Here is a 72,089-nt window from a genome sequence, read left to right on the forward strand (position 1 = left end):
GTACGGATTATGTGGATAGGAGTTCAAAAGAAACAAGATTGGTCGTGAATTGATAATAACTGAAGCAGCTACATGGAAGTTCAATTTATTAGTCTATCCTACTTTTATATAGTTTTCCATAAAAATATTTTTTAAAAGGAGGCAAAGCACTTTAGATCTAGTTACCTTTGACTTTTAAACTGTCCCTTTAAGATTGGTTTTCCATATTTCTCATAACTGAAGACTGTAAAATTAGTACCACGTCTATATAAAAATTCTATGCATGTAAGCAATGAGGCCTTGAATTAATCTCATTTTAAGATTATTTCTATTTTATAGTTATTCTATTAGTCACTTTCACTCTGCTTCATCTACAGCATTCAGCCAAGAAAAAATCAAAACAGCAGTTATTAAATAAAGGCAAGTAAAATAAGACATCTCAAAATTAAATCGTTTTATCCATCTAAATTAAAATGAACATGATAACTATTATCATGTTCAAAAAAAGAAATAGCCCCTAACGGTATATACAGCAAAAGCTTTATTAAGCTGTGTTTGGTTTTAAGCTCTTGATGGAAATTTATCACTACTCAACTCAAAAAAAATAAATAAATAATAATACAGCTCACTGGAATAGAAAACAGAAAACATTTTTAAAAAAACAGAAAATTGTATACTGTGTATATTATTGTAAAGATTCTTTCAAGCATGAATTTTTATTGGTAAAAGGAAGCCAAACTTAATCTAGTCAAAATGTTATTTAAAAAAAAAAAACTGCTGCTTGCTCTAAAATGACTGAAAGTCTAGAAAAAAATAATTATGATTTTAAATATTAAAGACAGAAAATAGGAGAGTAATTACAATTAGCAACCAAATTATTTCAAACCAAAGTAGCTCACAAGCAGTAAGTGAAAAACACTAAATGCCAAATTAAAAATATTTTATTATATGTTAATTCCATTTGAAAGTCAATCTACAAAATTTGATTTGTCAAAGTCACAGCAAAAACATTTAAAAATTATTAGAGCTAGAGAGACAAGTTAATTCATGATGGTGGAAAACGCATTCATGATGTGTATATGTGAGAAGGAATTAAGTGATTGATTAAAAGCAAAGTTTATAAAGGTTAACATACCCACTTAGATGTTCCCTGAATTTCAACTGTATCCTTAACCTGACCGTCTTATTTGGGAAGAGAAATGGATTTCGAAACTCTACAAAACATCATTGATTGAACAAAAACTAGGTTATGCATACACACACACTCTCCAGCAAATACCGTATTAAAGACAAAGAAGGTAATAGAGAGCCATAGGTTTGTTATAGAAATCTGCCTCTAAGGAATTAAAAAAAACCCTTTTATTTAAATATTGCCTGTATGGCTATTGGGGTTAACAACTGATAAGTAACTTGGCGCAAAAAAAAAAAAAAATTTACGGGTACAAATTAAGATTCAATCCAAAACCAATATACCAAAAATTTGAGAAAGAGGCTTTTTAATATAGGTGATACATTTCTAATTAACAAGTAAACAGGAAAAAAAATTTGATTTATAAACCAATCCCCTATTAGACTTAAAAATAGGGGTACTTCCTTTCCTTTACTTTACATTGAGTACTTCTACATATAACAATTTCTTCCTTGTTCATATACTTTTAGCAGTATTTACCAAAAGCAAAATCAAACTCAAATGTTTTCATATAAAATCGCTACATTTTTCTCAGTTTTTGCACTTATACATTGTACTTTCTATAGTAGCGTATACTAAACATTTAGCCAACATTATCTTTATAAAACTTTCCAATATATGGCTACCAGAAGCAACTTAGAATAAATAGAACTTATTCTACTACTTTAATGCTTTCTTTAATGTTAGACTTATCAAATAGAAACTTTTAGGCACATGGTAAAATATTCAATCTTTACACTACACAGTACTTTTCAAACATCACTTTTAAAGCTAAACCCTAGCCTATTAATGTTTTGATGTATTTTAATAAAAATAAGAGTTGCATCCATAGCCATTGTATTATAGAAATATTTTAACCAGTGTGAAAGAAAAACCTAAACTGAATACAAAAATGAAAAACCAGTTCATACCACAAAAGAAATATAAACATAGCCAAAATACTATTTTTTCATCTTTTCTGAGGATTTTCATATGTATCTATCAATTACCTGTACACATCACTGATCTTCAAAAATTAATTTAACAAAAGTTCATTTCATATAACTACTCATGTTTACAAACAAGCCTCCATACAGTAAACACATATAAAGCTCTAAAAAACAACAGTGCAATGCTTCAAAAAGTCTTAAATACTAGTATCATATTCTCAAAATTTTGAAAACTTTGTTTGCCAAATATTTTAGATTAAGAATACAGAAATATATCAAATACTCACTTGCAGTTTTCCGTGCATCCTCTCCATCCAAAAACAAAAGAAACAAATGAAAAACCCTAAACTGCACAATGGCCACAACATAAAAGAAAGTTCATACTAAGTAGATTATTTTTATTTTTGAAATATAGTTTTTGAAATATATTGTTAATTTCCTTCAGATTATACTCAACTTGAGATTAATACAATATTGTAAATGTGATCACTCTAATATAGCATTATAAATTATTGTTCTGAAGATGAAATTTGTTAAAAAATGCCACAAAGTCACATAATCTATAGTAAAAAAATTTAGACTCATCTTTCTTGTGGCCACATCTTCGTTGATACTTAAATTTAAAAAAAAAAGTCACTTCAATCACAGTGCATTACCAAGGAAGTTTTTCTTCCAATGATTTGGACCAAAGAGACTTAATATTTCTATATTAGTGGTTAACATTTAAAACCAGATATTTTAAACAAGTTATCAGTGAACTGAACTGTATCCTTAACTGATATTACAGCTTTACACTGTTTGGGAAAAGAAAATAGGTTTCTAATTTTCAGAAAATACTGATAGCTAAAATAAAAGAAACTAGGTTATAATTATTTAGAATAAAGCCTTAACTACTTGGAAAATTCTATGAACATGTTAGAGTTTTGCCTTATAAACCATTTTTTTTTTTTTTTTTAGATTTGACAAGGATTGAAAGGGAGTAGTTGGGATGGTAAATAAAAAAGTACCTACTTTGTTTTTTTAATAACAAAATAATTTATTTAATTTATGATTCTCCTAATAACTTCCACTTCAATTCCCTGGCAAAACAGCTAAGGCAATTCTATACAGTCCTTTTTTCAAATGAATCATCAACAGAAAAAACATATTCTTTGGGCTTCAACATAGTTGTCATTATTACAATTTTACAGGACTCCACAGTAGAAGCAATTTAATTACCTCATAAAGAAAATCCACATTTGAAGATTTATATAACATTTTTTTTTCAAAAGATACATTTCTGGAAGGAGTATACTTAATGAATTATGTAACAAAAACAAAACAAAAAACTTCATGTTTCCGGTTCTAATTGGAAAAACAAAAATTTTGAAACATATACATACATTTAGAAGGAAAAAGAGGATGGTTTGCCAATATCCATCAGCAAGTGTCAGTTAATTGGTTTTCTAATTCAGATTTTTGTTGAATCTCAAGTTTCCATGTTAATCTAAATTTTTTTCTGTATAATTACCCGTTTGAACAACATCAGTATTAAATGGCTAAAACATGGTCTAGAAAATTCTTTGTATAGATTCTTGGCTGAAACATTTCATTACTAAAATTGGCATTCCAATGCTAGTTTTCCCGTGTTTATCCATATACTGAATGAAATGCCCTTTCTGCACTACACTTAACTGTGTACCATATTTCATTATTATTCTTATATTTAGAACATAAAGCATCATAAGAAAACTACCTACTTACTGTACCAAAATCCATGTTCACATGACTACGTAAGAACTGTCCTCCAGAGATGAAAAACACTGTAATAATTATGATGTTTAAAAGGCATGTTTTATTACTCCTGTATGTAGTCTGGCCAAAAATATTGAGCAGCTAATTATGTTCACTGAGTTTCCTACCACAGTTTTAGTGCAACAAAATATCTCTGAAAAGCCACTCTACAGTAATTACGGCAAGGCTCATTAAAATGCAGAGGTAAAGATTTCATTTGTAGAGAAAGTCAGAAAATAATGTTTGAAAAGGAAAGCTGTTTCATTAGATTGCATTTTTTTGTATACTAAAAATACGTATAAACATGTCTTGAATTAGTCAATTACGATGTAGTATCATTTAGTGGTGATAAATTTTGAGAGGTATGTTTAATCAAACATTATAAATGAGATTATTATCATTTTAGGTAAACATTTAATACACAATGCCAAGGTAGTTTCCTTTTTTTTTAATTTTTGTACCAAAAAGTCATACATTTAATGTTGACATTTCATCTTACCTGTGTGCCTCAGATCAATAAAGTACTCTGCATTAAAATTTAAATCATGAGACAGTAGTACAGCATTGAAAAAAAATTGTAAAGCAGCTCAGATACATTGAACCCAGATTTTACATTTTCATCTGTCAAATTAGAATATAAAAAGCAAGCTTGAAAATCAAGGTGAAAAAGCTTATTCTTTCTCAATAAAAGGTATGCACAATCTGAAAATGATCTAGTATGAATGAGACATTGTACATAGTTAAGTCACATTTAGTGGTTGCTAAACATACCACTCCCTCCTGGAAATTACGGAACCATCTACATGTGAAACTAAGTCATCTTCATTTTCGTCATAATGTTCATCACTGACGAACTGCATTCCCATTTTCAGATCTTCATAATAATCCATTGGTCTTTCAAACCTACTTAGATTTTCTACATTGTTCCACTGGGTTTTTTCAGGCTCTTCTAAATAGTCTTTCCGTATTAGATTGTTCACTGGATTTTTGTTTTCTTTTTTTACACTGTCTGGGTAAGAATCAAGCTCATCTTGTTGAAGAACATCTATTTGAGATTCTTTTTGCATATCTGATGGTGGAATGTAGTTTTTGGCAAAGTAATCTCCACGAAACGTCCGTCTTCTCCTGTAGCAGAATATTCCAGCCAAAACACTTACAAGTATTACGAAGAGAGCCCCACCCACTACACTAGCAATGATCGTGCCAATTGTGTCATCCTTAATTGTTGCCAAAGTTGATAATGGGAAGGGCAATTTTTTTACTTCTTTTGTTAGATCTTCGATGTCAGCAGTTGAGGGATGCCACTGAACTGTAGGCTGAAGGGTGGTAGTAGTAGTAGGAGGATCTAATGAAAACAGTAAAGATAGACAAGACACAGAAAGGCAAAGAATGTCAATGAGAGCTGATTCAGCAGCAAGTTGAAAAGACAGCACAGTTGATGAATATATTCATAGTAACAATAGTTTTTCATTCTTAATTTGACTTAACATTAGACTGTAATGGCACTTATTTTTTTTAAAGTTACAACTGACACTTAGCCAATTACTAATAAAGTAAAAGGAAAAAAGAAGTATCTATGGTGTAAATCCTAAATTATTCCATTCATGTTTATGTGCGATATTATACTCAAAGAAATGTTTTATTTTGTTTTTTAAATGAAGAGCATTACTTAAGTGTCCTATATACAGCTGGCTTAAGAATTATCATACCAAAAATCAAATCAAATAATTCAAATGACCATTTTTTTAGCCAGAAGCACAAGAAAATAAAAAGAATGAAAAAAATTTATGTTTTCTGCATATCCATTTTACCTAATATAGTTTATTTTTGTAAGATCTGATCTATAAAAGAATGAAAAACTATAGAATCTTGTTAAGTGGCCACAGTATAAGCTGTTGGTTTAATAATTCTCTCAAAAATATTTTCCTTAAATAAAGAGAACTCTTCAATTTTTTAAAAGAACATATATAGTGTATACCATTGTTTAGTAATTAAACAAACAAAACACATATTTAAACTGTATTAGCCAAATGGGCTATTATCAAATAAAACTAATAAAGAAAAAGTAAAATCAGGTACACTATAAAATGTTATAAAAATGCCATTATAATGATTATTCCCTGCGGGCAAAATATCTAAACATTTAGGAAATTGAGGGATTTCAACCATATCAGCAAATTTTAATGTCACATTGTTTTAGGATGGAGTCTCAAAAAGAGCAACTAATATTTTAGAGAGAACATTCTAATAATACTTAAATATTAGATGCAAATGATCCTGTGTACTGCCATTAGAATACAGAGAAAATAGCCATTAATATTAAAAAGCAACTAAACATAAACAGTAAAAATTAAAGATTGGTTAATTATCAATTAGGTGGTATTTGTAGGTCATGTAACATAGAACTCTAGAGTTTGAAGGAAAGATGGGATAAAAATATCTTGAATTTCTTCACTGATAAAAATAAATGACCCAAATGGTAATCTCCTGTAATTAATTTTTAAATGAGTGGTATTGATAAAGCTTTTAAAAAATGATTGTTAGAAAAATACTAAATCTACATGGGGTAAGTTATTCTAAAATTATAAGCTAAAGAAAAATACTTACTGAAACAGGTTTCATCATGGAATGCCGTATGTATAGAATGTGGTAAAAATTTAGCAAGTATAGTATAAAATTGAAAGTACAGTATAACTAATTTCCTATAAGTGTAAACCAATATAACAGGCAAACCTGTCAAGTACCTTGAAGTGAAAAATAGGTATCATATTATATGTAAGTGAATCAAGGAAGTTCTAATTTATGAGAACATACTCACTAGTTGAATAAATTTAACCTTTAAAAAATTGTGAAACTGCAGGATCATTTCTAGTATTAAAGTAGTAAAGCCTCATATAAACCAACTTCACTCAAACAGCTATTAAAGAAATAAACTAAAAATTAATAATCTGTAAGACAACCCATGTATTTTCTGAGGAAGGAGGTCTAATGGAAAAGTCAAGTTTTAAGTATTAAACGTCATCTTTACAATGATTCCCAAAGAAAAAGTATTACAATAAACTAGCATCAACATGTTAAAACAAAAGTACAAGTCAACTAAGTAATTATTTATAATTCACACAATTTTGTGCACATAAAATTTTAGAAGTTTTTGCTAGCTTTTAATGAAATGCTATTTTTCTCAGTGAGTATGCCTGAGCTCTTACCAAGTACAGGATATATAACATTTTTACCAACTGTCCTGAAAAAAGCCAACAGTCACTGACATTTACCATTTCTACTTGCAATGTTCTTTACACAAACACAGGTATCTAACTCAGGATTAACAAATTACAGTTTTCAGAAAAATCGACTAAAAAAAAAGTTCCCCCAAAATATACACTTAAAAATCTTGTTATTTAATTTCACCAGTGGTTCTAGCAATTTTTTAGCTTACATCCCCTCCTCAACCAGTGTTAAAAATAGGACTATTAATATGATCGCATAAAAGTGGGACTAGTGTTGATACTTTATCATTTTATATTTTTAAGCAATGGACATTGACAATGCATACAAAACATTTATTCATATTTTCTAGTTCTTGCCCTCCTCCATGATAATTACAGTGAAAGTCACAATTCATGTAAGAAGTTGGGAAGACTAATATTTTGTAATCACCAATAGGCACTTATTTATCATGATTTAAAATAGTTTCCAGCAGCATTTTTTCCTTTTTTCATCCAGACATTACTTTTTGATATTCTTTGCTCAACTTATGATAAATGAGTACATAACAATTTCTATGAACTAGCAGACTGATGTCTTCACACCTAAATGAAGAACTTAAGCTTCTTTTTCAAATTAATGAGTTTTGCCAAATAGGAAAACAAATAGTACAGTAAGGCTATAAAGCTACAAAGTATATTTTAGCATAATAATATACTTTATACTATGCTAGAAAATTAAACTGATTTCTTTTTAGACTTTATATCGATTGCTTAAGTAAATAAAAATCTCTGAATTTTAAATAAAGTTTAAGGATAACTAAGAATGTGGATTTTTAAGTCTTATATGTCTGGATCCTAAAATCAGTAAAATTTGAAATTCAAGATTCACATAGAAATATACTTTCAGTTTTAGGCAGGAGGGAACTTAAGTGATATATAAAAATTTATGTCCCTGTCCTTAAAGAGAAGAGCTATGGGGGGGGGAGGGAGAAACACCAAAAGCAACAATTTCCAGCAGTCAGTTAACATGGGACAAAGAGCCATTGTACTCTCATGAGTAAGAACTGAAGTTGAACAATGCAGTCTTGAATAAATCACCTCTTGTCTAATATCTCATGCTTACCAATGTGAGAAATGTATAATAAAATTATGAGCAATTACTCTAAAACATATTTGTTAAAGGAATATCTTATGACTGCAAACAGCCTCTAGTCAAAGACATTCCTTTAAAAAAATATTTTAAATAATCATTTCTGAAAATCGAATAAATATTCTAAAATTGGTATAAGTACCAATTTTAATACTGAGGTAAAAATTTTTCCAGTGAGAAAAATGAACTGTTTGGTGATTTATTCTGCGTGAATTATGACCTTCTAAATCTGATAAAAGCCTAATAGGCTTTATTAAGTCATTTTGAAAAGGCAGCATTTTATCTAGAATCCTTGATATACACAAAAAGCTCTTAAAGTATTTATTTATTTATTTGTTTGTTTATTTAAATCTTCACCCAAGAATATATGTTTACTGATTTTAGAGAGAGAGGAAGGTGGAGAAGGAGATAGACAGAGAGAGAAATGGCATTGCCTTCTGTACGTTCCCCGACCAGGGATCAAATCCGTAATCTTTCAGTGTATGGGACAACGCTCCAACCAACTTAGCCACCTGATCAGGGCGCTCTTAGAAGATTTAAATAAACACAGCATAGTTTACTGCATTAAACACTGAATAGATATGTAAAGTCTAATTCCGGATGATTACTTGAAAAAAACCATCTCTCATAATGCTCTTTTAAGTCTTTAGTGGCAATTACCTGATTTTTCGTATTTACTCAAAATGACTTCCCCTCTTAGAAGACCTAGTAGAGGATGATCAAAAAATCCGTGAAGTTTCTTACTAGTTACAATGTCAAATAAAGTAGTTACATAAAATTAGATTTTGGATTTTTAATTCTTTCCTGATTACTTTCTTCTCAAACAAATTTATTCATGCATGCAAAAAACAAGTTCACTAAACACCTACTATATGGTAAACATTATTGCAAATAATGGGAACACAACAGTGATTAAAGCAGATAAAAATCCTGCCCTCTTAAGACTTGTGTACTAGTTGGGGTAAAAAAAAAAAAAAAAAGACAAGGGTATAAAAACAATACATAGTATGTTGCATGGCAATAAGTACTGTAAAGAAAAATAAGGCAGAGAAGGAAGACAGAAACTAGTAAAGAGGTAAGAAGAGAAAGGTCTCAATTTTACACACAATTGTGAAGGTAATATTTGAGTAAATACATAAAGGAAGTGAGAAAAAGAGTTATGAGGATATCTGAAGGGCATTCAAGGCACTACAAACAGCAAGCACAAAGATTCTGAGGTAAAATCATGCTTGTTGTTTTCATAGAACAGCAAGCAGGCCAGTGTGACTGAAGCCAAGTGAGCCAAAGGATATAATAAGGAATGAGGTCAAAGAGATAATCTAGGACCAGAACATGTACAGAGTCTTATAAGTCATTGTAAAGATTTTGTTTTCATTGTGGATAAAACTGGAAGTCAATAGAAGGTTTAAAAGAGGGCAGGGGCATGATCTGACATGCCCTTTAAAAAGATCATTCTGGCTGCTAATCTGATGACAGGTTGAAAGTAGAAACATTAAATGGCTGCTCTAATAGTTAAGTAAGAATTGCTGATGGTTTGGACCAGAATTTTAGAAGTGGAGAATTGGTAATGTTCTGTATATATCAATAAGAAAATTGACATTGATTTCTTGATGGACTGACTGGAGTATGAGGAAAAAAACTGCAATCAAGGATAAGTATCAAGGATTAGGAGGAAGACTATCGGAGGAAGAGATCTGGTGGCAAGGGACAGGAGAAAGATCAGCACCTCGGTTTTGAATGTTAAGCTGTAAATGCCTATTTATACTTCCACATAGGATTAATAATCATTAATAGGCAATTAGACACACAAGCCAGGACTAATAGGAAGTAGACCCAGAATGCCAAAAGATAGGAATTTAGGATATAATTACTGTAATCAGTATATAGGAATGCCCAAATGCAACCTCAATCTGAGTCTAAGATTTACAAGTAGTAACTCGTACCAAATTTTGCACAACGCATACAAAAACCAAGGGTCCTTGGATAAGTACATTTTAAATACACTTTTTTAACATTCTTTTTTTAAAAAATAAAAACCTAAGGAACAAAGGGAGACTAGTATACTAACATTTAATCTCATTTAGATTTCTGCCAAAGCACTATTGCTGGAAGAGATAGTTGTGGATGTACAGAGCTCTAAGCTTCTTGTAAGATTTGTGCAAAAAAAAAAAAAAAAGAGAGAGAGAGACCCTATCATATGCCAGCCATTGACTAAGTGATAAAGCAATCACAAATTGGTTAACTCTGAGGATAGATAACTAAATAAATAAGCATACAACTACAAATTGTTATAAATAATATGGAGGACTTTTCTTAGTTTTAGGGATCATACAAGGACTAAGAATATAACATAAAAAAAATGTTAAAATTTCTCTAAAACCTCTAATTGATTTTAGATTTTAATGGAAATGAAAATCCTAACTACCTATTACAAAATTACCACACAAACCTGCATTTCTCAAGGTTCTCTTCCTTTTGCCTTTAATTTCTGTGTGTTAGTCATGAAGGCTGCTGCATTCTTATAGAAATAAGGAGATGCTCAAACAGTTTACATAATTTGTATAAATAAGAATTCCACTGATAATTCATTTATACCCACACTCAGGTTAAAATATGTATTTTTAGCTCTAAATATATTTGGTGAATATTCAAATTTATACTGTCTAATAAACAAATAATTTTCACAGTGAAACAAGTGGAATGTGAAAAATCTTAAGTTTCTAGTGGTTAAAGGACTAACAGTAAAAGATGTCTTAAATTTTATTTCATTAAAACATTTTCAGTATCATTCCAACTTCACTTCTCAGTAATCCAATATGGTATATTAACATATTGAGTGACAATGCTATTTAATAAGCCAGGTCATCAAAATTGATATCCTATTTTATTTGTCAGACACTTGTGTGCAGAGTAGCCACCAAAAACAAACAAACAAAAAAAACCCCAGTGTTCATTCCTGGTGTCAAGGCAAAAGAACCCAGAAAGTCACACTCTACATATAGAAATAAGAAATTTAATACTATTAATTGTAAATTTAACTATATGCATAGGTCTTAAAATGTACATAAAGTTGCTGCACAGACATTTGACATTGAGTAAAGAAATGACACTTTATACATGTAAAGCCCTATTTACACATGTAACCCTATTTCAGATAGTGTTACTTTATTACATCTTTTAGATTATTTCGAAAATCTCAGGCTGAGGAACGTGTATCTTCACAAGTATAAATTACTACCATGATCACAGTGTGTCTGTTATGACTATCATTATAGGAACAATTCAAATAATCCATTTTGCAAATAGATAGTAACTTACCTGAAATGTAGATGACCTTTTGATCACTTCTTTGACCAAGGGAATTGGTCACTTTACAGACATAAACACCAGAATAATTGAAAGTCAGTGGATGGACAAAATGAAGAGTATTGTCTGAAGCCAATAAGCCATCAGGCCACTGTCCATCCAACCTAGATTTGAAAAAGCATGAAATTACTTTGTATATATTCACTCTCTAGTGATTGATCACTGTTTAAATATATTAACTTTTGAGATGTTAGCAAAAGAACCAGCACTCTATGGGTAAAATTCACTATGAAATGAAGCATGTACCAAATTTGTGAATTTTTATTTTAAAAAAGTTCAACTAATAAAGTCCACTAAAAATTCTTTTAAAATATCAATTCATGTAAGTGTACCTAGGCCAACAAATCAGAATGGGTGGGAAGGAGAGAAAAAAAAAATTATGTGACTTTAAAGAATTTAATTCAGAAAACTGGAAAATAGAAAAACACATTATTTATGGACTACTCATATTAACAAAGGAATCAAATAATTATCTGCAAATTACAGACCTATTCATGGTATATCTACAATTTTCTAAATGAAAAGTCATCTCATTTAAGTACCTGATATATTATAGCCCTTTCTGTGACGTATTTTAAAAACCACTATTTAATATAGAACAAGTCTATTCTGTGCCCCATCCAAAGATGGTTTGTTTCTAAACCACTAAGAAGGGTCTTCTTATAAAATAATTTCATTTGTAAGGTGGACATATGTGACAATAAAAACCAAGACACCATTTGATATCGATAACTCTTTTGAAATGCTGCCTTATACTAAGAGGTCCTTTCTACAGTGGAGTATTATTACATATTACTATAATCCACAATGGGAATAAAAATCTCACTGCAAGAATTATAAAACCATTCACTGAAATACAATTAAGTGTACTGTTATATATTCTTTTCCCATTTTTAGGGTACAAAAAACTCGACCAATAGGTCTTTATTTTCAAACGAGTTTTAAAGGCCATACTTTTTTTTTTTTTTTTTAAAGATAGGGTAAAAATCAAGTAAACCCAGGCACTTGATTATTACGGATTAAGTTAAGCAGACCTTCGAAATGTTTCTTCATTCTTCAACTCAGCCATCCACTATTTACTCTCCTCTGCTGGTGTCTCTGAGATGCAAAGCTAAATAAGATTTGATCCTTGTTTTCAATAATCTAAATACATAGTAGGAGGCCAACAACTATTACAAAAAATATATAAAAACAAAGATAATAAAAAGGTAGAATGAAGCAAATCAACACTGGAAAACAGGAGAGATGATTTCATTCGGTGATCCCAAGGGCAGTAGTAGGTGGAAGAACAATCAGTAAAAACTTTTATAGCTGCTGGTACTTTAATTTAGCAATGAAGAATAAAGGTAATAGTCTAATGGTTAAAAAACAAAATGCCCAACCTCCTTCTTAAGAGAATTTTGGAAACAACATTTTTATAACATCAGCTTTCAAATGGTGAACTCTTTTTCTAAGGATAAGAATAAATATAAACTGTGTCTATCTTTCCAACTATCTCTACTTTGGGCCCAAAATTCTAATCCCTTTAATTCTGAGAATTATAAAAAATGTCTTATAATCCTTTAAATTTTTTATTTAAATGAACCTGTCAGAAAAATCTAAATATCATACTGAGCTCCCAATAAATGACCTTCTAAGCACCTTCTATGCTCTTGTACCCATGATACATGATTTATATTCATTGTCTCTACCCTCACAAAAGCTCTGTGAAGTACTATTATGACTTCCTCAAAAAAGACATCTCCAAGTATAGCCAGTAGGGTGAGAACCCAGAATTGTATGACTTTCAGAAATACCCCATCATGCATCTTAACCAATGACTGTTTCCCATATTTAAGAACATGTTAATGAAAAGGCCTTTCCTCCCTCTAAAACTGTATCTTTGCTTAAAGGCAACAGACTCAGCAAAATATGTTTCCTTACTTTCACAAAATTCCACCTCAAAAAAAGTAAAGCAATTAAAGCTATTAAATACCTATAAGAAGAAAGAGAACAGGGTGCAGAATTCATCAGATAAGATGTTTCAAAAAACTTTCAGAAGACACAACACAAATGGAAAGAACAGTGTATGCTTTAGGCCAGTGCTTCTCAATCAGAAGGGATTTTTGTCTCCAGGGGATATCCTCCTGTCTGAAGGCATTTTTTGTAATAGCAAAGGTGGGGTGGGGATGAGGAAGGGCGTGTCCAGGAAAGGAGAGAAAGAAGTGGGGAGGTAAGGCACTACTAGCTCTAGAAATTAGAGGTCAGGAATGCTGTCAAACATCCTACAATTCACAAATTTGCCTCCCATAAAAAAAGGTTTTTCTGCCCAAAACATCAACAGTGCCAGGTTGCAAAGCTCTGCTTTAGGCTGAATAAGTGCTTACAGGCAGCTTGTGGATGAGAGAGCAGCCAATTTGGTCCAAAGAACCCAAAACGGATTTGGAGCTTAACTCATTATAATGCAGAAGGCTGGAGTGAGGTTCTAGAGGCAAAGGGCTAGCGGGGACAAGAATATTAGTTGAAAGTTGAAAAAAAACAATTGGTTCCTCCCAACTCTGTACAGATACCAGGCATTTATGTGTAGGCAAAATAAAGGTTAATTCAATAAATATACTGAATGGCCATAAAAAGACTTCCACTCTTCCACAGGTTACATCAAAAGCTTCCCCAGAGAAATAACCAAGTCTCTACCTGATCAGTCTGAGGGTAATCCCCACTATGGAGAGTTTTCACTTAGCATTTTGACTAAACACATCACTCTGAAATGCCTGGACAACTGAGAAAATTAGGGAATATCTACAAAATGAAAGTCAGAAAACAAAAAGAAAAAGAACTAGAAGGAAAAAGGAGACAATAGTAGGGGGAAAGAAGTTTGCAGAAGGAATTCTAGTGTCTCTAGGAAAAAGCAAGATAATACTATAATGCATAAACTAAGAAAAGTATGCTCTGAAAATGAACAGAGTTAAGAAAATGCTCTTAGAAAGTAAAGAATGCTCCAATATTTTTAATCAAGGGGGAAAAAAAAATCAAGCAAATCTCCTAGAAATACAATTATTTGAAAAATGAGAAAAAGATATTTAGTAAGCTGTGTGTGTGTGTGTGTGTGTGTGTGTGTGTGTGTGAAGTGCTAGTAAGAGCAAAAAAAAAAGGGGGGGGTAAATTAACAAAAAATAAGAAAATTATCCACAGCTGATAAATACAACTCCCTAGATTGAAGGGATCCCTGAATATTGAGAAATCTGAATGAAAATCTTACTGTAATAGTTGAAATTTCATAATTAAAGAGAATTAAGAATATTCATCTATCATAATAAGAAATGACTAGTGCTAAAAATTAGTAAATCAAGAAGTAGCAACTTAAGACCTATAATGGTAACTGCCAGAAGGAATTACTAAAATCACTAAAGCTGTCTCTAAGGAATTCTGGAGGTAAGTAGGAAGATGGGGAGAGGCAGTTCAGGAGGACACACAGAAACCCTTCGTTTAATTTTCAACAATTACTATATCCTGTATTACACTGATAAATAACTTTATGCATTTAAGAATACTTTTCACTTTTAAATAAATTCTCTTTAGAAGTATCTAATATTATTACCTGCTCCACACAGATTTGAAGGGTGGTGGATTTGCATCAGCATTACACTTGAGATTAACACCTTTTCTTCCTACAAACCAATTTCCATCGTAGCCTGTTACTGAAACCTCAGGAGCATCTATAAAATAAACGCATGACAGAACAGATTATCTTTTGTTAATGGTAAATAAAATACACAATGATAGAGCATAAACATAAACTTTAAGCTCTATACATTGGTCACCTACTTAACTGTGACTACTTTCAGAAATCTATAGTTAATATGGAAGAAAACTATCTGCTGATTGTCAAAGTTATAAAACTGCCTTTGAGGTTTGGTTTCCTGATTCTAGTGGCAATGTAACGTGTTTGTATACCTTAAAGTAGTTCCCGATTAAAGAACAATTAGGAAAGTAAAAAAAAAAAAAGAAAAGAAAGAAAGAATTTTTCCTTTTCTGTAACCAATGTGAAGACAGTACTCAACAAATTTTAGTTGACCAAATGAGTGTATAAATGAACAATGAAAACTCAAACATTAAGCAACTATAAGCACATACAATTCTAGTTATTATAAACACTGAATGTAAGAATATCCACAGACCTATATTCACCGAAACAAAATTTAAGAGTCTATTATGAAATATGTAGAGCTATATGAACAAAGAAAATACATTAAGTGCTTAATTCAATAATAAAACATAGCATTTAAGTACAAAATCACCAAATAAAAACTTTGGTGGTTTTTAATGAAATGTTTAATCTGAAAGGCAGTAACCCCAAAGAGATATCAAGTCAATTACAGAGCTTAGACTCCCTATACTACAATTAATAATCTATGGGCATGTAGCAATGTAACACAAAATTTCTAAGACTATAATTATAACAAGTAAATTATCTAAGACCTCAACTGTTCTAAAACATGAACTTGTATCCACTCAATGTGCCCAAAGGTTTTTTAGCATATGTGCAATATAGTTAGTTAAATGAGCAATTATCCATGTCTACTAGCAATATAAATTTATGCCTTCAAACTTTAAAACCCAATACTAATCATTCAACCACCATATTGTTTAGCTCCTAATAAGTGACAGGCTTTGTTTTAGGTATTTGGTATACATATAGACTCTGTATTTATAAAATAATATTTTAATAGTAATAAAAAAGATGATATTTAATAACTAACTAAGCCTGTTATGAAAAAAAAAGAGGATGCTAAGAGAGAAGACAGGAGGAAGGGCCTAATTTAGATTGGGGGATGAGGTTGGGGATGTCATGAAAGACTCCCTAAGTAATATTTACTGTATTTTGCCATGCATAATGCACACCCGTGTTTTGGGCCCAAACTTTCAGGAAAAAAAAAACTTTTGTTTTAATTTTTAATTCATTTTTTATTTATTTATGTTTAGAAACAAAACCAATGATCATATTCCAGGGTATTATTTTGCATATAGATATTATTACTACTTTCTAGAGTTACACTTTTAATGGATAAGTGTAACATTAAAACATTTATATACATACAGAATTAGTACTGCCCATGTATAAAGCACATCTTTGTTTTTCCCTCAAAAATATGGGCAAAAAAATGTGCATTATACACAGCAAAATACATTTTACAACATACAGGGACCCTCCATCTTCCTGTGAGCTACATAGTAAACTAGATAAATAGTACACGGTCAGATAGGAAGTTAGAGCAAAACCAGATCAGTCTTAAACAGTGATGAGAAAGCCTGACTTACTACCAAGCAAGGTTTACAAAAACGTAGGAAAATTAAACTTTCACTAAGGTACAATTAGTTACCTTAGCATTTTACAAAAGAAATGTCTGCCTCTTATACATACCAAAAATTAATAAACATTTTTGAAACTTAAAATTGGTACTAAAAAACCGTTGCTGAAAGAAAAATATAGATATTTGTGAGTTTAATTTCTTTTAAAAGAAGGAGGGGAAAGGTATTCAAGTATTCCTAAAGAATACTTCCAAATTTTGAGAGAGAGATTTTGGATATAATTGGGACATGTTTTGTAAGTTCCAATTAAAAAAGAGGAAAAAGTCATAAGCACTCTAACAACATTTTAGAAGCATGTCAATAAATGTAAATAATAACTATAAAGTCTTATATTAGAAAAAGTACTTTTATATATTCAGACTGCATTCAAGCAAACAAAAAATAGTAATATATATAATTCAAATTTAAGGAAATTTCAGTCATGGTTAGACATAGGAAAGGAAAAAAATGTATATGAGAAAAATATTAACAGTACTTACAATTAAGACCTGAATTTTACAAGAAAAAAGAAAAAAGGAGTCTATAAAATCAAGGTAGGAAAAGGGAAAAAAATTAATTGGCTTCTCCAGAGAAGTAAGGAGGTCACAAGGTATTTGTATTCAAGAATACAATAGCAATGACATTCACAAAAAGATTATCTTCTCATGTTTAATCCAGTAAGTGTTGGAAAAAAAATTCCCTGAATTAGCTTTAGAAACCATTATACCAAGTGTGATAAATATGTGTAACTTAGAATTCCATGACTCATACCAAAAAAGAAAAAGAAAAACAGAACATCTTCACAAACCTGTCTACATTTATGATCTGTGCATGGATGGAAATGACAGCAGAACCTAAATATGTATTATTCCTAACCTGCTTAATTTTAATTTTCTTTGCTATAAACCATCTGCACCATGAGTTTCCTCTTGCTCAAATTTTAAAATGCTACAAAAAGAATGTAAAGCAGAAAGTATACACACACACACACACACACACACACACAAAACTGTAAACAAAACAGAGTATCCCATAACAAAAAAATATAAGATGAGCCAGATTTGAATCTTATCTATAATGATTATTATCCGAATGATGTGTTTAAAATATTGTTTTACCTGTATGAAAGAGAACCTTACAGCGTGATCAATAAAACTGGTTAGAATACTGGAAAAATATAGATTTTCATAATTTAAATGCATCTAGAAAGTAAAAGACTCCTGCTGAAAAATAAACACATCAGGGGTGGCATCAATAAAACTGAATAAATTGGACTGGAAAAGTAGTCAGTCTCTAAGCACTGCACATTTTGAGGTATAAATTTCCACAATTTGCTTAAGTCCAGCTTAGGTCTAAGAAAGGATACAATTAAGTAATTCTAAGTTAAAGAACAATGTTAAAAATCAATGTCCATCTTTACAAACTGAAAAAACTGTTCTGGTTAAATGAAATTTCCACAATAATATTTTAAAGATTAAGGAAAAAATTGTCAATAAGGAAAAACCGCAAGAATCTCTGAATACTAAATATTCAAACTAAAAAGTTTGACATAGAATAATTTTAAAGGAATAAAAATAAAATGCATTATGTTTAAAAAGCAAATGTTATCATTTACTTACACTGTATATCTAAAATGAAAGAATATCGGATGTCCTTTTCCAAGGCTGGATGTTTTACAACACAAGTTATCCGCCTTCCTCTAGCAAATCTGGTTGGAAACAGCTTGTACTGGCTGACGATTGTGGCCGTTTCATTTGGAAAGGAAGTTGTAGTGGATTCCATTTCACCAAGATCACCTTCCCAGTTAATATGTGCAACTGGTTTTCCAGTGGCTGCGATACAAATGGCTGCTACTGTTTCATTTCCTCCATCGATTAAAGAATCTGGACCTTTTATCAGGCTCACAGTGGGTTCAACTGTTCAAATTTTAAAAAAAAGTTTATTTCAATTAAGAATATATTTGTGTCCTTCCAAGCCACATCTACACATATTTCAAAAATTTAGGAGTAACTGTCCTGGCTGGTGTGGCTCACTGGATTGAGGCTAGCCTGTGAACCAAAGGGTCGCCGGTTCAATTCCCAGTCAAGGCACATGCCTGGGTTGCGGCCCAGATCCTCAATAATGTGCGCACAAGAGAACCACACACTGATGTTTCTCCCTCTTTCTCCCTCCCATTCCCTCTCTCTAAAACTAAATAAATAAAATCTTAAAAAAAATTTATGCATAACTGCATATAAAATCTACACACGCACACTTTTAGGTAATACTAACATCAACTGGATTCTTCAAACAAGAGATTTAAACACATCCTGTCTAGGCTTTTCAATTTTTTTTGTATCTCTCTTAAAGACTTTTATCTGATAAACACTACTACCCCACTGATCACTAATTTTCTCTAACTTTGAAATAAGGTTTGACTCCACAGTTTCTAACCATTTGCATGGTAGTTTTTTGCCTATTATCTTCAAACTTAATAAACCAAATGATGAACTATCATCTCATGCTACAAATCCCTAACAACTTTTTCAAAGACATGCCCTTTTAAATTAGTGGTAACATAAGTGACTCAATCACCAAGGTTCAAGACCTGTCATTGTTCAAACCTCCCTTACTTCTTATATCCAGTCAGTTCAAGAGATATACTAGATACTCCTTTATGATAGCTCCCTTCTTCACTCAAGTAACAGAAATTAGTGAATTAATTTCAAGCCTTCATGGCCTCATGGCTGAGACATCATGATTTCAGGACTTCTTCATTTTAATTCATCAAAAAACACCAGACTGATCATCCTGAATCACAACTTTTGTCACATTACTACCTAAATCAGGTCTGCATTAGTCATCTCCCTAAGCAAGGTGAGAAGGCTGTCAAAGTGATGTTTCTCAAACTTTCTTATGCACACAAATTACTTAGAGATCCTGATAAAATATACATTTATCATCTAATAAGTCTGAGAGAAGTCTGAAATTCTGTATTTCTAGCAAGTTCCCAAGAGATATCAATGCTGCTAGCTCATGAACCACACTTTAAAACAGCAAGAAACTGAGGGGAGAAAGGGGATGAGAAGCACAACATTATACACCTTTGTATTTCTAGTAACATTAATCTCAAATTCCTCATTCTAACATTTCAGCTAGTTTAATGTGGTCCTACTCTGCCTTTCTAGCCTTTACTTCTTGTACTTTATATAAATCCCTTGAACAATCAACAAATGATTCACTGGTTCCACTATGAGGGTTCTCAGCAGTGAGTGATCTCTCCCTCCTCTCCCAGAAGACACTTGGTAATGTGTGGAGATTCTAAGTTGTCATAACTGAGGGACTGCTACTAACCATCTAGTGGGTAGAGGCCATGGATGCTGCTAAACAGTGTACAAAATGAACAGGCTAGGTCACCACAACAAATTCCACTCCCAGATTTCAAAAGTGCTAACTCTGAAGAAATTCTGCCCTGATATAATTATTTTCTGCCTGCCTCTATTGGCTCACTTACTCTCATTACACTTCCTTCCTTTTTGCCTACCCCAAACCTACCTATCATTCGAGAACTGGCAACTATTATTTTTCCTACAAAACGTTTCTAAACTACCTAGTTCACCAGCCCATTCCTATACCCTACTTAAATAACATTAATGTATGAGGCTGCTATAAATCAGGAACTCTTAATAGGCTTTAGGTATATAATGTTAAATTATAAAGTACAGAGTTGCAGTCCACCATGTTTATTTACAGTGAAAAACAAAAACAAAAAACAAGAACAAATAAAACAGTACGGTAACCACTACAATAATGACATGATTAAGACATAATGGCAAAAGAGAAAGAAAATCATCAAATTGTGGAGAGGGTGGATCTTTCAAGAATGACTTCCCAAAGGGTGTGGTTTGATGACTAGTTAAATAGAAGAATGAAGGAAGACAGAGGTCAGAGAAAACCAAAGGCAATCCAGGCAGAAGGACAAACGTTAGGTAAAAACATAGGCAGGTGTTAAGAGAACTACAACCAGTTTATTATGATTATAAAAAATTGGGTTCTGGAAGAGGATAAGTGAGAAATGAAACAGGTGACATAACAGAAGTAGGCATGGGTAAAGTCATCATTAGTCTTACACTGTAAACAGTCTTTAGTTTAAAACCACAGAGTACTGTATTAATTTAGGAGAAATTCCTAAAATTTATAGCAAAAACATTTATTCCCATAAGCTCTCTCTTCCATATACAAACTATTTATCTAATTTTTTCTTGACACTGAACTTGTGACCTTTTTATCCTGATGTCTTGCACTTGATTGTTTTTTAGATATTTATGCCTTGTCTGCCAATCAAAATATTTCTGAAAAGCATCAATTTCATATGTATATTTTCCCCATAGCTGTTAGGACACTGTCTTAAACATATAAAGTCCTCAAATATTTAATATTATTTCTATTTTTACATACTATCTCTCAACAGGTAAAATATATATAACACATTTGTACAAGATTGCTTTCCTGTATTCAAGAGACCCCAAAATTACATCATTAAATATTAGGGACTGTGTACTTGTTTAGTTCTCTAAATGCAGACACTGAGACCAAGTGAGGAGTAAAAAAGGCTTATCAGGGAGAAACATCTGGGAGAAGAGTGAAGGAAAAGAATTGAGTAGGGGGAGCTATCAGCAGACCTGACAATATCCCTGACAGGTTAAGTTGGAAGATTTGGAGCAAAGACTTCCCCCATTAAAGGAGTCCCACTTTCGTTTGAAATGTCTAAGGTGCTATTACTCCCTAATCCTTGTTCTATTATTCAAAAGTACTCACCAGCATTTCAAAATTGGTTTATTTTTCACTACAAGTGGCTCTCTTGATGCTAATATATTAGCTCATTCTAAATTCTACTATGAACTTTAACACTTATCAGACAGAAAAAGGTAAAAGAGCTTTCATTAGGAACAATAGACCAAAATTCAAATAGCTATACAAATCCACAATAACAGAAATAAAATTTGATTTGAAAACAAACCTGATTTGTCAGTGGCTCCAAGAAGTCATTTCAAAAAATGGAAAAGCTATCTAAAGGTGGTAATTTAATTAAAAGTTGAAAATTGAGGGAAAATAATGAAAATAAGTATGGCAAAGAAACTCAGTACTTAGTATAACTAAAAACCGCCTTTCATGAAAGAAGTAAAATAGCTAAGACCTACATAGCATTATATAGATAGGTTGGTAGGTATAGATAAGATTTTGTTTAAATTAAGAGCCTAGAATCATAGAATTTTAAAACAGAACTTTAAAAAATGTATTTGAATTCTTTTATTTTAAACCTAATTTATATATAATTTCAATCATTTTAAATTCTTAAAAATACTTTTACTATAATCCTCAAAACTACCACCAAAATACATAATTCAAGCATACCTACCTAATACAGTTACGGTTGTGGAGGACTGAGCATTTCCAAGTGGGAATGTAACAGCTTTGCATATGTATTTTCCAGAATCAGAAAATCCTATGTTGTGTAGAGTAATTGTTGCATCATTAAGTGAATAGTTTTTAAACAATACTCTTCCCTGATATTCTCCTTGAACAGAGAATCCATATTGAGGATGATGAACTGCAATAGTCTGTGAACTTTTGCCGTGTATCTTTTCCCATGAAATTTGTGTTATAGTTTCATTTACTTCAATCAAACACTTCAATGAAACATTCTTTCCCCATACTGCTGTGACATGTGGCTCCACAACAATTGGTCCAGCTAAGGCACCTATGGTAAAAAAAAGTATAGTTTTTAAAATAGAAAAATGTTATGCTAAAATATGATAAATCTCCCTCCCCTTTTATTTCTCTCCCTCCTTCCTTCCCCTCCTACAAGTACACACTTACACAAACACTTTCATAATTGAATAACAGTGATAGATGTTTCCAAGGCTGAAAGTAAGACCCAAAGAGTGACTATCAAATAAAGCAAATACCCGTCAATGTGTTGCAGTGGAAAAAATCAGTAGATATGGCCAAGAGTAAGCTTGGAAACAGATCCTTCCCCAGTCAAGCCTTCAGATAAGATCCCTAGCTGACACTTTGACTCCATTCTCATTAGAGTTTGAAGCAAAGAATCCAACTGAGCCAGGCATGGATCCCTGGCCCTAAGAAGGGGTAATAAATTTATGTTCTTCTAAAGCTACTAAGTTTTAAAGTAACTTGTTACTCAGTAATAGATAACTAATACATGTAGGATCTGTCAAACCAAATACAATACCAAAGTATCTTACTTTGAAGGTTCCCACTATCAGAAATCTCTATTAAAATTTTTTTTTAAATACACCAGTTCCCAGAAAACATTAATTTAAAAAACAAATAAAAATATGAAATCAATTTTTTTCCATCTCATGGATAAAGAAAAAAGGAAATGCCACAAGCAAAAGTTAAAACAAAATCACATCAAAGTTCCCCTATAATGTTAATTACATTCTGAAAGCAATGGACCAAATCTAAGTAAGATTTATATTATTCATGAACACTAAAATCAAGATACTTACTCACTGACAACTACGTGAAAACATAAAACATGCCCTTGTAAAGTTTCTAACCCATATATGTATCCTGACAAAACAAACTGTCGAACTAAGTAAACCATATAAGCACTCAAAATGAACAGTATAATAAAAACAGCTTTAAAATTTAGAGTTATATCTAAACAATATTTTAAATAAGCACAAAATTACAAAAAATATTAGGGTGTCACTTAAAAGATAAAGAAAAATGTAATATAGCCCTGGCCAGATGGCTCAGTTGGTTGGAGCGTCATCCCGTACACCAGAAAAAATAAGGCTGCAGGTTCAATTCCCGGTCTGGGCACATACCTAGGTTATAGGTTCCATCCCAGATCAGTACGCATATGGGAGGCAACTAATCGATGTTTCTCTCTCACATATCGAGGTTTCTTTTTTTCTTTCTCTCTCCCTTCCTCTTTCTCTAAAATAAACATGTCCTCGGTTGAGAATAAAAAAAAAATTGTGCTTAAATATGTTCAAGCAGTTCTAAACATAACAAAGACTTTACACAATATTATTTCTATAAACTCTTTTGAGAAAAAAATATGAATGAATAACTATGAAAAATAAGCACATAAGAGGAAGGACTTCAGAAAGATAGATAAGAGGGCAACCTTTATTTACCCAAAAAATGACTGAGGATACTACAAAATAGGACTAACTCTTTTAACAGCTATGCAAGAAAAGGGTTTTTTGTTTTTTTTAAGCATTGTCCCAGAAAAGATTCAAGCCCCCAACATTTTACTATCATGCTCTTGCATAATTACTAAGCTTTTAAAACTATCCTAAGACATGAAAAACATGTAAGTATTCTAATGTATTTTAGCAATCGATCATATGCCTGGTACTAAACTAGAAAATATACAGACAATAAAAGAGCAATTTATAAATATTGATTAAAAGTTTGTATATTATAAAATATCAAACTCTGTATTTAAAGATTGAGTATGTAGAAAACTCAAGAATGTAAAAATATTTTGACTGCTCATCACACTGAAATCTCACACAACTTTCACAACAATGCTGTGAAAATATAAAATTTAACACACATTGTCTGATTTAAAAAAAAAATCAACTGAGAAAAAGATTCCTAGTAATAAATTTGATTCTTTTCAAACGGCCGGCCATCACAACAAAACAGAGAAAAAGAGGGCGCAGATATTAAAGAAAAATCAAGAAAATATGATTTACTCTCATTATCACTGTTCAGCTGAGACTGAAAATTAAAATGCAAGGAGATAAGAAAAGTAAATATTAGAAAGGAAAAGATAATAATTATTTGAAAAACCTATTACCTGAGAAACTTAAGAAGGCCTAGTAAAGGGCATTAGAACCAATAATGTGGCTGCTTACACAGCACGCAAAATGTATGCAAAATATAAAATTATTATTATAGATGATAAGAGTTACAAATTTATTATAGGAAAGGTTAATATTTGCAAAAAATAGTATTTAAAATACTCATTAATAAAATTGTAAAGAACCAATAAAACTAAATGACTGGCTTGAATAAATAAAAGTTACATCATGTTGCCCTGGCTGGTGTGACTCGGTTGGGTGTTGTCTGTGGTCTAAAGGGTGACAGGTTCAATCCCCAGTTGGAGAGAATACCTAGATAGCAGGTTTGGTCCACAGTTGGGGTGCCTACAAAAGGCGACCAATTAATGTTTTTCTCCCATTGATGTTTCTCTCCCTCTCTTTCTCCTTCCCTTCCTCTCTCTCTAAAATAGCAATAGGCATGTCTACCAGTAAGGATTTAAAGAAAAAAAAAAGATACATTATGTTCCTGGAAAAAATACTTAATGCTATATAAATGTCAAATCTCCCCATATTAACACACGAATTCAATGCAATTGCAGTGAAAACCCTGATTCAACTTTTTGAAACTAGACTAAGGACAATAGCTAAGAAATATTTCAAAAACAACAAAGGCCCAGTTGGGAGAGGAGAAAATATTAAAGTATAAAAAGCTTACTATTACTATCTTAAAACAATTGAAAGTACAAAACCAGACCAAGACATAGAATGGCATATGGCGTGAAAATAATAAAATTAATTATTTTGTATAAGTGGGGAAATAATAAATTAGACATGTTAGAAAGACAAGAGCTAAATGTATAAAAACATATCCCTTCTACTAAATCAAACACACACTCTGTCTCTCTCTCACACACACACATACACACACACACACAAAGACACAAACATAACTTAAGATTTAAAAGTAAAAAATTAGCCACATATGTGTGTACACATACTGTGAGAGATTGAAATAAACATACTAATCAGCTGGTAATTACAGAATAGGCTGTACTAACAAACTCACAGAAGAGTCATGTATGAAAAATTTCCCTGTAAGTATTTTATAGGCATCAGCAATTCCAGTTTCTGCTTGTACAAGAAACAGCCCTGACCACTTTGGGTGACAAAGAACACCTAACTGCAGGAATCTGGCTGGCACTGACCAGCTCCATGATGCTGACATTAAAGATCCATATTGGGACCAGCAAGGAAACCACCTGCACATCCACAGCCTCTCCCCTTGATCTTTATTCTCCTTGTCCCGCTCCTCCTTGTAAAAACCCCTGCCTGCTCTGAGATGTTGAAATGGGTGTCGAGATGAGAGTCCCTTATCAGCCAGGTTGCTGGCACCTGAATAAAATCACTTTCCTTTACAATAAGGGTGTCCAACCTGTGGCCTGCAGACCACATGCAGCTCAGGATGGCTATGAATGTGACCCAACACAAAATCATAAATTTATTTATTATGAGACTTTTTTTTTGTGATTACATGTTGCAATGTATGTAATGTGTGGCCCAAGAGAACTCTTCTTCCAGTGTAGCCTAGAGACGCCAAAAGGTTGGACACACCATCAGCAACACCTGCCTCTCCAGCATTGGCTTTTGAAGCAGCGAGCAACCCAAACTGCATTTGGTTAGTTTTTGGCAATCCAGATGGGCAGGGCCCAGAGTGCACGAGATGACCCCATGGAAAGGATTGTAGAAGTTTCCCAGCAGCTGCAGAGAGTTCTTTATCTTGGGGACTCTGTGCTCTCCCTCTCAAGGCATCAGTTGCCTTTAAATGCTTTGCTGGTGAAAGGGAACAGCTTATTAAAGGGCTGACAAGCCCAAAATGGGTAAAGTCCTTGGTGTGCACAACCAGGAGCCCTCAGCCCCTCTTTGAATTGTCTAGGGTTACATATGAAGCAAAAGGCGCTGCATGACAGCAGAAATGGCTCAATGACTAAAAAAAATCCCCGATTCCCAGTGTGGGATTCAGAGCACACATTTGGTGCTCTGGTTTTCAGATTTCTGGGTTTTGAATATTCTGTTTGAAAGCTCTCAACTCTCTGTTCTGTTTGGGAGCTCTGTGAGAGCTCTTGTCTGCCTGAAACGGAGCTTAACCTACAGTTGTTCTTTGCTTGCTGTCTTATCTTTTAAGGCTTGGCTTGCTCTTTGCTGTTCTGTTCACAAGGGAATCCTCTGTCTTTGTCACCTGGGCACCATGACATTTAGAACTTGTGAAGGTCATTTGCACTAATGTCCCAGTACCTCCTTTTACCATATTTAGTTGGAAAGTACTCATTTTGTCTGAGGTTTATCTTTGCTTTAGGTGTTGTTTTGTTTCTGTTTTGCAATGGGTGACTGAGTCTCAATGCCAAAAGAGAAGCCATAATGTTATGTTTTAGCTGACTCGTCAACTTACTGTCCCAAATCAATGACTAATTAGAATTGTTTTATCAAAGGTCTGATAAGTGGGATAAGGTCTTTTATGCACAAATTTTCCGCGTTGTTACATCATAAGGATTCTATTCAGAAAGGATTTAAATTGATGGTTCAAAGAGAGAGAAAAGATTTCACTACCCTCCCAGACTATAAACACAGAAAGAAAAATGAGGAAATAAGTCTTTTAGACACTCTGGATCCTCCTCCTGGAGATAGATTCAAGAGCTGTGATGGTCACAGGAACAATGGGAAAATTAATGACCGCACCAAATCCTGTGGAAACAGCAGGGGTGGCTGCCCCAACTCAATGTGAAGGAAAATATGGGCCTTTTTAAACTCAAGCAGCTAAAACCAACCAAGCCTGATTATGTCCCCTGCCTCTCCTCTAGCTTCCTTAAAGCTGTCAAAGACAGAAAGAAAATTCTGTCTTCTCTACAATTAATAATACTATTTAGATGTATGGTTAAAAAAAAAAGTAAATAAGGACTATCACAAATGTTTTTATTTCAGGATCACATAGTCTGGAAAATATTTTATATTAAAGCTGGCATAAGTTTGATATCTTTTAAAGTTATTAACTTAAAATATGCTTGTTTTGCCTGGGTTTGCAGGAGTAAGGTCATGCTATCTGTTACAGAATTTGTCAAGAAAATAACTTGAGTAATAATTGACCCTAAAATCTCAAAAAGCAGTTAAGAACTAATAAATAGATGTAGCTAATATGAAAAGTTTTTGATAAGGCTTTTCAATAACAATTGTAACTATACCTAAACATAATTTTCCAATGTCTTTGGTACTATGGGACTTTGATGTTTTGCTGTGTTAAATAGTGAAAATTATGAAATATCTAGATATTTTATAATAACAGGATACTAAACATTAATTGATCTGTGTGTGTCTACTTTGGATTCTTATTGCAAAGAAGCTAGAAAAATAGATCTGGATCTGTTAATGAATAGATCTTGTACTTTATTTGAAGTAAGACTCTTAAAAGTATGAATATGTTTGCATTTGAAGGAAAAGAAACCTATTTCTAGAAGTTATAAAGCATATTCATGAAAATATCATCTAAAAAATGTTAATACTTACTGGTAGTTGTCACTAAAACCAAGGTTTCTAAGAATTAAGAATTATAATGAAATTGGAAAGAAACTGTATGATGTGGTAATAGAAGATATAAAATATGAAAACATTCTAAGAAAAAGAAAGTAATTTGTTCTAAAGTTGGTCATTTCTGAATGAGTTAAGAAAAAAATGAACTCAGAAGTGACTCTGTAAATTGCAGAAAGATTATGTAAGTCGCAAGTATTTATGTATATTGCAGAGTTTGTGCCCATGCAAAGGTTTATAAAGAGAAGTCTTAAGAGATTAGATAGTTAAACTGAATAATTTACTTATGTAATTGAGTCTTAATATCAAAAGTAAACAAATACAGAATTTGTTTGGTTCTTTTTCAGTCTAGTAGAAGGGAAAAAGTTTTTCCTGCATCTGCCTAGAAAGCAAAGATTCTATTTTTTTAAAAAATAGTTACGTGTTATATTGTGTTAATCAGGTACCTGGTTACTTAAAAACCCATATTCTTTATCCTAAGAACTAAAGGTTTGTTAGCCTGTATTTATGTTTCATACTTTACTGTCAAAATGGATAAATAATTTAATATTGCTTCATAATGATACATAATCTTTTGGTCAAGTATGTCTGACAAATTTCCCAGGGTTTAAATTTTAAGACTTTCTTGACCTAAAATTGGCTCTGCATCATTCCAATGGGTCCCTGGAATGCGGTGGGTACTTGAATTTCTCCTTAGAACAAATTTAGAACAAATTAGGCCTATGTGTTATACTTAAAGTACATGGGAAGCTCTGTCAAATAAGAAATAACTATGTCTTATTTGTATACATATATTTTTAATATAAAAATGGATGTTCTAGAGATTATATAAAAATCTCCAAGTCTATAAAGTTGATATACTTTCATTTGTAATATTAAGTTATCTTAAAATGTTACAAAAAAGCAAATTCCTTTGTCAACTGCATTAAATCTGATCTATAACCATGTCATATTTTTTTCTTTGTCATTTATAAACAGTCACTGTTTTACACTGGTGCATCTGATTATAAAAGTTACATCTTCAGAAAGATTTACAGAAAAGACTCTGGCATTCTAAATTACATATTTATGTGAATAAACATTTACAGAAACATTTACATTCACATTTTTGAACTGGATGAAGATTACTGCAACTCTGTGGAATAACAGGATTTATAAAAATACTGGCAAAAATCAGCATAAAGAAAAACTGATTGAGACAGAATGAACTACAGATGATTATAGTTTTGTAACTTTTTAATGAAAATATTTATAATTTTTATCTTGTTTTTCAGACATAAACTTGTTTTTATTTTCTTAAAGCAATATGGTAAATTATACTTTCATAAGCAACATTGAGGCATTTGTCTTTTTCTCCCCTACCTGATCCCTCTGGAATTTGGAAACCCTTAATGAGTAGTAGTATTTCCATGGCAATATGTTTGTTTGCATAAATCTAGCAGGAATCTGATTTCTTCATAATAGGACACGTAAAGTCAGTTTCCAGTTGTGGTTTTATTATCCAAAACTGTGACTGGAATGTCATGCGTGAGAGACATTCCTAGACTATGAGTGTCAGCAAAACCTGTAAGGAATGAATATTGACTTTGAAGCCAATAAAAGTCCCTGGTACCCTGCTTATTCATAAGGTTCATGGCAGTCTTCCCAAGTAAGAAACAAAGGTTGCTTTCCTGGAAAATGGCAAAGAAAAACCTCAAGACATTTTGAGGACACCAAGATTGAAGAACTCACCGTAAGTCACAGGTATTGCAGGCAAAGCCCACGAGCAACTGGTTGGCTTGGCTTCCCTGCCCTGTAGGACAAACAGAAGCTCAATCTGGAAATTTCTTATAAGATTCCAGCAAAGTGCATTTAAGAAAGCTGATATAACTATCTGCTACTCCTGTTTATGTAAATGAAGAGGCCAAACTGAAACTTTACTTAATGTGGTAAATGAACTGGTCTTGATTTAGCTCTTTGAATAAAATATGGGTGATTTTACAAGGAGAAATTGTGTTTCAATAGACTCTATAATACACAGTTATGGATACTAAGCTCTAGTTCAGATAACTGTGTTCCAAGTTTTATGTTTCAGTTATGTACAGACAAGGTCAGAGGAAGGATAAAAGGCCAGGTACAGAAGGTCACCAAGATGGAAAGTCTTACATGCCTAGCAATAGGCATGAAAAAGAGAACTGAATAAAAAGGGTCTCATAGGCTGATGGAACAGTGGAATGTGATTGAGATGATAAATGAGATGTCCTCTAGACACCTCCCTTCCAGTCATTATTTCCCCAAAGGAGCCTAAGATAATGCTTACAGTGGGGAATGAACTGATTGACTTTTAGTAGACACAAGGGCCAGGTACTCTGTATCAAACAGCAAACTGACTGAAAACAAACAAACAAAACAAAACACCTTACCAGTCTCAGTTAAGGAAGGAACAAGCCTCCCTTCAGCCTTCAGAATGCCAACTCAAGGATCTTATGTTATTATACATCTTCCTCTATGAGTAATGTCCAGAATGTCCCACCTCTCTACTCGGATGGGATTTGCTCTGTAAATTGTCCACAAAGTAACCTTTTCTACTGAAAGGCAGCAGCTTCACCAGTAGATCCTACCAGAACACGCACTCCAACTCTAGATGTTGTTAGCCTGTTCAGAGGGACCCAGAGGAGAACTGTTCCTTCCTAAGATCTATAAGCAAGTGTGTAAACCTGTTTTGAACAGACGGGGCTCCAGGGTGAGCAAGCAACATTCACCTGAATGGCCTGAGCTCTTTCTGGGAAACTCCCATATGATGATGAATGAATCTTTATGTGTACTCTATGACCCTGATGGGGAGCAGCTGCACATCAGCTTGCACTTCAGAATCTCTCCAAGACTTTAATTACCATAGTCAATAAAACTGCACCTTACATATTAATACTCAGAAATCTCTGGACTCTCTCACTTTGTCATAGATAATTCAATTACCTTAAACTACACAGTAGCAGAACAAAGAGGAATTTGCGTGGCTGTCAAATCCTGTTGTACTTACATTTGACACCTCAGCTCAGCAGGAAATAATCATCATAAAAATCAGGCAATAGGCTTCCTGGCCTCAACACACATTGGATCATCCCACTTCTCTCTTCGAAGGAATTGGAGATTGGTTTGTGTGTTTATTTTCATGGATACTGGAAGAACTCAGGTCCATATTAGGAGTAATTTTAACTTAGGTTTAACCATTCTTTTCTTTATAATACTGTCTTCACTGTTTTAAAACTCCTTGTGACTTGTTTTTCCCATGCCAGAAAAACTGTATCTGCTCAACAGGCACCACTAAGAAATATATCTGCTTTTAACTCACAAGATTTTGCTTTACCCCCAGAAAATTCAGAGGACATCATTCCCCCAAGAAATTCAGAGGACATCAACAGCTCCATAGATATGGAGGAAAAACTCACAGTGGGAAATTGTAACAGTGATTGAAATAAACATAATATACTCATCAAGTGATAATTAAAGAATAGGCTGTACTAACAAATTCATATAAGATTCATGTCTGAAGTTTCCTTGTATAGGCATCAACAGCCCTGAAATGGGGTACAGAGCATGTTCCCCCACAGCTCATGGTTGGGGGAAGGGGAGAAGTGGATGATATAGCTTAAGATACTTTTCATAAAAATGGTAAGTGACAGCTGGGTCTCTCCTGAGAAGCTGTGCTGAACCTGGGTAAAGGCCTACGTGACCTTCAGTACCTTCAGGATGTATAGTGCTGAGTATGAAGTTACGTAGGGAGCCCCAAGTCTGCATTCAAAATTAAGGTGGACAGCCATGAATGCCATGTGGTTTAGAAAGGGCACTGTAAGCTGGGAGCCATGAAGAAAGAGAGCAATGACGTAGCAGCCATGTGAAGGGAAGACTAAACAAGCAGCTCTGTAGTCTGCAATCAGGATACTGTCATGTGGCCTGGTGGAGTAAGGAAGGACACATACTGCTGCTCTGATTGTGCCTGCTCTAGCTGACTCCAAAGTCATCAAGGACCCTGCCTTACAAGACCCAGACTCTATCTGGACTCTTGGGACTTGTCCCTTTCCTGGACTTCACCATGATCCAGGGTAACACGGCACATGTATTCCCAAACTATAACATAAAGGCTGACGACAATGTACCCCCAATCCTGAAGGATAAAGCTGCGGGGAAATTGTCTGGATAGCCGGCTTAAGCACAGATAAGGAGATGGGGAACTTTTGAAGCTTTTGGCTTATACCCTTTTGGGGAGCAAGGGAAATGCTAGGTCTCATGGGAGAACAGAGTTCCAAGCTGAAGCGCTCTCAGCCCCTCCAAGGTTGGAATATTGTAAATAAAAACCTATTTCTTCAAATATGAAGTGTTGGCTCATACACCAAGGCGCCATGTGAATGAGACCCTATCTGCTCGGTTACAGTTTCAGTTCCTGCTTGCACAAGAAACAGCTGTGACCACGACTTTGGGAGATGCAGATCACCCAACTGCAGGAATTTGGCTGGCACTGACCAGCTCCACGATGCTGACATTAAATACCTATATTGGGACCAGCAAGGACCATGCCTGAACACCCACAGCCTCTCCCCCTGATCTCCTTGTTCTCCTTGTCCCTCTCCCTCCTTATAAAAACCCCTGCCTGCACTGAGATGTTGAGATGGGCTTTAAGAGGTAAGTCCCTCATCTTCCAGGTTGCAGGCACTTGAATGAACACTTTCCTTTACACTAGCACCTGCCTCTCAAGTATTAGCTTTTGAAGTGGTGGAACCTGCATTCAGTTATAACAGTAACTTTTTGTATATTCTGGCAGATAACATTACTTACTCCTTGGGAAAGGGATTACTGAGGATTAAAGAAAAAACACTTAGTTTGTACTCTGTGTTCTTCTTTGATGCCAGAATGATTTACAGTAATTTTCATAATAAAAAAGCAAAGTAAAAATAAAAATAAACAGAATTATCCTCTTCAGGTAGAGGCAGAGAAGAGATTGGATTAAAAAATATTATAGGCCAAATGTTTTTGCCCCCTTATATTTCTATGTTGAAGCCCTAATCTCACCTCTAAAGTGATGGTATCCAGAGGTAGTCCCTTTATGTAATAATTAAATTTATATGAGGTCATGAGGTTGACCTTCATGTTGGCATTAGAAAAGGAATAGAGAGGATAACTTTCTTTCCACCATGTTAGAACAAAGTGAGAAGGTGAGGGCCTTCACCAAGAAACAGATCTGCCCTAATGAACAAAAAGCTTGATATTTAAAAAAAAAACCCAAAAAACAAAAACAAATTATAAATGACTATTTTAATGTGTTTAACTTCACTAATAAACAAATATTAATCTACATATCTGGTTTTTGTCTCATTTTTTGTTTTACTAGCTTGAAGATAATGAGTGATTTCTTTACTTTCTAATTTTTTCCACAAAAATATTCTGAGTTTATGCTAATTGAAAAAGTAAGTTCTGATGTAAATTTTTTTTCTTGATTCAACTCTTAAACCATTGAGCAAGGCTCTGTATTACTATTCTAGTATTTAAATTTGGTTCTCCCTCTGATTCTATAAGCTTCTAATGATACAACTCCTTTTTCATATTCTAGTTAGCCACAGTTAGTTTCTATTGCTTGCAAACAGAAGTGCCCAATACATTTCCAATCCTAAATTAAACCACTTCTGAATAACATTTTCCCCATAGACTCTCAAAACCATGGAGAAACAGATTTTCCATTGTGGTTCTTGGACCAAAGTCAGTATTAAAATGCCTCACTACTTAGGTCTCTCAAACACTTGTGGAAGAAAAGGGACCACATATTAATATGACAAGCTCAGGGGAGGCCTGTTGTGGCAGCCTTACAAGCTCAAAGGCCTCTACAGTAACCACAAAGGAAAGTCTGAAATTAAAACATGAACTAAAAGCAGTTCATAACGTGTAGTCAAGTCCTAGGCTGGTATTTTTCCCTAACAAAGGTCAATCTTCACCTTAATTGAGCCTACTGTCTTTTCGAATCTATGATAACATACTTTTGGAACTTCAAGGTAACTGCCCTTTTTCTGAAACCCTTAGGCACTACCACCAGAGCTGAGACCACAAATCCCCTCATTGTTATTGTTATAATGGTAATTGCTATCACGATAATTGACTGTCAAGTACCCTTTACCCACTTATGTAGGCTAAGTATTTGTGTATCATTTTACCTTTCATCCAATCCCACAGGTTTCTCTGCTTTGTTTTCTCCTGCCTCCCTAATCTATGACCAATAGATTTCATGTAACCCTCTTGTGTTTCCTTTGACTGTAATGTATAAAATAAGGTAATAGCCCTGGTTGGTGTGGTTCAGTGAATTCAGTGCCAGGCTGTGAACCAAAGAGTCACTGGTTCAATTCCCAGTCTGGGAATATGCCTGGGTTGCAGGCCAGGTCCCCAGTATGGGATGTACGAGAGGCAACAACACTTTGATGTTTCCCTTTCTCTCTTTCTCATTCCTTTGCCCTCTCTCTAAAAATAAATAAATAAATCCTTTAATAAAATAAAATAAGGTGCTAAACTGCCATTTCCACAGCGTATCTTGAGATTTTGCTTCCCAGCAACTGTTGTCAGTTTGGCTCAAATAAACTCACCAAAAATTCTCTAGCAGGGTTTCCAACCTGTGGCCCAAGGTCTCCATGCGGCCCAGGATGGCTACGAATGCAGCCCAACACAAGATCGTAAACTTACTTAAAACATTATGAGATTTTTTTGTTTTCGTTAATGCTTGTGTATTTAACATGTGGCCCAAAAGAACTCTTCTTTATGTGGCCCAGAGGCACCAAAAGGTTGGACACCCCTGCTACAGGTTTGAATGTCTCTTCTGTGGACACTTTGAACCTACTCCCTCCCCCCCTACTTTCCCACATAAAGCTGAGTTTGACTGAAGAGCAGAAGTGTATCCTGGAGAAACATAAATGTTTATTGCTAAAGACCTAAATTATTTGAAGTACACATTTCATTAATAATGATGTAAACTCAGAATATAAAGAGGCTAAGCAATAGCAAAGGATCAAACCTTTCATATCTGAAAAAACCCTAAAAATGTCATAATGTGTTCCTGGCTACTGTACACTCTCAGCGCCAAAGAAAAACACGGTAATACATGCTGCTATGTTTTTTTCTCTGAGTGTCTACTTGTTTTTTTAAGTTTAGTTTTGTATCATTAACTAATTAATTCAATTGAACTTACCATTCAGAGAAAAAAGGAGAAAGGAGCAATTTTCCACTACCAGTAGGCTCTCACTACAACCATGAAAATACAACTCTTTGGAGTTTTCATGTGTACTGACTAGTCAAATGATTTTCAATCAGTATGTGCACACTGATATGCCACAAGAATTTTTAATACATGCAATATCTGACTGTTTAGTTAGGGGCACTGAGCTCTTTTCCCTTAGATTGTCAAATATATAACATCAATCAATACAACAATAGCCATCAGGTGTGAATGAATCAAAATTATATCTATTTTTTGTCAGATCGGCAAAAAAATACATAGTTTGGTGCGCCACAGAATTTTAGTAATTACTTTATGTGGGCCATGAGATGAAAAAGGTTGAAAATCGCTAGAATAGTCATTCAGGCTGGATACAGAATGCCCAAAAGATAAAAGTCATCTGGAGATGCATGAACTTAAAAATAAGCTTGTGACAGAAAATCAAAATAAAATGACTCATATATTCTTAACTTCTATGGGTTATTTAAAAACAAAGACTTGAGATTCTTACTAGAGATTACATATTGTGATCTGAAATGGAAGTGAGAATGAATTGGCATCAATTCACTTTCTCACCTCTCCCAATTCCAGCACTGAACCAAGAAATAATGGAAGTCATCACAAATCTGTCTTTAATACTATCCTTTTAGATACTTTGATACTATCTTTTATCACATCTCACATCTCAACCCACTGGAAAGGGCAGGTTTGTTGGGAATTATAGGTCCCAGGATCTTTCAAATGTTAGGTTCTACAAAACAGGTAGTGCAAACACTCTACAAATGAAACATTTATTGCTCTCTGTGTCCAAATACAAACAATACCTCTAAAGATCTCTAAAATGTGTCATTTCAGACTCCTCAGAATTTAGAATAATTTTTGAAACAACTAAGTATACATTTTTAAGACTCAAGATATCCTCAACAATTTCAAAATACTTAAATACATTTTAGATAAATCAAATTTATAACCAGCACATTCAATAGTTAATTTGAATTGTTTTAAACTGATGTTTGTTATGCAACTTTGAAAATGTAACAAAAACAGTATTTTCAACAAAATCTCCAAACGCTCAAAGGAGAAATAAGCACAGAAGAGTAGAGCCCAAAAAAAAAAGAAAAAAGAAAAAGGAATTAAAAAATGTGAAAACTATTTATAAACTGCAAAATCAAATACTATCAGAGTATGGAATAATCTCTAACTTCCTGCCCTGTAATAACTAGAAATAATACCACTGGGATCACAAGAGGGCCTATATTCTAAGGATAAATCTAAATCACATACTAAAAAATGGTTGAGAGAACTGAGGGAATTCATTTATCAGCAGGCATTAGGTATGTATTTTGTGCAAGGCACTGTTCTAGGTGCCTGTCATAGTATCAAAAATATGTCCATATCCTTCTGAAGTTTATATTCTAAGCAGAGAAACAGAATTAACAAGAAAATAAAAAGACATTAAGATAGTAAGAACTATGATGGAAAATAAAGATAACAGCAATGGTGATTATTTTAAGGTAGCACCATATCTTTTTTAATGTAAGAGTAATAAAGAAGGGCTTTTTAAGAGGACATTGGAAGAAAGACTTGAAAAAACTGAGAGAAAAACCTTGCAGTGTCCCTTGAGTGAAGGAAGAGGAAAAATGGCAGGTAATGAGGTCACAGGGATAGCAGGGGACCAAACCATAAAGTTAAGATTTTGTTTTAATCCTAAATTAGATAGGAAACCACTAGAGAATTTTTAGCAGAAATGTGATATTTTAACTTACCTTTTAAAAGGATCACTGTTTAAATAAATTTATACAGAGAAATAATTAATGGTACTTATGAATCTCCATCTACAATATGCAAGTCAGGTTGTATTTATTGTAAGAGCTATCAGGGCTGAGTTGGAACTGAAGACCAGAATTGACAAGCGATGTGTGAAGACAAGTCCCACAAGAGGGTCAACAAATAACATGATGACTGATAATACTCAGAACATCTATCCTCTTCAATTATTTCCTAGTTTCTGCAATTCTATACCAATTAGAAAAACTTCATATCACAGGGCCACTTAATTGATTTCTGTGAACAAATATTCTAATTCACCTAAAGCCTAGTACTTTCCTTTCTTGTCCTGACCCTTGGAGCTAAGTCTCCAGGACTAAAGCCTTTCTCTAATATATAATCTGGCTCTAATTTTCAATGTTAAAATGATTCAGGGGAGTTACTCTGATCATAGTAGGGTTCACATTATGAAAAGAACAAGTTTTGCTTTTTATTTGGAAACAGAATTATAGATAATATAGCTACACACCCCACCCCCATTAATCTTTTTTTTTTAAATGAATTACTGGGATGACATTGGTTAATAAAATTATATAGTTTCTGGTGTACAATTCTATAATACATCACCTGTATATTGTATGTGTATTCATCACTCCAAGTCAAGTCTCCTTCCATCACCATTTAAAGCTCCCTTTAGCTTCTTCTATCTCCCTCGCACACTCCTTTCTCTCTGATAATCACCATACAGTTGTCTGGTCTATGAGTTTTTATTTTTCATAATTTTTTATTGCTTAATCCCTTCGCCTGTTTCACCCAGGCCCCCTCTAACCGTTGTCCGCCTGTACTTAGCAAGGACAGAACTAGTCCTTATGTAGGATCTAAGATCAATATACAAAAATCAGTTGTATTGTCTAAGTATTAGCAGTAAAAAAATTGAAAAAAAAATGTAAAACACTGCTGCTCAGAATAGCATCGCACACACAAAACAATAAAAAAAATCAACTTATCTGACAAAAGCTGTAAAAAACCTGTACAATTAAAACTACAAAATTTGTTGAGAAATTAATAAAGATATATTTTGCTAGAAGTATAGGTTGGAAGACTCAATATGCTTAAGATGTTAATTCTCTCTAAATTATCTGGAGGTTCAAGACAGTTCCAATCAAAATCCAATCGGACATTTTATAAAAATTGACAAACTGTTTCTAGTTTTCACATGGAAATGCAAACATAAAGTTTTGTGATCTCAGGTTGGCAAACTGTTCTCAGATATGTGACCAAAAGTGCAGTCAGTGAATTTCATCAAAATTAAAAGTTTCTGCTCTTCAAAAGACACTCTTGAGGTAAGGTACTTAATGGAAAAAAAAAAAATCTGTGAAAAACATATTTAATAAAGGAACTATATATCTGATAAAATACCTTAATCCAAAATACATAAAAAGAAAGGTCTCAAAACCCCATAAAAAGAAAATAACCAAGCCAATAAAAAAAAATAAGCAAGATATCCGAACAGACACATCACCAAATAGCATATGAAAAGATGCTCGACATCAGTGGGGAAATGCAAATTAAGACCATAAAATATACCATGACACATCCACTAGAGTAGCTAAATTAAAAACACTGACATTTTGTGTTGAGTCTTTTCTTTTTTTCCCCCTAGTGAGTCTAACCAGAGGTTTGTAGGTTTTATTAATCTTTTCAAAAAAACAGCTCTTTGTTGCATTAATTTTTTTTGTATAGTCTTTTTGTTCTTTATTTGGCCCCAAATACAAAAATTAACTCAAAGGAATCCAAGACCTGAATATAAGACCTAACACAATGAATTACATTAAAAAACCCCACAGGTACTAAACTTATAAACCTTGGTCTTAGATTTATTAATTTGACCCCAACGGCAAGGGAAATGAAGTAAAAATAAATGAATGGGGCTATATTAAACTAAAAAGCTTCTGCAAAGCAAAAGAAACCATAAACAAAACAAAAAAGGCAACCAACCAAATGGGAGAAGATATTTGCAAACAACAGCTCTAAAAGGGGCTAATATTCAAAATATATAAATAATTCATACACCTCAACACCAAACACCACAAATAAAAAATGGACAAAGAAGCTCAACAAACATTGCTCCCAAGAAGACATACAAATGGCCAATATAAAAAGATGCTCAACTTCACTAGCTATTAGGGGAATGCAAGTCAAAACTACAGTGAGGCACCACCCTTACACCTTCTAGAAGGACTGTATCAAAAATACAAGTACTAATAAGTGTTGAAAGAGGCTGCTGAGGGGAAAAAAAAAAAACCCTATTCACTGCTGGTGGGAATATAAACTGGTACAGCTACTATGGAGAACAGTACGGAGGTTCCTCATAAAGTTAAGAGTTACCATATGACCATGCAACCCCTCTTCTCGGTATCTACTCCAAAAATATGAGAACATTTATTCACAAACATAGATGCACCCCTATGTTCATTGCATTACTCATGGTGGCCAAGACATGGAGTCAGATAAAGTTGCAACATGAAAACATCCTTCAATAGATGACTGGATAAAGATGTGGTACATACCGTATTTTGCCATGTATAATGCGCACATTTTTGCCCAAATTTTTGAGGGACAAATAAGGATGCACGTTATACATGGGTAGTACTAATTCCATATCTATATAAATGCATTAATTCTTTTACATATACTTATGCATTAAAGGTGTAACTCTAGAAAGCAATAATGATATCCATGCACAAAATAATACCCTGGAATATGATAATTGGTTTTATTTGTAAATATAAATAAGCAAATTAAAAAATTAAAATGAAAGATATTTTTCCCCCAAAAGTTCGGGCCAAAAACATGGGGGCACATTATACACGGCAAGCTACAGTATATGCACTAGAATACTACTCAGCCATAAGAAAAGATGAAATACTCCATTTGCAACAACATGGATGAACCTTGAGAATATCATCCTAAGTAAAAATGTCAGACAGAAAAAGTTAAGAACCGTACGATTTCACTCAAGAAAAAACAAACAAACAAAAAACCCCAAACAAACAAAAACTCAAGACACATATAATTGTTACAAGGTAAAGGGTTAAAGGGATCAAATATATGGTGACAGAAGATTATGACTATTGGGTGGTGGGCACACAATGCAATATTCAGATTATGTATCATACAACTGTATTATTTGAAACCTATTTAATTTTATTAACTAGTATCACCCCAATAAATTTAATTTAAAAAGACTGACAATTGTTTGAGAGAATGTGGAGTAAATAAGACTCTTCTACATTGCTGACTGAACTGTAAAATTATACAACTACATTGGAAGACACTTTGGCAGTTTCTTAAATATACAAGCATACTATCCACTGATTTCATTTTCTTTACTTACTGGAAAAGAGCATGTATCTACAGAAAGACTTGCTCACAAATGTTCATAGCAGCTTTATTTGTAATAGCCAAAAACTGGAACCAACCCAAATGTCCATCAACAGGTGAATAGATAGATAGATTGTGGTATACACAGACAATAAAATACTACTCAGCAATAAAAAGGAATACTCAGCTAGGAAAAGACAAGATATTCTTCAACTTGATTAAAAACATCTATTTTAAAAACCTACAGCTAATATACTTAATGACAAAAAACTAGCTTTCCAAAAATATCAGGAACAAGGCAAGGATGTCACCTCTGTTGTACCTTTCGACATCATACTGCAAGTTTTTTCTAGCTAATAAGAAAAGGAAATAGAAGGTATACTGACTGGGAAGGAAAAAATAAAATTTTGTTCACAGATGACACGATTGCCTACGTAGAAAATCAAAAATAACTGAAAAAAACCCTCAAAATAATCAATTACAGCAAGGTTGCAGTATAGAATTATCTTCCTATGTAACAGCAATGAATGAGTAGAATGAAATTAAAAACAATACTGTTTATATTAGCACCCCCCAAATTAAATAAGTATAAATCTAACAAAATGTGTACAAGATCTAGATGAATAAAACTGACAAGTGATCAAAAAAAATCAAAGAACTAAATAAATGTAGAGATAGTCTATATTCATGAACAGGAAGACTATTTTTAAGATGTCAGTCCTTCCCAACTTCATCTACAGATTCAGTACAATCCCAGCTACAATCTCAGAGAGTTACTGTGTGGAAACTGACCAACTGATTCTAAAAATGTATATGAAGAAACAAGAGACCCAGAATAACCAACACAATATTGAAGGAGAAAAACAAAGTCAGAGTACTGACACTATCTGACTTCAAGACTTGCTACATGTAAAGCTAAAGTAATCAAGTCAGTGTGGCACTGGCTAAAGAACAAATAGATTGATGAAACAGAGAGCCCAGATATAGACTCAGAGAACTATAGTTGATTGATACTTGACAGAAGAGCAAAGGCAGTATAATGAAGCAAGTAAGAGTATTTTAAACAAATGATGCTGGAACAACTGAACATCCCCATGCAAAAATATGATATTAGCCTTTACACCCTTCAAGAAAATTAACTCAAAATTGATCACCAACCTAAGTGTAAAACATCAAACTATGAAACTGCTAAAACGTTTAACAGGAAAAAAAAATCTAGGTGACCATGGGTATGACAATGACTTTTTAGATAAAATACCAAACACATGATCCATGAAAGAAATAAGCAATAGGCTTGACAACATCAAAATTAAAATTTCTGCAGTGCGAAAGACACTATCAAAAGAGTGAGATGACAAGCTACAGAATAGGGGAAAATGCTTGCAAAACACACTTCCAATACAAGACCACTATCCAACATATAAAAAATAGTAATTTTTAAAACTCAACAATAGGAAAACAAACAATCCAACTGAAAAATGGGCCAAACCCAAAAACCCTACAAAGAAGATATACAGATAGTAAATAAGCATAAAAAAAGATGCTTGTTCACATCATTAAGGAACTGCAAATTTAACCATGAGAAACCATTACACTATCATAATTGCTATCATAATTGTAAAAATCCAAACACTGACAACACCAAATGCTGACAAGGACACAGAAAAACAGAACTCCCATTCATTGTTGGGAAGAGTGAAAAATGATGCAGCTACTTTGAAAGATATTTTGGCAGTTTCTAACAACACTAAATAGATTCTTACCATAGGACTCAGCAATTGCTTTCCTCAGTCTCTTCACAAATGTGTAGATAATTAATGTCCACACAGAAAACTTCACACAATGCTTATAGCAATTTTGTAATTGCCAAAACATGGAAGCAACCAAGGTGAATAGATAAGTTGTAGTATATCCAGACAAAGGAATATTAATCAATGCTATAATGAAATGAGCTATATCAAGCCACAAAAAGACCTAAAGGAATCTTAAATGCATACTGTTAAGTTAAAAAAGCCAACCAGTCAAGGCTATGATTCCAACTATACTATATTCTGGAAAAGACAAAACTAAAAACAAAAAGATTAGTGGTTGCCATGAGTTAGAGAAGTGAGAGAAACAAAGAGCTAGAACACAGAGAATTTTTAGAGCAGTGAAACTACTCTGTATGATTCTATTATGGTGGATGCATGCATGTCATTATACATTTGACAGGGCGCACTTAATGCACAACACCAAGAATACACTGTAATGTAAACTATGGTCTTTGGGCAATAATGATGTACCAATGTAGGTTCACTGATTGAAACAAATGTACCACTTCGATAAGGGATAATTATCTGTTGTTCATGCTGGAAGGGGTAGGGGCAATGTGGTGGAGAGGCACCAGGGGTATACAGGAACTCTGTACAATTTCCATTCAATTTTGCTGTGAATGAAAACTGAACAAAGTAACTGAAGTCCACTAATTTTGTTTAAAATACCCATATAACCAAATACTACTCAGTAATAAAAGGAAATAAACTGATACATGTAACAACACCGATGAATTTCAAAATAATTATGTTCAAAGGCAGAAAGAATACACAGAGTATGATTCCATTTATACAAAACTAGAAAATGACAACTACTTTCTGGTGACAGAACACAGGTCAGTGCTTGCTTGAGGGAAAAGGAATATGAAGTAACAAGATAGATGATGTAACAGAGGACACAGGGGAACTCTTGCAGATGATGGACAACATTCAGTACCTTCATTGTAGTGATGATTTAATAGGTCTACACTTTGTTAAAACTTATCAAATTGTGCACCTTACATATGTGCAGCTTATTCTATGTCACTTATACTTAGGAAAACTGTTTTATAAGAAAGTAAGAATAGGAGAGAGACTGGAGAACATTGAGTATAAGGTAACTTTTGTTGGGACTTTTACTATAAAGGCAGGCAGAGATCAGACAGATCAGGCTCAAGAGAAATGATGGATAAAAGGGATTTTTTTTTTAAATGGGCATATTAAAATGATTGAAAAGAGAAACTTATGACAGAACAGATAGGGCAATTGTTGAAGTGGTATCTTTGAGGAAAAAGGACCATATGGAACAGGATCGGAAGGGATATTATCAGCCATTCATTGTGACTCTGTTATAGCAGGCAGCCTACCCCCACAGACAGGTAGATTGGTAGATATGGCAGTGAAAGTTCTTTTCTTACTACAGTAGCCCGACCCCCATTTGTGGTTTCACTTTCTGCAGTTTCAGTTACCTGAAGTCAACTGAGGTTTGAAAATAGTAAGTGGAAAATTCCAGAAATAATTCCTAAGTTTTTAATTGTGCACTGTTCTGAATAATGTGATGAAATCGTGTGCTGTTCCACTCCATCCCCCTAGGACATGAATCATCACTTTGGCCATTATATCCACTCTGCATACACTAACCATAAGTTACTTAGTAGCTGATTGTTTCAGTATCGCTGTGCCTGTGTTTAAATATCCCTTTTTTTACGTAATAATGACTCCAAACTCATTCACGTAACTTGCATTACAGTATATTATAATTCTTATTTTATTGTTATTGTTAATCTCTTATTGTGTCTAATTTATAAATTAAATATTATCATCTAGGAAAAAATAGTACACACAGGATTTGGTACTATCCACGGTTTCAGGCATCAATTGGGGGTCTTGGAACATACGGAACATACCCATGGTGAGTAAATAGGAACTACTGTAATAGGACACAGTGCCATTTACCAGTCTAGACTAGAGAATCAAGGAATGCTTTGCAAGTAGTGGCATTTAAGCAGTGCTTCAAACGCTGATATTTTCATAGGCTCGGAAGACCATTACCAGCTAAGCAAAAATTCAATAGGAGGTCAAAAATACAGAAATAAAGTAAGACTGGACAGAAGGCTTAATCCAAACTGGGTAAAGGGCAGTAATCAAAAATGATATAGTAAAAAACTAGAACTAGTCTAATTTTCCTCTAGCACAGTGCTGAGAAACTTCCTAGAACAGAACTGCTCCAGCCACCAACCACCTGTGATTTTTAAACTAAAAATAAATAAAACAAGACTCAGGTTTTCATTTGAGACACTAGCCATATCTCAAGTACTCAACTGCCACATGTGACTAGTGACTATAATCCAGAAGAATACAGCTTAACAGTACATTGCTTCATTACAAGAAAGTTCTAGATAGCACAATTCTAAGAAGTTCAATAAAGGTTAACTTCTTTTCTAACTACAGGTCGAGTTTTCTACAAAGCTAAAAAAAATTGGCCTCAGTTAATTTTTTAAAGTTTAGATTTCTATAATAATGATTTACAGGTAAGCAATAAAAAGTACAAATATAGCAATCTTCTACACTATCTCCTAGGCATTAATATTATAGGTTTATCCCACTGTCATATCATCTCTAACTAATCTTTAAGTAGCAATCTCAGCCTTTATAAAATGCTCTTTCTAAAATGTCATTCTCACTATTTTCAACCAAGCACTACCTTTTAATGTCAAATAAAGAAGATATCTTGATTTAAGCAATGTTAATAAAGATTCTACTTACATTAATTTTCTTTATACTTAAATGTACAATTCATATTTTGAGAACAGAAGCACAAAATCTTAGATCAGGAAAAGAATTTATAGAGCATCCATCTAACCTCATTTAACAGTGACACTGAAGTGATCTGCCCTCATGATATGGCCAGTGGCAAAACATAAAGAAGAAGAAATCTCCTGGCCTCAAAAATTAATCTTTACAACTCCACCAGACTAAGCACATTATAAAGTCCTAAATGTTTCACAGAAGGAAAACCTAGAAGAGGTTTATTTGAGACATTCAGAAGCTCAAAGAATTCCAAAATAAAAAGGTGGAGGGGGGTTGTTGTTGAATCAGCACTACTTCCACCAGAAATGAAATGCATGGGAGAGTGGAATTGTATAACAATTATTAAGAATCTGCTCTTTTAATTCCCATTTCAATCTGTGAATCTGGCAAATTTTTAAACAATAAAATTGTTTACAAAACTTTGAGTTTTAATCATCATAATAAAATGTACTCCCTGAAATACTACAGCAATTATATTATCTTACGCTGTACTGTTATTCTAGCAGTAAAATTTACAATCAACAGTAAATAATTTTCACAAAGTAAATATTTATACACAAAGGTCTGTCCATAAGGTATCCAGCCATATAATATGAAAAAGAGACATTTAGTGAACAAGATACATGAAATATTGTACATAGGACAATGACACCTTAGTCTCCTTTAAAATAGGCATCTTGGAACCCCCTACAGTTCTCCCAATCTCCACCAACTGCCCTGTCATATTTTCCTGAATCTCATAGACAGTCTGGAATCTCTTCCCTTTCAAAGTCGACCTTAGTTTTGGGAAAACGCAAAGTCAAAGGGCGCCAAATCTGTACTGTAGGGGGGCCAAGTCACCTGGGTGATCTGATGTTTCGCCAAAGAACTCTGCACTAAACCTGATGAATGAGCAGGCATGTCATCATGATGAAGCTGCCAATCACCAGTTGCCCATAGCTGCGGCCTTCTGAATCATCCGAATAATTTCCATGAAGGAATGTTCAAGCTTAACACAAAATTTGATGCAGATTTGTTGTTCTCCTCATTCAAGTCATTTTGAATGTGAAGGTGACACAGTACACATGCTCACTCAATGGTGTCTACTGCTCCCACTGACTAGTCAGTGAAGTAGTCATTGTTCACACATGCACAGTCCAGCCCACTGTCCTTGGTCTCCAGGTTACATGAATGTTGTGCAAACTGTTCACATTATATTAACAATGGCTGGACTTTTTCCAGACTGACCTCGTGTATTTACACACACACACACACACACACACACACACACACACACACACGTATATATGTATATATATTTGTATAACATACACTAATAGTTCAATAACCTCAAAAATTTTTTAAAGGAGGCATCTCTGAACCAGTACATGGAGATTATGGTTCAGTAGTGTGATACTTCTGAGTTAAGAACAAGACTTAAATTTGTAAATGGTAACAGGGATTAATTAAAAAAAGAACTTTGGAGCCAGACTAACCTATGAAAAATGTCCTTATAAGTGATACACAAAAGAAAGACAGAGTAGAAGGCCCTGTAAAGACAGAGGCAGAGAACAGAATTAGGAAGTCACAAGTCAAAGAAAGTCTGTAGACACCAGAAGCTGGAAGAATCAAGGAACAGCAACTCCCCTAGAGTTTTCTAGAGGGAATGTGACCCTGTTGACACCTATACTCCAAAACTGTGAGAATAAATTTGTTGTTTTAAGCTACCAAGTTTATGGTAATTTGTTATGGTGGCTCTATCAAATGATTACAGGTGATTATTGTACTAAACTAGGCATGAGAAATAAATATCCAGAATAAAAGTAGTGACAATAAATGGAAACAGGAAAGATGTTTGAACTTACACACCACTCAAAAGTCCCAGAATCACTGTAATAATTTAGAAGTATTTTTCTTCTCTGTTCAAAATCTGGAGAAAAATTTTACAGATAAAACAAAAGAAAAAGCACAATTATAACCTTGATAGGTCTCAGACTCTTCATCTAGAAAAGGAAGACTCTGGACTAGAAAAGTGGTTTCAAGTTGTTCCCCAGATCCAATTCTAATAATGTAATTCAATGAAGGGGTGAGGATAAAGTATACAAGAGAATTTCAAGAGACAGTGCTTAGAACTTCTACTAGAGCAGCTTCACTTTTGTACATGTAAAACTGCTGAGGAGAAAAGAGGAAGAAGGCTGAATATTGCAAGACTACATATCTAGTCATTTTCAGCACTGTTTGGCAATTTTTCCTTTCTTCTTCCGCATTATAGAAAAAAAAAGATGGTCAAAGTTAAACCCCCAAAATTAATGCTATAATCCACTCCTCTCTCTTCCACCAAAATTTCCATAAAAGTCATCTCAGCAACAAATATTGGGTTAGCCAAAAAGTTCATTTGATTTTTTCCCTAAGATGGCTCTAGTAGAGCACTTAGTTGTCTTTAACTTCATTTGAAACAGTTTTGTTAAATTGTATTGTGACAGCTGTCATATCAAAGTGCATTTAAAAAATAAAACATCAAAATTGGTGAATTTTTGTGTAGCCATTTTAATACTGAAGATGGAAGAAAATATGCACCATTTTCAACATTATGCTTTATTATTTCAAGAAAGGTAAAAACACAATTGAAAACATACCCCCTGCCAAAAAAACAAAAAAAGATTTATGCAGTGCATGAAGTTGCTGTTACTGATCGAACATGTCAAAAGTGGTTTGTGCAGTTTTGTGCTGGAGGTTTCTCTCGCTAGACGATGCTTCGTGGTCAGGAAGACCAGGTGAAGCTGATAACGATCAAATCAAGACATTAATTGAGATCAATGTTATACCACAATGCGAGATAGCAGACATACTAAAAAATCCAAATCAATAGTTATTATTGAAAATGAAAAATGCCTTATGGGAAAAAACTAAATGTTTTGGCCAACCCAGTATTTGTTATCCTTTGAATTTGGGTATATTCTTCAATACAGTATTCAATACAGTAAGCTAAAAATTAGGTCCTCTATTAAGTCTTCCCCCATTCCTAGTTAAACTGTTCTTTCCTCTGTAATCCCACAACAATTGGTTTATATTTTTAAGACAATTCACTTTCCCTTGCATTACTGTTAGTGGTATTTGTAAAGCACTTCATTGCAATTTAATAAAGATTTCATTTAATTTTCACAGCAACTCTGTACATTTTACAGATGAAAACTGGAAGAGCGGTTAGTAACAGGGTTTAAAACAGACACACACACACACACACTTTTCTAATTCCAAATCTCCTAACAAATATCACACTTCTTAAAAGGCAAAGATTCCAAAGTCCTTCCTGTGTAACAGATGTTTTGTTTTAATAAATACTCTCTTCTCTGTTTGAAATAACTGTTTTACCTGTCTGAACTCTAACCTATTCTTGAAGATAATCACTCAAAAGTTTCTCCTCTAATTAGCTTTTCTTAACCCTTTCCAAGCCTTACTTACCTTTTTTTCAGGCTATATCATACTCCTTGGTATGTTGTTATAAATGTCTTTTACATCTATATTTTAAATGCATCAGCCTTACTATTGGGTTTATAAGCTTGGGAGTAGCCACTATGTCTTATTCCACTGTGGTATCCTCTACAATACCTAGTGCTTGGTTGGTGCTCTATCACCTGTTTCCTGATTGATGCTCAATAGTTCCCAATCTGTTCCCTGCTCCAATATCAAAGCCCTTTATTTTTTTTCATTACAGGTAGAGACTGTTGTGACTAACATTATGATATTTTAACAGTAAATAGTACTCAAACCACTCCTAAAATGTAAGGCTCACAGGTCAAGGAAGTATTTTAATCTGACAGGAGAAAAATCTAGAGTGACTATTTTAGATAACTGTAGAGGGCAGCAAAACAGCAGTAGTATCCTCAAAGAAAAATGTTTCTTAGGGAACTTCAGATTTTTTTCTTTTTTATATTTAACAAATGCTGTTAATGATTAAAGCTTTTTGAATACAGATCTTTTAGCATGCTACACACAAATTTCATCAACTATTCATATATTTAAACATTTTCACTATCAATTATAAATATAACAATGTATCAATGCTTAGATCTATTTATAAAAAATTGAAAAAATAAGTTTGATAAACAATACATAACTTCGAAACAGCCACCATAATTGCATACTGGTTTACAAATCTAAAAGTTGAAAATGTCTTCCCATTGAAAAGTGTAAAAATAACCTATCTTAAATACAGAAAAGAATGTCAATGGTCTAGGTCGTGTTTCTTGCTCAGAAATAACAGATGTCTTCATTAGTATTAATAATTTTAGCTCTGATAGGCCTTTTTGTCATCCAAAATCAGTCAGTCAACTGCAGGGGCTATCCCAGCTTTACAAGAAAAAAAACAGTAAATTCTCTGACATTGTACTAGTGTACAACAGAAGGTAACTACTTGAAAGATAACAGGAGCTCCTTACTATTATTTCAATATTAAAGTTCATTTTGGTTCCATTATAAACTAGGCAAATGAAACTGTATCATCAACATCATATATGTGTAATCTCAGAATTGCTTAGGAATGGGAAACTATAAAAATAGATATTCAACAGAACTGACTTGTTTGCATATGTTTGTGAAGGTTTTTACTGGGGGTAATTTTTTACCTCTTTTAAATTTAACAAGCAAACATCAGAGATTTAGAGTAGCTGCTACTCCCATTAACATGTACAGACTCATAGTGTAGTGAAAAACGCTATGATGTTCTAGCCTTTTGCCATTAGTGAGGACAGAACTGTTAGCAATGTACCTTCTTCCACTTAAATCTATTAAAAAAAAAAAAAAGAGCAGCTCTTTAAAAGTTTTTTTGCATTTAAAATAAAGAAACCAGGGTATCTCTGAGCAGATTAAAACTAGACACTTTGTCTGACTTAAGTCAGTATTAAATTGAATTTATAGCCATGAATGATTATCTCTAATCTAAATAAAATTAGAAGGGGACTTCAAGTTCATCATGACAGGACACTTGTGAAATGGAACTTAATCTATCCCACAGTAGCTATGCCTAAACTAATCGTTTTCAAAAATGATGGCCTGAGCTATTTTAATAATGACAATCATGTCTGTTATGGATAACTTATAGAAATAGTTCTTTATAAAATTAATCTTATCAATATACCAATACTGACATTTCATTAATTTTTTTTTCCTCTGATTTGAAGCCATTAGAAGAGTTAAATTCATAACTATATAGAATGTCCTTAAACACTGAGTTGAGTCCTAGCTGTGTGTACCTATTTCTATATGTCTCTTAGTTTTCTCTTGTCCTTTCCAATAGTAGCACTGTTATATTATCATTACAAAATAGATTAGCGATCTTAAATGTACTCAATTTATTCCTAAAACTCAAACCCACAGTAAGTTATCTTGGACATGAAGTGAGGTATGCCCCATAGAAGCTGCTTAAACTACATACATCCTGGGGTAAATAAAACACAGCTGACTTTGCAATACCAAAGAATAATTGTATTCATCTTAGGTCAATTTTGCAAACACCTCAGATTCAAAATGGGTAAGAAAATGGGAAGTAAACGGAACTAAAGAAGGCAAAGAGAATTTTTAGAAAAACTGGTGAAAAACTATGTCATCAAGCAGCATCTTTAAAATCTACCAACCTTTTCTAGTTTAAGTAAATGTGTGTGTGTATTTCCACCCAACTTGTCAGGTAGGAATAGGAATAATATCAAGGCAGGAATAATAACAAGTGTACAAACCTCTCTAAGGATGTATTTCCTAGAGAGTGGCACAACAGAGCTTCATATTTTATGCATAAAATAATTTGTTTAATTAGTTTGTAAAACAATTATTTTACTGAAGAATTTATGATACCATTAACAAACTAATGTACACAATGACTTTTTCCACGAGCGGGCTATATGGTCAGTTATTCCCACTCCCAAATGTATTTAACCATGGTACTTTCTTCCAAAAGCATATCTTCTGAGACTATTAGTCCACTGAAATACTTTGCCAAACATTGCTCTAAACCTGAATGCATGAAAAAAAAGAAGAGAATTTGCATGTATTTCCCACTAGTGACCACATGTCACACTGTTAAACACAGAACAGGATAGGTCTTCAGAGACCAAGGATTTGAGAGAGATCTGGGATCAGATAGGAAATAAAACGAACTCAGAAAAGCTTTTAGAGTCATTTATTATAGCTATTACTCTATTTTATTATTTTATTTCAACACGGGAGATGAAATCATAAACCATGTATTCTCTGATACCATTTGGTCAATTCTTCAAACAGTTACAATGGGAGAAAGCAAATGCTAAAATCAACATAATTTAAAAAATAGTTTGTGTTTATTCTGTGACACGTGCTATATGTATAATGAAGCTTGAAGCAAAATCTTTACTGTGAGGAGTACATATCACAAAACAATTTAAAATTAGGTACTAATTAATTGTAGTATATAATTAACTATATAATATATAGTATAGAATGTTTATGAAGAAAATTAATCTTAAACTGGGCACCTCAGAATCTGACTAGGTAGAGGAAGGAAGAATAATGTCATTTTAGGCCTTATAAGGACTGGAGAAGGATAACCTAATTCAGAGAAATGAGAGTTTAGACCTGTATTGTCCAATGTGGTAGCCATCAGCCACAACTGACTACTGAACACATGAAATACAGCTAGTCCAAGTATCAACCTGTTAAGTGTAAAATACATACCAGGTTTCAAATACCTACTATGAAAGAAAATGCATGTCAATTTTAAAATATTAATTGCATGCTAAAATGATATTTTGGTTATATTGTGTCAAATAAAATATATTAAGATTAATTTCATGTTTCATTTTTTTAATGTGCCATCAGGATAATTTAAAATAATGTATGCGGCTCACATATTATTTCTGTTAAACAGTGCTGGTTTAAACTAAATTTGATTTTGCTGTTGAACACCTGAAATAAAGAAATTTGAAGGGGGAAAATAAAAGAAATTTGCACGCCTACTCCATGCCAAGCATCTGGGGACATGTGAACGAAAGAGTGAAGTGTTATTTCTTTCAGAAGAGCATTTGGTCAAGTCATAAATAAAAATGCTGTAAAAATAGCACTTTGGAGGGAAGAATCATCTGATGATGTCTCTTAAAGTAAAATAAGCCAATCCCCAGGCTCTACTGCTCACCTCTCTTGCAAAAACTGATGATCCAGTAAGTCTATAGTAGGGCCTGGAATGTTGTTTTAAAAGATTCCCTAGAAACTATAATTTGAATCCATCTGCACACCCTACTTTTACTGACCCTGGCTAGCTAAGAATAATGATTTATAAGCCCTCCCCACTTTAAAAAATGTTATTTCTTCCAAAGAAACCTAGACTGGAGAGCCAGTAGGTTTAATGGCCAACCTATTTAAAAATAACGCAAGTTTAATTTTATTTTTAAATAAATTAAACTTAAAGAAATAGATTAAAATTAAAACCAAATAAAGTTTTTTTTAAATTATTATATCCTCTATTTACAGTCACATTTATTTTCCTACACCTACAAAATAATCATCTGAAGTGCTGAAAAGCATATTGTCAATTTTTAGCCACTTAATCTAGTTATGAACTAGTATGTTTACATACATGCCTCAAGTTCCAGTTTATGCATATTTACTCAGAATGAACAGATAGTCCTTTCTTACTCATCTTAATTAGCAGAATGAATGTTAGTCAATAGAGTTACAAGAAAAACAATCTCTTGAATGCTAAAAATTCACAATGTAAGTATGCAATACAATATCCTTCATAAACAACTATGATACCTGCAATATGTCTCAGAAGGCAGCTCGCATTAAAATTTTAGAGTAGTGACTTATACTATAAGAAGCGAGCGACTTGGAAAACTAAACTTAAAGTGCACCCTTGATTAAGATTCACAACAATTTTAAGTAAATGACTAAACTATGTCAAAGCTAGTCATAAAATAAAAATCTCAAGTTTTATAAAATTCAGGAAAGTATATGGTTTGTAGACTTAACAGGCAATTTTTTAGATAAAAATATAAAAGGTATCAAAAGTACATTAATGGTATGAAGATTTTTGGATTTTAGTTCCTAGCACACAAAATCATCTTTAGTATTAATTCCATTACTGATTTAAGGGTTGTTTGATTTCATGTTAATAACTATGATTAATTAAACACCATATCTTCTGTAAACTATAGTACTTAATGTCAATTTTTATGAAGACTTTAATAGGTTACAGAATATACTATAGCAATATATTATTTATTCACTCCTTTTTAAGGAGTAAATTATAGAATGTCAAAACACTCCTTTTTAGCAGGCTTCTCTTCAACAATTTCCAAATAATAGGTAATATGCCATAAGATTTATTCCTCAACCATACAGATACAAAATGTACATCAGAGTTGCTGAATCACTAAATTATATATGTAAAAGTATACATAAGCATAAGTGACATAAACAAGGTAAGATAATAAATACACACACAAACATAATTGCCCAGTTTTTTCTAATTCCTATGGATGCTGTAGCTAAATACAAGAAAAGAAGATACAATTTTTTTCTGCTTGCTTTTAAGTTTGTTTCACTTTCCAATTATATCTGTTTATGATGCAGAAAGATTCATATGCGCAATGTGTTTTAGCCTCCAACCTAATACTGTAAGTAACTTCAAGTATAAGTGAAATTGCGACTCCCCTCTTCAACTCCATATTTTCAACATAATCACCAACATTCTAAGTGACTTTATGGAACTGCCAAATCCTAAAATGCATTTTATATCATGAAGAGAAAATTCAACTACATTTCATACAATTACAGAGTTGATTTCACCGTACATTTATCTGAAGTAAATTTAACAAATATCTAAAGAACACTGATTGGGCTATATACTTAAAATGATGCTGTAAAGTACAAACATAGCAAGTTAATGAATGAACTTAAAAACTCAATTACTCAAGACACCATGGTAGAATTCAAGAATGATAAATATCAGACTGGTTAGCTTTAATGTGGATTACACTAAATGCTAATATTTGAAATGTTTACTATGTTGCATGTACTCTTAAGTGTTTCATTTTTTCATTTAATCCTCACGAGAACTCTACAGGCAAGGTGATATTCCACTTTTTTTAAAAGATGAAAACCTTAGGTTTACAGAGGTTAAATAATTTGTCAATCATTCACAGATCCAGTAAGTGGCAGTCTTTTTTCAAAATCAACTTATGTGGTATCTAAACCATAAACTGAAGGATGTGGTAGCGGGGGTAGGGAGGGAGAGAAGGGGGAGAGAGGGAGAGAGAAAAGAGAGAGAACACAAACCTGTACCATCTACCACACTGTCTAATCTCAATAAGAAGATCTGACTCAACTTATTCTTTTAACAGTAGGTTTCTGTTTTTTTTTTCTCAGTTCATATTTATATGTCACTCCCTAATTGGTTAGGTATTCCTCTTCTAGGCAAAGTATCTCATGCAGATCTCTATGATAAACTCCAAACTGTCTTAAAATCATATACTTCCTTTATGTCTACCACAATGTTTTAGGATACTTGAAGCCAGGATTCTGCTGTATTCATGTTTTATATCCCCAAGTACCTATCACTTGCCAGGAATATAAAAAGTATTGAAAGTGCTCTTAAAGGTTGAATATCATATTAGATCTTTTTTATAATCTTCTAAACATCCATCTTAAGATAAAACCTTACTGAAATTGGAAGTAGTAAAATCCTAGATTCATACAGGAACTTACTAAGGTCAAATAGTCTAGCTTCTCTTTCATCATACTATATCCCTGATAATATTCTCTACATCCAAAGAAAAATGTTCAAGGAAAAGTGAGATAAAGCTGATCACTTATGAAGTGATCATAAAGAAATATGGAATTCCAGAATTAAATAAATGAGGTTCATCACTAGTCTCCTTAAGCTTTATACCTAGAAATTTGTTAGGCTTAAGAAATATATATATCAAAACCTGGCAGTTTGTTAACATGCCAGTTTGTAAATTCTTTAAATATGACAACTAATGTCCACCTCTGAAAAGCAAATTTGATGTAATTTTTTATAGCTTTCAATGACCAAGTCTACCAGTTGCAAGGTTTTCTTTTAAGCAGTTAAGTCAACATGATATAAAAATCACCTGTGGTAATAGATGATACTGCAGAAGTTGAATATAGTTAAGACTATGCTAAATGTAAGCCACATATCAAAAACACCAGCAAAAAGAAAAAGAATAAAAAAACCCCCAAAACCTGTACATTACTTTAAAAGCATTCTATTAACAAATCAACAGATAGATATTTCTAAAAAGCCTAAAAATCTTTTCAACTCTAAAACTGACTACTCAAACATTAGTACGTGCCATACCTTGTAACCGGTACTATGAATGTTAGATCAACAAACAGGTTATATGAAGAAAACTCTGCTTCCATCCTTACTAAGCATCCACAGGTCACAACTGTGCCCTACTCAAAGACTGAATTTAAAAGAGAGAGGTTGATGGAAGAAACTCATCATAAGGGTCACAAACTAGAGTGTTTTAACACTACAAACCAAAAAAGGAAGCTCTTAAAATGAGCAGTGCACAGTAACACAAAGCTAGTGCACCTCTACAACTACAAGCAGAGACTCTAAAAACTTCAATTTACACTTCCTGTAAATCACAGTCCATTTGCCTTACTTTTCAGGACTCTTAAGATTTATCAAGTTCCTTATATAGTACATTGTCAAAACCATTTTTAAAAATCTCTTCTTCCTTGAGAAAACCAATGTGTTCCTTCAAAAAGCAATCAACACTTCATTTGCACAACTGTTAGATTATTACCCAAAAATCTATTTCCTTGTATTAGCTGTATATATTACCTAACTTTAGTATTCCATAAGGCTTTTGCCTAGCTAGTTAAGCCTTTATTGGAAGTACAAATAACAATCTCTCAGTCCTTAACAGCCTGAGTCAAGATAGTAGAACTCTTTCAACACTTTTCCCCCACCCAACCGTAATTGACAATCCTCCTTAATGGAAAAGAACAGTACACAAACTCAATCTAGAATCTTGCATAAATTTAAAGAGGTAACAGCATTAAGAAATGTGTGGGGAACCAAGCATCTGGAAAATGGGGCTACCAAAAACACAAAGAGACCAACACAGTAGATTAAACAACATGTCTTTTATCATCATGTACTTTGTAAATCAGAAACTTTCATTACAGTGCTTGCAACGCAGTGGTGAGTTGCAGCCTATAAGGGGCACTCGATCTCTTGAAATCTTTGCCTCCCTCAAAGCCAACCACCTTGACACACCTACCCCAAACTGGAGTCTGTTCTAAACCACACTGTCCAAGAAATCCGCACACACCTGTCCTCTTAATGAGTACTGACTGGTAAAACTTCGGGTTTCATTTAAGATTTCATTACACACTGAGATCCAACAGAAGCCTTAAGTGCCAGTAAAAAAGTCCTTGGTAACTACACTTTGAGTAAATGTAAATTTTGCTTCTCCACCTTCCTCACCAAGTAAGAGTCTTCAAATCAGTAAGGTCCTGCAGTGTTTCGGCATTACCAAAGGACAGATAGAGATACTCCCCAAAGACTGATGGTAGCTTTATTCTGCCAAATCATCGTCTTCTGTTAATGACCACTTACATTCATCTCTTGTATGAAAGATATTTTTTATACAATCCTTATCAAGTAGGTTTTTAGTCTTCAATACCTAGGAAAAGAAGTTACAGAGAGTCTAGCTTCAGATGTGACAGGAACACTGTACCATAAACACCAGGGAAGAGACGGGGAAGAGCCATGTGGTTTGTTGTGATCAAAAGAACTGGGCACAGTCGACGCTATCAGGTATTTAATACAAAAAACAAAAAATCCTGAGGGACAAATAGTGTTTGCAAAAATAAAGACTGGCAGTGCGAGAGACGTCCCACAAACGAAGGCAGCGACAGGCTCAATACAAAGACAACCAGAGGCAGCCAGGGTAGAACCGGGCCGGAGGGGCGAAGAAAACTGACTGTAGGGGATGCTGCAGGGTGGGCTAATATGGTGCATTCTCCAGGCTGGAAGGGGAATAGAGGTGGACCCGAAGGCTTCATTCCGTCGGACTCAGGTCCCTAAAGGTATCTGGGCTCAAAGCTCAAGTTTCACTGAGGAAAAGGGAGGCGACAAACAGGCTTCCCGGCACCTTAGACCCAGCCCGTAAGTCCACGGTCTCTGCTTCCGCCTCGAATTAGCGAGGAAGTAACGGTCTGCGGGGCACAAACGGAGGAGTCCGGGCAGAAAAGAACCCCGGCCGTCAGGGCGGCGAGCTGTGCGGCCGGAGATGGGGAGCGGGCGGCGGGCGTCGCACTCGTGGCCCCGGCCCGGCCCTGCCCCGTCCTCGCCCCGGGCGCAGGGAAAAGTTTCCAACAAAAGTCGGCGGCACTCGCTCGCGCAGCCAACCGCCGAACGCAACCGCCTAGCCTAAGGGGAAAGCGGCCCGCGCCTGCCTGGCCGCGGCGACGAGACCCTCGGTCTCTCCTCCCTCAGCCCACGCCGGCCGCCGAAGTTCACCTACCACAGAGCCGGGAGAAGAGAAGCAGCGGGAAGAGCAGCAGCAGCAGCGACGGTGGCGTCGGGGGCGGCAGCAGGAGCCCGGCCCCGGGGGGAGAAGCGGAGGAAAGTTGTGCTTTGCCGCCTACGGGACACAGCGGAGCCGGTCCCGGGGTCCGCGCCATTCCCCACCCTCCCCCCGGCCCGCTCTTTCGCCCGCCCCCTCTGGCTCCCCCGGACCCGGCGCCTCAGGCTCCGGGCACCGGCAGCAGCGGCCGCGGCGCGGCGGCGGCGGCGGCGGAAGAACGAGCGCGCGCGTCCCTAACTCCTAGTTCTTGAGCCTCCGCCGCCGGCTGACACTGAGCGGAGCGCTCGCGGTTGCTTCTGCACCGCCGTCGCCGACGCCACTGCCGAAGCTGAGGCGGGAGCCGCCCGCCGCTGCCGCCGCCGCCGCCGCCGCCGCCACTCCCCTCCCCCCGACTCCCTCCCGCCTGGAACTCCTGGGAACTCGGAACGCACCACCCCGCCCAGTGCGGGAGGGGGAGAGGAAGCCGACCCTTTGAGCGGGCGCTGGAACTCGCCCGCCCCACGCAACTCCGGCTCCCGTCTGATCCCAGACTGCCTGCCGCGTCTCCTCCTACCCCACTCCCCTACACAAGCTCCACCCCTTCACAAAAAAAAAAAAAAAAAAATCTCTTCTCTCCACTTTGATAACGAGGTTTCTCCCAAAGCCGAGCTCTGAAACAGACAAAAAAAAAAATCTGGAATAGATTAGGAGGCCCCGCCCCTCGTTCCAGCGTCGTACTCCCCCTTCCAAGCGTTTCCAATGGTCTCGCCCACCCCGCCTCTCGTGGGTCCGCAGCTGCCCTGGCGCAGATGGAGGCGGAGGGCGGCGGTGGGACTGTCTGGCTCGTGGCTGGTCTCGCCCGGGCGGAGCTCTCTCTGTGACTGTTGGAAGGGGAAGGCAGGATGGTGTTACCCTTCCGTTGCCCACTTAGGAAGCTGGACGCAGCCTGCTGGACTAGTCATCTCTCTCCTCGCCGCGGGCGCAAGGGGCTGAGAGACTTTGTCCTTCTTGCTGCTCCCCGGGACAGCTTTGCTCTTCGAATTCCTCCCTTCTTCCCAGCCCCACTTCCCCCCAGCCCGCTGAGGCACGTTTGCACGGGCATTTTTCTTGCTCCTTTCAGTGGGAGGTCGACTCAGTAGAAGGGTTAGCGTTGCCGGGCGAGGAGAGGGGGCCCCAGAAGGTTTGCTTTCCCTCTCTTCTCCCGGCTGCCGGGCTGTCCGCTGTCCTCGCCTTGCGACTGGCAACAGGAGGCCATGGATTTCCCCCATCGGAGCGCCTTGAGTGCGGTGGTGTTTTTCTTTGGTTTTGTTTTATTTGCATGTTCGCACGTGTAATTTTATTTTCATTATTGGCTTTCCTTTGAACTTACTGCGGGAAAGCGACCTTGGGAAGTGTTCAAGCTTTGCCCTTAAGAAGAGCGTCAGTGTCCACCACGACCCTCCCTCACACCAGATGGGTTGCTCGCCCTGCCCTCTTCATCCGCGCGCCACACACAGCTCCGGTGGCCTGACCTTGGAGCCACAGCCACCGGCGGTTCTGCGAGGGTGGTGGACAATTTGAATTGTCCTTAGGGGAACTGGAGGCAAAGGACACAAGTCCTCAGTCCTCAAACCATTAATTTTACGTAGATCTTGCCATCTCCACCGGTAGTCACAGGCACTCTCCAATATGTAGAAAGTCGAACTAGGATTTAGCCGCCTCTCTCACCTAAACTAAAGATTGCCTGCCGCCAAGATCACACTACCATTCCCCTTCAGCCACTAGGGTCTCCCACCCTCCACCCACTGACAATATTTTACTCACCTCCAAGGCTACGTACCATTCTACCCTTCTTCCCACATATTTTTTTAACTTATGCTTCCCATCCTAGTTCTGAATTTAGAACCTCTCTTCCTCCACCCCCTTTTCTGTCTTCCACTCGAAGCCAGCCTGCCTCTGCCATTCTTAAGCCTGTCTCCAGTAGCCACTCCTTTCCATCACCTACTCTCAGGACGCACTTATAACTAAATCTTGCCCTGAATTCATTCGCTCCAGGAGATACCCTGATGATGATCATAACTGACGAAATGTAGCTATTGTGACATTCGTAAGTTCTGCTGACACTACCGTTTCTCTTGAGAAAATTTTTTCTTTTTTCGCATTCCCTAAAACTAATTTAATTGCTAAATTTACAGTCAACTGCGCAGCGACTAGCTAATCTGTTAAAATAACATTTTAACACGTCGATACTCAGTTAACTGTTAACCAAAATTTTAATATCGCTAGCCAATTTCATCCTCCCCTTACCCCCGCCCTCAGCCATTCCCTAATGGTTTCAGTCTCCAGAAAAAGTAATTTAGCCAACATTTGAAAATATGCCAAAGGCTTAACATGGGGGCCACTGTTCGATTGCCACGGAGACTGTGAGGGATTAGCTGGTTTAGTGTTTCTCAAAAGGATGATGCGGAGATTTAAGAAATATAGATCCTCCGTATTTTGAGAAATTGGATTAGTGGCATACTATGATTATATTCTTCTCTAACCTAAAGTGAAGAGAGTGCTTGGAAGAGTAGTATTTATAGATGTTATATAAGCATTAAAAGAGCACCATGCTGGTGTTTTATGTGCATACAAGCATTATGTTATAATAATAATTTGTGTTGATATAGCATCTTCAGCCAGAGATGTCAAAGCACACTCTTCTCACAGAAGGTAGCAATTACTACTGTTCCTATTTGACAGCTGGAGGAATCTAGGCACAGAGGTTAAATGCAAATACTACCAGCCATGTGTGGTGGTTTTTCTGCCAGAACCAAGTTTTTGCCTTCCAGTGGGCACCACTGACCTCTCAAGACTCCTTCTTAAAGACAAATTTGCTGAGGTAACTCAAATTCTTACTCTCCAAGTTTCCAGTCTTAAATTACATTATCCTCAAGTAAAGACATACCCACCCTCAGCTTTCTTGTTGGAAATTATTATTAGCTACAGAAAAAGACTTTACATTATGTAGTACAGATTTTTTTTTTAAAGGACCAGAATTATTGTTGATTTTATAAAAAGCTTTAACATGAGAACATTACTTGGTTTTACACCATTTTTAATTGTCTAAGTTTAAAGACAAGTTCACCTTTATTGTTTGAGGGACAAGCTGGTTGAAGGAATACTTAATTATAGCTAACATTAATATTTGTGATACCATTGAATCCAAAGTATACATGTATTTTCTAAGAAAAAAAATCTGAATAAAAATCTACATGATCCTAATGCCAAAAATAATTTCATTTGCTTTGGTTTAAGAATACTGATGATATCTATCCCACTTTCTACCTCAAAAGGCTGTTGGCCAATTATTGAGGTTTATTAACTCTTAACTAAAAAACAAAGGTTGACATATTAACAAAGAAGTAATTATGTACAACGCTGGGCATTTTACATTTACTCAAATAGTCCAAATTAAAGGTTTAAGACTATTATTAGAATTTCATAGCTGACTCTGAAACAAAGGAAGTATTTTATAGTAGAGGTAGACCATTATGTACTCTAGGTAGTTCCACTTACCATCAGCAATTTTTTTATAACCTGCTATATGAAGAAGTATAGCCTTTCTCTCAGTGGGAGGGATGAGCAATGCTTTGTGGAATGTTTGAACTTGGTACTATGTTTGATAATACGTTGATTTTACTTGGCTATATTCACAGTCTTCTAAAGCAGAACTATGCAAATATTTTTAAAAAACAAACTACAAACCCACCAAAAAAACCACAAATTCACAAATTTTTACCAACTGCACATTTATCAAATGCAACTATTTCCTACTGAAAAGATCTCCCTACCCCCATAGATTTACAGTGTTTACTTCCTCATATTTCTTGGGATTTTTGCTTAAATTTCACTCTGTCATCGAGATCTTCTATGACCATCCCATATGAAAGAGCCACCCCCCCTCTCAATCCCTATCCCCTTTTACCTTGTTTTATTTTCTCCTCTACACTCACCATTTGACATGGCATGTATCTTTATTTATTACCTGTATTCCCATTGCTAAAATGAAAGTTCCACAAGGACGAGTGGGAGTTGTCTAGTTTTTCACTGTTGAAACCCAACCATCTAGAACAATATCTGTCATATAGATCCCAGATTGGATAGTTAAATGATAAGTATAGTGACACAGCATACTCAGATGCATGTCTGGTGGCAGAAAAACTCAAGAATATTAATTTTTTAAGGTCTTGAGTATATGATCATGTTGAGTCCTTTTAAACGGAAGATGATTATACTGACTCTTGCTTAAGACTCTTGATTTAATTTCTTTTAGTGCTGCTTATTGCGTTATTGTCTCCCCCAACCCCAATATTTATACTTCCACATGCTGGGTTTGTGATTTGGGAGCTGTGGTTCTGCAATCTGCCTCCTTTGCCAACTGACTTCCTGGTAGGTGCTATCAGTAGATGTCACTGGAGGGAATGTGGAAGGCAAGAGTAGAGAAGAGATCTATTCCTTTCTGTTTGTTTCCTGTTCCTATCAGTATCACCTCAGCAGTAAACCCTTTGACCCTGTCTTCAACAGTTGGTCCCAGCCTCCCACTTGTTTTACACTCTAAAAACCAGATTCATCATGACCCCTCAAAGGTACCAGCATCAGCCAGGCTGTGCCCAGTTCTCAAAGCACCAATCTCTAGCTCAGCAGAATCCCTTCTTTGGGCTTCCGAGCTCTACTAACCCAATCTTTTCCCTTTATTCCCATAGCTTTAATGGTGTTAATAGATTCCTACATCTCATATCTCTGGATCACTTCAGTGTTCCACTTTTAAGTCTGGAGACCATACTATAAACCCCTGTGCAGCAATACCCTAATATTAAGTTCCCTCAGTAACATAGTATGTTTTCTGTTTTCCTGGTCAGCCCTTAACTGGTGCTCTTTTTTTCCATGAGAGGTTCTCAAAACCTTCCATTGTAACAGTTATATTCTCTAAGTCAAACTACTTAAAATCACTGAGCCAGCATCAATCCATCAATTAATGTAAATTAAAAAGTAAAGAAAATGAGCAAAATTTGTTCCTTTAATTGGCAATAAGCTAGATTGAGCAGAGGTGGGTTTGAAATAAGTAAATTTGGAGCAAATTATGTTGGTGTTTTAGTCATATATACACATATGATTTATTGTTGATGTTCGTCACCTAGATTGTGGTTAAAACAAATAAAAATTTCAAATTTTTGTGATTTTTTTTTTTACAGACCTCGAATGTGCTTGAGAATCATTAGGAAGCTAAAAGAGAAGAGGATTATTTGGGGGAAATAATAATTCAACTTTTCTCATAAACTTACAATGAAAACAGACATATGCTTCACATACCTATCTAAATAAAGAATAACTCCAATTGTGATATACAACTCTTTTGTAGAGCACTAGGGTTCCAAAGAATATTTGGAACTGAAATTTAGAAAGAAAGAAGAGTTATACCATAGCATTATGCTAGGTTAAATAAAAAGGAACTAAAAGCAACAAATAAACAAGACAAACAAAAACAGACACAGTAAACTATGGTGATTACAAGAAAGAAAGTATGGGGGGGTAGTAATGGTTAAAGGGAGTCAAATAAGTATGTGGTGACAGAAGACACAGAAAAAAATTTGACTTTGGGTGATAAACACACAGTGCAATATACAGATAATGTGTCATAAAATAGTACATTCGAACCCTATATAATTTTACCAACCAATGTCACCTCAATTTAATTTAAAAAATAAAAAAGAACAGAGGCTCAGAAAAATAAATAAATAAAAATGTAGGTTAAATTTAGGAAAGATGATTGAGCTACTATGTGCTGGAGTCTATGTTAACTACTAAGAATGGAAAAACCCAAGTCCTTACTTTCTAAATCATAATATTATTGCAAATAATGGAGAGTAGTACAGTGCAGAAGGGAGCAGAGGAGAAGTCCCACATATGCTCTTGAAAGGCCTGATGGTAAAGATAACACTTGAATAATCTTAAAGAATGAATAGGAGTTTTTCTATACATACGGGGTAGAAGCAGCAGAGGTAATAGGAGAATGATAGATGGAAGGTTACAGAGGCATGACAGAGTATGATATGTTTTGGAAACTACAAATATTTCTGTGCTGTTGGAGGGTAAAACCCAAAGAATTGGGGAAAAAATAAGAGATGTGTAGGCAGGATGTTTTTAAACCTCATAAAGAAGTTCAGATTGTATCTGGTAGGTCATGGAAACAAATAAAGAATTTAAATAGGAAATGACAGACGTAGGTTTGCTAGAAAAGTCAGAGAACAGTGTGAAGGTGAAAACAGATGAGATAGAAGGGAATTTGGGAGAATTATAAGCAAAAATTTAGTAAGAACAGAGAGAATTAAGGTCTGAATTGAGCAGTGATAAAGCGGATGGGAAAAAGAAAATGAATTCAGGAGAACTTGGTGTTTTAAAACAAAATAGTTTATTCCCACAGTGTCTCGAATGCGATGTGGCTGTTGGACTAGCTCAAAGATAGTAATGCAGACACATAAGGGTAGTAGAAGACAAAAGAGACATGAGCAAAAGAAAAAAAGAAGCACTGAAAAGAAGGTAGTGAAAATGCGGATAGAGACAGAGGGATCTTAGAAGAGAGAATATGGAGAAAAAAATGGAGGCAGATCAAATGACAAAGATTGCAAAAATACGGTTTTATGAACTGTCGGGCAAATTTTATAATATACTTCCACTTTATGTTATTATGATATTATATTATTTTAGCTCTTGTGGGCATGTCTCAGAGTCATATAATGTCCAGTAGAATTTCTTTTATATTATCATTAATAATTTGTTAAATGGAAGGGAGGAAAAAGAAAGAATAATTTTCTAGATAGTCTTGCTGTTGTATGTAGATTGAACTGAAGAAATCTGATGTCTGTGTAGGTTCATTACAATAAGGAGCCACTTTCTCCCCATGGATATTTCAACAGATCCTACCCTAATTAATTTAATTTGTACCCTTTGGTATCTGAGCCAAAACAGATAGTCATCACACACTCAACTTCTAACAACCCAGAGAGATGCACATAGGGAGGCTCTCAGATGTAATGTTGAAAGTCCTGGAGCTCCACTGCCTGGGTTTCAGTTCAAATTCTCTACTTGTGACCTTGAGCAAATTAGTTTCTTAGTTTCCTCAGGGGAAAATGATTATTCCTTTCGCAAGATGTTGTTTATGGATAAAATTAGTTCACACAATGACTTTAGAACAGATTTGATATATACAAAGCCCAAAAGGTGTTTGTTTTTTTGTTGTTATTATTAGCAGTAGCGTAGCCAAGCAAAGGTCTGGCTGCCCACTGCTTTGAAAGCCAATATTTAAGAGGCAGTTACTGCTCTAAAGGAAAATGGTTTTATGCAGGTGTCAACAATCTGAAAGATGGGGGACTCTCATCTCAAAGCCTATCTTAGCATTTTAGGCCTCATGACTAGTTTATATGGGGCAACCATGGAAAGAGGGGAATTAAGGACTTTCTGGCAATGTGCAGTTTCTCAGCTCTGCTCTTGGGGGATTTCAATGTTATCTCCTGTATGCATCATCATGTAGTTTCATTGCTCTTTCTGCAGATTACCTGCTGATATCTGGAAATAGGATGTGCAGGCAGCATTTCTTCTGGTTCAGATGTGAGTTGCTGACGTTTGCCCTGTTTCTTGTTGTCAGTATCATGCTTTGGATAAGCAGGAGCTACAACTGCTGAGGTCTATGAAATACTTATAAGGAGAATTTTCATACATGAATCTTCTATGAGTTTGTTAGTACAGCCTGTTCTATAATTACCTCCTGATTAGTCTATTATGTTTACTTCAATCGCTGTTACAATTCCCCGCTGTCGATTTTTGCTTCATGTCTATGGAGCTATTGATGTTCTCTGAGTTTTCTCGGGGAATGAAAAAGTTTAGCCTGTTGTAAAGCAAAATCTTGTGAGTTAAAAACAGATATATTTCTTACAGTCACCTGTTGAGGAGATATAACTTTTCCCGTGTGGAAAAAGCAAGTCGTAAAAGCTTCAAAACAATAAAGACAAGCATTATAAATGAAAGAATGGTTAAAACTAAATTAAATTCCTCCTAATATGGACTTGAGTCCTTGTGGTTCCATAAAGACAGACTCACAAACTGATCTCCAGTTCCCTCAAAGAGAGGGGTGTGATGGCCCAATGTTTGTTGAAGCAAGAGAGCACGTTGCCTGATTTTGGTGATGCTTGTTTCCTCCTGAACTAAGATTTCAATGTCAGTACAAGCAAAGGAGTTCATGGCCACACAAATTTCTCCTTGTTCTGCTAGTATGTCATCTAAGGCAACTCAATTACCTAAGACAACTTTTAGCTTAAGAGTCCAGAGATTCCTGAATATTAGCAAGTGTGGTGGCAGTTTCATTGACTATGGAGATTAAAGTCCTGGAGAGATTCTGAAATACATGCTGATGTGCAGCAGCCCCTCACCAGGGTAATAGAATACATCTAAAAAATATTCATCACCATCTGGATTTTTCTGGAAAGATCTCAGGCCATTTGTGTGAACATTGTTTGCTTGCCCTGAAGTACCATCTTCCCAAACAGTTTACTTACTTTCTTGTAGATCTGAAGAGGGAACAGTTCTCCTCTGGGTCTCCCTGAACAGGTCAAAAACACCTGTAGTTGGAGTGCATGTTCTGCTGGAACCTGCAAGTAAAACTGTTCTGGTCCCATCAGTAGGAAAGGTTACTTGGGCAGACAATATACAGAGCAAGTCCCATCCCAGCAGAGAAATGGGACATTCTGCAAAATAGAGGAAGCTGAGGAAGCCATGTGGTTACTTTAATCTCTGAGAGACATTCCAAAGGCTGGAGGAAGGCTTGTTGCTGCATTTGTACTTTATCCTTACAACCAAGACTGTTATATCTTTTTATTTTTATCTTTTAGTCAATTTGGTGTGTAATACAGAGTACATAGCCCATGTATCTACTAAAAATCAATTGTTCCTGGGACACCTGTGGGGAAATAATAATGGGTGGGAAGGTATCTAGAGGAGCTTTGGACTTCCTCATTCAACATTCCATTTCACCATCAGCATATGCGTCCCTTTTTACTTATTTATCTTTCCTGTTCTCCTTGCTAGTCACCAGAAGCTTTCCATCTTGGTGATCTGCACCTGGTCTATTGTCTTTGCTTTGATCTTGTCTGTGCTTAAGTGAAAAATAAATCTTTGAAGACAATTAACTGAAGTGGAGCTTAATATCCATAACTGTGTATTATAGACTCTATCGAAAAACAATTTCTCACCTTAAAATGACCCTCTATTTATCAAAGAGCAGAATCAAGACCACTTCATTTATTGCATTAAATATAATTTCAGTTTGGCCTTATTAGTTGAATAAACATAACAGGGATAGCAATTGATCATATAGGCTCTCTTAAATGTACTTGGCTGGAATCCTTTAAGATATTTCAAGATTGATCTTCAATTAGCACCACAGGGCAGAGAAGCAAAGGCACCCAGTTGCCATCAGGCTTTGCCTGCAATACCTATAATTTTGGGTGAGTTCCACAATTTCTTAAGGTACTCTAAATGTGTTGAGGTTGTTCCTTTCCAACTCCCAGGAAAGCAACCTTGTTTTCTTACCCGAAAGACTGCTAATAACCATATGAGGAAGCTGAGTACCAGATCATTTCTCCAGGGGGGAATTTCTTGGATTCATAGTCAACCTTCATTTGTTAAAATTTTCTGGTACATCCAGTGTCTATGCATGACTCTTTCTGAGAAATAACATTTCACTCGAAGTTTCAGTTAATAAAACCAGAACTGGAAATTTGCTTTATATGTCCGGTCATAAAGAAATCAGATTCTTATTTGATTTATGCAAACAAATATATTACTATGAAAATAATAACACTCATTAAGAGTTTCCAAATTCCAGAGGGATTGGGTAGAGAGAAAAATATAAACGCCTCAATACTGCTTATGAAAGTATAATTTACCATATTACTTTAAGAAAGTAAAAATAGGTTTCTTTATGTCTGAAAAAAAAGAGTACATATTAGGAATATTTTCAATGAAAAGTTACAAAACTATAATCATCTTTAGATCATTCTGTACCATAATCAATTTCTGTTTACGCTAATTATTTGCCGGTATTTTTTTTTTTAATCATTCAATACATTTTTCTCCATTTTCCCACCACCACTTTCCCCTGCGCCACCCTCAATCCTTCCCCACTTTGGCTTTGTCCATGGGTCTTTTACACATGTTCCTTGACTAGACCCTCCCCCTTCTCTTCCCAGGTACCCCCCCGCCCTCCTTCACTCTTGTTACTGTCAGTTAATTTTTACTTTCAAAGTTGCTGGCCATATTTTTATTGCTTGTATGTTTTGTTGAATAGGTTCCACTTATAGGTGAGATCATATGGTATTTGTCTTTCACCCCCTGGCTTATTTCACTTAGCATAATGCTCTCCAGTTCCATCCATGCTGTTGCGAAGCTCTTTCTTTCTCTCCGCTGCATAGTGTTCCGCTGTGTAAATGTACCATAGTTTTTCGATCCACACATTTATTGATGGGTACTCAGGTTCCTTCCAGCACTTGTCTACTGTAAATTGTGCTGCTATGAACACTGAGATGCATAGGTTCTTTTGAATTGGTGTTTTGGGATTCTTAGGGTATAATCCCAGGAGTGGAATCAGTGGGTCAAAAGGCAGTTCCATTCTTAACTTTTTGAGGAAATTCCAAACTATTTTCCACAGTGGCTGCATCAGTCTGCATTCCCACCAACAGTGGACTAGGGTTCGTTTTTCTCCACAACCTCGCCAGCACTTGTTCTTTGTTGATTGTAGGGGGCCGCTTTGAGTGGTATCGGGGACTGTAGTCCCTCTCAAGCTGGGGCCCGGGAGAGGAACTGTAAGGCTTGGCCAGAACACTGGTAAAGTGGTTGATAGGCAGGACCCAATAATAACTCCGAGGGCCCTCGGAGGAAATCAGGCCTAGAAGTAAATTACACTCCTTGAAGCATGCTTTGTTTCTCCCTCAAGCTCTGTTAATCTTATACCAGATAACCAGCACAAGGCTGGGAAAGAAATGTACAAAATTCCTGAACCCTGACTCAACCCCATGTGGCTCCATAATTTTTGCTCATCTTGGACCCAAGCAATTTGGTGTGTTCCTGCCTTTGTCTTCTTTAAACATCACCTATTCTCTGTAAGCTTAGTTAGTGATGTGATTAGATTATCTATACATTCCTGCTACCTATCCCCCGCTTGTAACCCTCTCAATAAAAGCCACTGAGCACGGGGGCTTGGGGCATTCCCCACTGGAGGGAATCGCCTCCCTCTTTCCTTGACAGGCAAACGGTGTCTGGAACGACTCTTTCTTCCATCTGCGGCGAATGGGGGCACTTCGCCGGCCGGAGTCCCCCATAGTTGATTTCTTTGTGATGGCCTCTCTGACTGGTGTGAAGTGGTATCTCACTGAGGTTTCAATTTACGTTTCTCTGATGGCTAGTGGTGCTGAGCATCCTTTCATATGTCTCTGGGCCCTATGTATGTCCTCCTTGGAGAAGTGTCTCTTCAGGTCCTTTGCCCATTTTTTAATTGGACTGTTTGTCTCCCTGGAGTGGAGTTGTGTGAGTTCTTTATATATTTTGGAGATCAAACCTTTGTCTGAGGTATCAGTGGAAAATATATTTTCCCATATGGCTGGTTCACTTTTCATTTTGCTGATGTTTTCTTTAGCTGTGCAGAAGCTTCTTATTTTGATGAAGTCCCATTTGTTTATTCTTTCCCTTATGTCCCTTGTTCTAGGGGACATATCGGTGAAAATATTGCTGCGTGGAACATCTGAGAGTTTCCTGACTAGGTTCTCCTCTAGGACTTCTATGGTGTCGCGACTTATATTTAAGTCTTGTACCCATCCTGAGTTTATTTTAGTGTATGGTGTAAGTTGGTGGTTGAATTTCAATTTTTTGCATGTAGCAGCCCAGCTCTCCCAGCACCATTTGTTGAAGAGGGCATTTTTACTCCATTTTAAGCTTCTGCCCCCTTTGTCCAATATTAATTGACCATAGACACATGGGCTTATTTCTGGGCTCTCTATTCTGCTCCATTGATCTATGGGTCTGTTCTTATGCCAGTACCAGACTGTTTTGATTACAGTGGCCTTGTAATATAGTTTGATGTCGGGTATCGTGATCCCTCCTACTCTGTTCTTCTTTCTCAAAATTGCTGCAGCTACTTGGGGTCATTTATGGTTCCATATACATTTTTAAAATGTTTGTTCTATGTCTGTGAGGTATGTCATTGGTATTTTAATAGGGATTGCATTGACTCTATAAATTGCTTTGGGTAAGCACGGACATTTTGATGATGTTAATTCTTCCAATCCATGAACATGATATATGCTTCCATTTGCGTGTGTCTTCCTTCATTTCTTTCTTCAGTGTTGTGTAGTTTTCTGAGTGCAGGTCTTTTACTGCCTTGGTTACGTTTTAACAGACTGAAGAAGAACCAAACATATTCTGTGTTAGCTTACTTTTGATATTTAGATTCATTTACCTAATTAAATTCATTATACAGCTTAACTTTTAATATATAATTTCCTCTCAAGATCTCTCCTCATAAACCTTCTCCACTTTGCATAGACTCTGTGCAAGATTAACAACTTCTTTAACTACGTTTCTTCTTAACTCATTCAGAGATAATCAACTTTAAAAAAAATTACTTTCTTCTTCCTCTTTAACAAGTATTTTCATACTTTATACTTTTTTCATTCAAACCATACAATTCCTTTCCAACTTAATTAGAATTCTTAATTCTTAGAAACCTTGATTTTTAGTGACAATTAAAAGTAACTAACAATCTTTAAGTTGATATACGTTTATGACATTTCATAACTTTTAGAAACAGGTTTTTCCAGTATCAAACAGAGTCACACTTTCACAAACATACTTCAAATATAGCACAAAATATATTCATTAGCAGATCCAAATTCACTTTCTGCAATAAGAAGTCAAAGTAGGCACACTCAATCAATTAATATTTTAATACCCTGTTATTTCAAAATATCTATGTATTTAATAATTTTCACCACTCAACCCAGCAAAACTCCAAAGCTCCAAGTCACCCAAGACCTTAGAAAATTATGTTATGTAAATTTATAATTATTTCTAAAAAGTTTTACCAGAGTTTTTTAGCTTCTGGCAAAGACGGAGGTGTGAGGAGTTATGCTTTGCTTCTTCCCACAACCAAAAGGAAAACAACCAATTTAAAAACTAAAAACAACCAGAACTCCCCCAAAATCAAACTGCATGGAAATATGACAACCAAGGAGTTAAAGAAGAAACATTTATCCAGACTGGTAATAGGGGTGGAGATAAGCAGTGAGGATGGCAATGACACATGGCAATGCAGTGGCTGGCAGACCAGAATGCCCCACATTAGTGTGCAGATAAACCAGAAGGAACAACTGGTGAGCAAGACAGACTGCACAACACAGGGTTACAGTGCAGGGAAATAAAGCCGCAAAACCTCTGGCTGAAAAAATCTGTGGGGGTTGCAGTGGTGGGAGAAACTACTAGTCTCATGGGAAAGTCCATTGGAGAGGACCATGGGATCCTAGAACATACACAAGCCCAAGCACCTGGCAATCAGCATCATGGCTGCACCTTGAAGGGCTCAATTTCCTTGCTGGGAGCAGCAGAAGTGACTGAAGGTGGGGCAAGAGCCAAACAAGAGGGCTTGTTCTCTCTCTGACACTTCCTCCACATAGAGTACCACGATGCAGAAAAGCAGGTTGCCCTGGAAAATACAAAAAGTTCTGCCCATTACAATGTAACAACTGTGCTGAGATAAAGAAATATGGCATAAATGAAAGAACAGTTTAGGGAGGGGCAAGATGGCAGAGGAGTGAATGGAAGTCAAACTGACCTCCTGCCAGGACCAATCTGGAATTACAATTAAATTGTGGAGAAATCACTGAGAACAAACAACTGAACAACAGCAAGAGAGAAGACTTATAACCTCAGACAGACAGAAGAATCAGCTTTACCACAACCTGACTGGGAAGAAAAGTAATGGAGACTCAAGAAGGCAGGGTGAGCACCCACGGGCAGCAACACCAAAGGGATATTTGTGCGGCCAGTTAGATTCCCTTGAGAAGAGTGAGGTCTAAACCAAAAGAAAGGATCTCCAGTCTACAGCACCATACCCCAAAAAGTATACAGATAACACCAGCTGTGAAAAGCAGCAGGGTTGCTCTCTGCCAAAGACAGGCAGATGGAGATGCAAAGAGCTGTTTAAAGGGCC

General features: G+C 35.1%; 1 protein-coding gene across 1 annotated transcript; it reads right to left on the minus strand.

Annotated features, from left to right (window-relative positions):
• Positions 1 to 3,096: 3,096 nt before the first annotated feature.
• NECTIN3 (nectin cell adhesion molecule 3) lies at positions 3,097 to 57,935 on the minus strand. Its single transcript, XM_054577329.1, has 6 exons — positions 57,776 to 57,935; positions 22,319 to 22,660; positions 18,540 to 18,836; positions 15,170 to 15,287; positions 11,545 to 11,696; positions 3,097 to 5,215 (listed from the first exon to the last, which is right to left on the minus strand). Exons 1-6 carry the CDS (start codon positions 57,933 to 57,935, stop codon positions 4,632 to 4,634), a joined length of 1,653 nt encoding a protein of 550 aa, XP_054433304.1. The 3' UTR covers positions 3,097 to 4,631.
• Between the last annotated feature and the right edge of the window lie 14,154 nt (positions 57,936 to 72,089).

This window comes from Pteronotus mesoamericanus, unplaced genomic scaffold, assembly GCF_021234165.1.
Source record: "Pteronotus mesoamericanus isolate MK-2021 breed Mesoamerican mustached bat unplaced genomic scaffold, CSHL_Meso_final contig_42, whole genome shotgun sequence".
Lineage (NCBI taxonomy): Eukaryota > Metazoa > Chordata > Mammalia > Chiroptera > Mormoopidae > Pteronotus > Pteronotus mesoamericanus.

What these genes read in the sequence shown, in the direction of transcription:
- NECTIN3 (XM_054577329.1), bottom strand. Translation starts at nt 57,935, where the DNA reads ATGGCGCGGACCCCGGGACCGGCTCCGCTGTGTCCCGTAGGCGGCAAA. An exon ending in CACAACCGTAACTGTATTAG is followed by an intron (nt 18,837 to 22,318) that starts GTAGGTATGCTT and finishes AAATTTGAACAG; the next exon opens with TTGAACCCACTGTGAGCCTG. An exon ending in TTCAAATCTGTGTGGAGCAG is followed by an intron (nt 11,697 to 15,169) that starts GTAATAATATTA and finishes TTTCAAATCTAG; the next exon opens with GTTGGATGGACAGTGGCCTG.